Source organism: Euleptes europaea, chromosome 5 (assembly GCF_029931775.1).
Source record: "Euleptes europaea isolate rEulEur1 chromosome 5, rEulEur1.hap1, whole genome shotgun sequence".
Lineage (NCBI taxonomy): Eukaryota > Metazoa > Chordata > Lepidosauria > Squamata > Sphaerodactylidae > Euleptes > Euleptes europaea.
Window position 1 is genome coordinate 41,732,797 of NC_079316.1, and position 72,089 is coordinate 41,804,885.

At 42.9% G+C, this 72,089-nt stretch overlaps 1 protein-coding gene across 1 annotated transcript; it reads left to right on the forward strand.

Moving 5' to 3' along the window:
• Window positions 1-417: 417 nt before the first annotated feature.
• On the forward strand, window positions 418-45,628 carry RBP1 (retinol binding protein 1). Its single transcript, XM_056850006.1, has 4 exons — window positions 418-594; window positions 1,385-1,563; window positions 39,432-39,533; window positions 45,484-45,628. Exons 1-4 carry the CDS (start codon window positions 522-524, stop codon window positions 45,535-45,537), a joined length of 408 nt encoding a protein of 135 aa, XP_056705984.1. The 5' UTR covers window positions 418-521; the 3' UTR covers window positions 45,538-45,628.
• Window positions 45,629-72,089: the final 26,461 nt, after the last annotated feature.

Here is a 72,089-nt window from a genome sequence, read left to right on the forward strand (position 1 = left end):
CAGAAGAGAACGTTCAATGACTTTTCAGTGATAGAAATTGCAACATTCTCAAAAGTATGGGATGCAGTTGGACGACTAAAGACTCTTGGATGCCCCAGAAGACCCGTGTTTGCCACAATCACCATCCCACATCACATAGTATGTCTACTGACAACAGTGTTTGGAATCTATCCACGTATCTGAAGACACCATTTTATTTCTAAGTAATAAGGAATGGGAGAAATAATATAATTAAAATAGATATGCAGCTAATCACATGGCCTTCTAGTGGTTGAACGGAAAGTGAAAGACCTATTCCATTTAAATCAAGCCATCCTGCTGTCATTAGCAAACTAAAAGGTTCACCTTTGTGGGAGGATTTAAAGGTAACACTTCAACAGTAATCGGCTTAGAGGGACTTGCATAACTGCATGGTTGGAAGAACAGATAAAAGAAACCAGAGTTCAAACTTTTCCTAAGCAAAAGGCACTGAGATTTATGGTGCAAAATTAACACGTTAGACTTGGAGACAAACACCAGCAATGCCTGCAGATTTCAATGGTTACTGGAAAATGCTCAGCAATGACAATTTTGAGGAATACTTGAAAGCACTGGGTAAGTTTTCCTTATTTGTTTGCATTTATTAGGTGTTTTAGCTTTATGAATGAATCTGATCATTCTGTATCATCAAACAAACTGCAGTTTATGTGTCTGTATCTGAAAAAGAATCTTTTAGCAACAAATTATTAACAATGCCATGTGTATGTTCTAGCTTTTTAAAAGAAAATTACTGATCCATCAGAAGTGAGTGCATATTAGGAAATTATACCATCCAGCTGGTCATAATTACTTCAGTGTGCTTACTATTTATTAATTATCAGGCACATAGAATTATTGCTACAGCAGCATTAATCTATATGGTAATTTACAGAGTTAGATAAATCCTCAAAGCCTGCAATCTAAATTTCATAGGAGGAAGGGCCAGAATAAAGGAAATAAGGGATGATTTATTAATTTGATTGAAAAACCTAAGTCATATACAGCTACAGTATCCAATGTGAACCAGAGTGGTGTAGTGGATAGAGTGTTGGACTATGATCTGAGAGAGCCAGGTTTGAATCCTCACTCTATCATGGCCAGTCACATACTCTCACCCTAGTCTACCTCACAGGGTAGTTTTAGGGATAAAATGGAGAAGAGGAAAACAACGTAAGCTGTTTTGGGTCCCTGTTGGAAAGAAAAGTGGGTGCATAAATGAAGTACATAAATAAACTTTGCTTTTCATATATTGGTAAGGGTGATTTCACCTTGGTCACTGGGTGTTTTTCTCCAGCTTTCAAAGCTACTGCAGATCTTGTACGTGTAGCTTTACAAAATCCTTTTTTCTTGTTTATTTCTTTTCAAGATGTAAATGTTGCTGTGAGGAAAATAGCTTGCCTGCTCAAACCTGACAAAGAGATCATTCAGGATGGAGATCACATGATCATCAAAACACTAAGCACTTTTAAAAACTACATCATGGATTTTGATATAGGCAAAGAATTTGAAGAGGATTTAACTGGGGTGGATGATCGCAAATGCATGGTAAGAATTAGTACAGCTACTGTTCTAGGACAAAAAAAGATTAGCATGGAAATCTTATGTTGAAGAGGTCACAGCTGTTTTGAAATGGCTTTTCTCGGAATCCGACTTTTTCATTTCACTGCTTTATCTGGCAAGGGTAACAAATTCATTACAAATTTTACTTGCAATGAAACTGTTGCTGTGTATTCACTTGCTTTCTTTAGGAAGCTTGGTTTATATCCTCATAATATTTTTTTCTTTTTTACTGAAAATGGCTTCTCACCTTTTTTATCCACATGAATCATTGTTACATAAAGCAGTTATTCATTCCTCAAGTAGACATTCATTTCAGTGGGGCAGCTAGCAGAGAGTTTGGTACCACTCAATACAACATCAAGTAGTGGAAGTAGGCCTGTCTTGAGTAGGATTTTCTGCTTCTGTTTTCCACCTTTTCTAACTGATTTTGAATAGGTCAGTAGAGACTGCACACACATGAAACAGCTATTTATAACAAGGATGCACAAGCCTTATCCTTAAAGGAAACTGACGGAGCCAAGAATTCTCCCTTGTGAGCTTTTAGCTTTCGACAACGAAACAATATGATATGGCTCATAAGGAATAATACCAATTAGCAGCACAGCCTTGCTAATAGCAAGCTGCTTAGCTGAGTCACAGTCTGAATTTTGTCTTTTCCAAGTCTAAGGGCAAGACACAAAAGATTCCCCAAGCAAAGGGCTTGCTGAAGATTATTTTGGTAAGGGAGAAAAGATCAAGCAGAAATTAAACTACAGCTTCTCACATTCTTAGGAACGTTTGGCCACTGAGAAGTCATCAGTGCCCTCCTGTAGGATCAGGCAATAAAAATTACTTTTGATCCTATGACAACGTGAAAATGGAGACATTTTGAAATACAAACAAATGGAGCATCTGGTAACAATCAGTAAATTAGTTAAACTACAAGCAGGGGGTCCTCAAGGACTTGCAGGTGGGATTTTCCTCCCCCATTGTTTCCTCTTTCCCTTCCCTGAAGGCTCCCCATAGTATCTCTCCTTTTTCTGCTTCCTTCTCTCCCCGGCTGCCACCTTACCTTTATCTGCCCCTGTCTTCAGCTTTCACTTCTTCCTTCCCCTGGCAGACTCTACCTGGGGAAACTATGGCCACATTGTGTAGTGCTGGTTGCCAGACCGGGTGCAGTTGCCCTGTGAGGAACACATAAGGACTTGTGGGTGCACCTCTCTTTCCCCTGTATCCTCTTCCCCACACTCTTTCCTCTTTGCCTCCTCCTGGCACCCCCAATATCTTTACCTTTTCCTGCATCTTTCTTTCCTTCCCATCCATCAGCCACCCCCTACCTTTGTCTGCCCTTCATTTCCAGATGTATTATTTATTTATTTACTTCATTTATGCCCTTCCTTTCTCTGCAATGGATATCCAAAACTGCTTTCATCATTCTCCTCCCTTTTATCTTCACAACAACTCTATTAGGTAGGTTAGGCTAGGAATGTGTAACTGGCCCAAGGTGAGCTTCCACAGCAGAGTGGTGTCCTGAGTATCCCAGATCCTAGTCTGAAACTCTCCCAACTATGCCCACAGCTTCTGTAGGGTGGCTGCTGTTGAACAGTAGCAAGTAACCAGGCCTAGGTGAGTCAACTGGTATCAATTGTCCCCTCCAGTAGTTGATGCCAGGTCTGGCCCAGGTGTCCTCTCGCAAAGGCCAAAACAGCCGTGTTCTGCTGTGATCCTCCAGTTGGCACTGGTCCTGTTGAACTTGCACTGCCACAGTGGCGCTTGGTTCTGCTGGGCATTGTGTGCATTGCCATTTGTTCTGTTGGGCTTGCAACATCTCCCATCCCTTGCTTGGATTTGTTCTGCTGTGATCTGCCTGTTTGACATTAGTCCTGTCGAGCTTGCACTGCCATAGTGGCACTGGGTTCTGCTGGGCATTTTTTACATTCATTCTGCTGGGCTTGCAAAAGTGCACCCCCATCTTCAGTTTCCACTCCAGAGATTCTCTGGTTTGACATTAGTCCTGTTGAGCTTGCACTACTGGAGTGGAACTGGGTTCTGCGGGGCTTGTGAACATTGCAATTGGTTCTGTTGGGCTTGCGAAAATGCCCCCCTCACCTAGAGTTTCCACTGCAAAGATTATCTGGTATGATTTTAATTCTGTTTGGTTAGCATGTTGGCGTGGGAGTCTACTGGGATTACTGGGTTCTGCAATGGTTCTGTTGGGCTTTTTGTGTTGCTTCTTCCATGGGAGGCATAACTTGGCCAGTGATTGCTGCTTGCAGGCATGGCTTTTGCCTAGAAGCAGCTTGGAGTTGGGTCACAGCTGACATGGAGGATGGCTGGGGCACCCTGTTCAGGGGTCCATAGAATTGATCCCCTTGGTCCAATCTACTTGAAATGTGGGTGTTATTTCAAGGACAGCCACCATCAACTCTGCTGCAATTTTGGTGTCTGTACCTTCAAAAATAACCTCCCCAGCCACCCAGAAAGTTTCCCCATAGGGAATAATGGACCTGAAAAATTCAGGTTCGGGGTGGGGGGCAGAATACCACATTGGTATTGGAATTTAGGAATATTGAGAATGCCAATATTTTCTGGGTGCAATATATCAAAATTTTAAAAAAATACCAGGTTTGTTGTTGTTGCACACCCCTAGCTATATCTCTCGATTCCATCAGAAGCCCTATATCAGTGCTTGGGTGCAACGAGGAACAGGCAAACAAACTAAAACTTAATCCAGGCAAGAGGGAGGTAATGTTGGCTGGGAATCCGTATGATCTTAGGGCAAGCTGGATGGGATTGTATTCTCCCTTTCAGATCAACAAAAATGCTGTTGACAGCTTGAAAATCTTACCAGAACAACTCCACCTTGCAACTCTTTCTAAATGCCAAGGTAGTCAGGGCAAATGAAACTGCTTTAGACCACTGAGAATGCCTGAGATCAGGCAGTGACAATCTACAGGAGGGAATGATCAGAAAGAAAGCTAAACTGAGTCAAACACTGGGGGGGGGATGATATAGGTTCATATTGTAAAAAACGGTTTTTCAAATATGTGGGCCCTGGGCTTCAAAGAGTTTTTCAGTTTGCAAACAGCACATGTTTGCCAGCTTCACTTGAAAGGCCATCTGAACACTTTCTAGGCAATTAGATGCCTTGTTAAGGTTAAGGTTGGGTTGGGTGCTTTGTTTAGGGCTGCCATCTAAAGCTGCCATATTTGAACTGATCTAGAAGCCAATCCAAACTTCTGAATGGAAACATGTAGAGGCACCTATCCTTAAGGACCTGGATTGGTTGCCCATAGCTTTCCAGGCATTATTTATTATGCTGTAGAGTCCACCTTCCAAAACAACCATTTTCATCTGGGGAACTGATCTCTATAGTCAGAATCCTGGAAGATCTCCAGGCACCACCTGGAGGTTGGCAACCATGATCATGCATAAATTGGCTTATTTGTACATTCTGTATAAACCAGTTGACCATGAGGGCGTTTGTGGGCAGGAACTAATTGGAGTCCTAGTTCTGCTCAGAAATAAGTGGGTCTGAGATGGATATTAAGAGTCATAGAAACCAGACCAAGGAGCCAGACAGCAATCACTTCCCGTCTTATGATTCAGCCCTTCTTGACATTTTATAAGCAAGGTGAGTAAGAGATCCAGCATTCATGCAGCTTTCATCTCTCAGCCGTTCACAAAGAAATGATTAGCCACTGCTTATTATGCCTGAGCGTCATTTATTTGGCCTGTTAGTTTATGTTCACAGTGCATTTGTCACATGGAAGGTTGTACTGAACGTGCTGTAAAAGCATCAGGTTCTGTAATGTACTGTAAAACTGTCATGTGAGGAATGGTCTCACAAGCCCCAATCTCTGGGGTCATGGAACCCCTTTCTCTTATTCTTTGTTCTGTTGCTACTTCTAAAATAGGTTACCACTTAATTTTCTTTCTCTCTGAACATTTGAAAACAAGCTGAACGCCTTTCCATCCCAGGCTTTTGATTAACAGATAATCTAGGCTCACAAAATAACAGCCAAATAGGCAATCACAAGGGTGGTTGCCATGGAATTACTTCGAGAAATGGACTGAGTCACATATAAAATGAAGAGGTCTGCTCAAAAGTAGGCCTGTCTCTTATTTGTATGTGCATCTGGTGCATAATCCATCTTTCAGATAAGTCCACTTGAATAGCATTGATTCGTTCTGTTCTTGGGCTGGCCTTTTCTGTTGGGAAAACGTTAATGTGACTCCTCTGTTTGCTCAAGCAACTGGTTCATACATATGTCCTGATATTGTAAAAGAGTTGCTTTCTCTACCAAGTAATTGCCTTGAGTTATTTAGAAGAGTAAAGTTTTTTTAAATATATATATATATTTTTAAAAAATTATATATATATAATTTTTTTAAAAATTAAAAGATTTGAGAAAGATAAGTTAGAAGAGGACAGAGGACTACACTGAAGTAACATTGAACAAATATGATGACCCCTTAAAAAGCAGGGATTAGGCTAATAACTAGCCTAGCATTTTCTGTGGTAATCTGATTCCTAGGGGCTGCCAACTACTTACACGTTTTAAAAATAAAAAGCCAATTTACTGTCTATCAACTAATCAGTAGATCAGCCTCTTAAAATAAGTATCACCAATATATATGTGATACTTTAAATATACTTAGTGAAGGTAACACAGGATTGGATTGGCACTTTGACAATGGTAAGTACTTCCTTTTGCACCAGGAGTATACTGTGATTTCTACAGATTCCCCCCCCCTTTGAGCTGCAGCCTGCATGATGTGTAGGGTTGCCAACCTCTAGGTGGTTGCCGGAGATCTCCTGCTATTACAATTGATCTCCAGGAGATCGAGATCAGTTCCCCTAGAGAAAATGGCTGCTATGGCAATTGGACTCTATGGCATTGAAGTCCCTCCCCTCTCCAAACCCTGCCCTCCTCAAATTACACCCCCAAAATCTCCAGGTATTTCCCAAGCCAGAGCTGGCAACCCTAATGATGTACCCCTTTTTGTTTCAGAGGGTCCCTCAATCCATGTGAGCAGCAGAAAGAAGGGAATGGGGGGGGGGAGATCGTTTCAAAACACAGTACAGCTCATGATTTATAAAATCTGATTCATTGTTTGCTGATGGCATTCCACAGACCAACTATTTAATACTTAGAAAAATGCCTCAAATATGAACCAAGGAAGGGATGGAGATGGCTTATTTACTAGGTACTACTTTGGATTATTATTTTTTTAATTTTAATTCGGGGATGAATGAATTTTACTGGATCAAAGATTTTACATTGCAATAAAAATATGCTTTATAACTATAGTGGTAACAGCTAGAGTGAGAAATCCGTTATCTGCTTTGCCTGATATTTTCAGTCTATTAAGGGACGTGAGTGCTCACTGATGGATGTAGCACATTAGCACTATGGTATGGTGGAGCCACCTAAAGCCTTGGCTCACAATCTTGGCATTTGATCAGCAGTCCTGTTACACAAACTGTACTGCCATTCAAAAGACATACTGTTTTCTAAACAAAGCTGGCTAAGCTGCTTACAGAAAGTGAGAGATTGGAGTTGATCATAATACATGACTAGCAAAATCACCCTAAACAGCTTCCAACTGAATAATTTTTTTTCATCTTGCGTGACTCCACGTGTTTGTGATTTCCATGGATCTGAGATCTTTATGATCTTGCATAAAACGCCACTCTGAGCTCCGTGGAGGTCAGGGCAGGATAAAAAATCAAACAAATAGACTATGCAAAAGAGGCTTCTTTTAAAAACAAACATAGCCATAGTCTTGTATGTTGTGTTAACTATATTCAATGAGATGAATTAAGAATTGATAATCTGGTCTCTATCAAAAAGTGTAACGGGAAGACCTCCTGTCTCAGAGGAAGGTATTGAACAGCCCATGGCTGGAAGCCTGAGGACCACAGTTGGTGCACGGGGACATATGGGAGGGGATAGTTCTCAGATATGCGGATTTTACATCATAAATGGCTTTATAGGTCATAACCAGCACTTTGAAATGGACTCAGAAACAAACTAGAGGCTAATGTAGATATGTTGAGATTAATAAGATATATTCCTATTGTCTAGCCCCTGACAATAGTTGGGTTGTGCAACTGGGAGTCTCCATACTGCTTATCAGTTACAGGGTCACATCCCGGACCCTATTATCCTTCTTTAGCAGAAAAGAGTTCTGGGACCTCAGCGCATCCATAGTCTGGAGAAACTGGACAAGATTTCAGCCTCCAACCATGACATTCTTAGTTAAAGCAACTGGTCTCCTAATACAGCCCTGATTTTACAAACAGCTATTCCCTAGAACTAGCAAGCTTTTTTGTGATTAATGCCTCCTGTAGTTGGTGAACTTAAAAAAATATTTTAAGTTTAACTCAGGGTTTATACAAACTGAGAACACAATTGATTATTCAAAAAATTGGTAACCAAAGCTATTACTTCCTGTCCTATTGTGAATGAATTTTAAATATGTATGCATAATATAATACTATTTGTATCCAGACACTAATGCTTAAACAGGGTAAATCACTATTACAAATAAAATAACTAACAGTGCACTGAACATTGATCCCTGCCTTGTTCACACCAACTAAGCACTGTATTCAGTCACTTTATTCTTCTCCAGGCTGCACAATAAGCATTTCACATTTTAAAAGTCCCTCCATGTTTTTATAAAGGAAAAGATAGTCCCCTGTGCAAGCACCGGGTCATTACTGACCTGTGGGGTGATGTCGCATCATGATGTTTACTAGGCAGACTATGTTTATGGGGTGGTTTTTCAGTCGTCTACACTTTACCCCCAGCAAGCTGGGTAATCATTTTACTGACCTCAGAAGGATGGAAGGCTAAGTCAACTTTGAGCCGGCTACCTGAAACCGACTTCCATCAGGATCGAACTCAGGTTGTGAGCAGAGCTTTGACTGCAATACTGCAGTTTACTACTCTGCCCCATGGGATTCCTATGGTTTTATAAGGCAAAGCAATTTAAGCAAAAAAGATAAAAGCTGAAGGAAAATGATGCTCAATAGAATGGTTAATTTGAAACTGTTGCATAAACTGTCCAGCCTTGTATATAGTTTTATATTATGCATTTGTCTTGTAACTAATTCTTTGATTCACCATTCAATGAGCTTTCTACCTTTCCATAAACATGGTCATTGATCCCTTATCAATGAATGCAGCCTTGTTTTTCTATTTCTTTTCTTATTAGTTTCAAAAACAAGTAATCTTCAAAATTAAGTCTGACCCTATCTAGCAACAATGTGCCCTCATATCCCAAGCCTGGGAAATTCAATAAGCAGATACGTTATTAGCTGACAGTACCACTGTGCACAGTATTTTATACCTTCCATACCTTAACCCTTCTTTGTTGGCATTGTATGGTTAGCTGGTGAAAATTTACTGGAACTGCATGGAGACCACAACAGGTGAATAGTTTGTCATGTGGAACAGTTTCCATGCTTTTTTCAGTTGGTGGGCTTAATTGTGCCTTAGAGTTACACCCAAAAAAGGTTTTGGTAGTGAGAACACAGAGGTTGCTAGATGTCAAAGCGTACCTTGTCACATCTATTATAATTGATACAAGCACAGTTAAGATCTGCCAGTCTTTCACTTTCGTTATACTCAAAGGTTTCTAGAGCTGTGTAACTGGGGCGGATTGTATAACAATAGAAGGCAGATCCTTGGTGATGGCACAGTACAACAAGAGGTGGGGTATTTCCTTTTCCTGCTGCAAAAACTGTATGGTTAAGGTAAGGATGTGCCCAATAGAAATGCCACCACTGAGAATTAGGGCTGTTGGGAAAAAAATTCGGTATAGTTCGGATTCGGCCGAATTTGGCCCGTCTGGATTCGGGATATGCCGAAGTCCGAACGCCCCCGCTTCAGGTTCGGGGAAAAAATTTGGCTGAATAAAGCCATTAAAAACACAACCGTGCCTTTCTGCGGCTCCGGGGGGGCATTTTTGGGGGTAGAGGTCCCAAACTTTCAGCGGAGCTTCAAAGGACCCTTCTTGCAAGACCCCCCAAGTTTTGTAAAGATTGGGTCGGGGGGGCTGAGATATGGGCCCCGAAAGGGGTCCCCCACCCTTAATGTGCATCTCTGAGCAGAGCTTGCCGCCCACGCACAAAGCTCCCAGCCCCGATAAACAGCTGAGCTGCGAGGAGCAAGGGCGGGGCAGGTGCGAAGAAGTTTGCAAAGCAATACAACCATGCAAAGCAACACAACCATGCAAAGCAACACATTTGCAACCATGCAAAGCAACACCTGACACCTGGGAGTTTGCGAACCATGGAAAGGGACAGAGGTAGCGAGCTATGCATAATGAGCATGAGGGGGTGGAATTTCCCCTTTTGCATTGGACTCGGGACCAGGCAAATGCATTCTTTAAGTAACCATTTGAAAACCAGTTTTGAGCAAGCATCAAAATAGACCTAACCAATCTTATGAATGAGGGAAAACCTGAGGACACACAACTGAAGCCCCCCCTTAAACCAGGGAGAGAGAGACTCGAGGGGGCACACACACCCCAGGCAGAAGGGGCGAAAGCCCCCTTTGTTTTCCCCCACCACCCACAGAAACTGGTCCCTCCCCACACACACACAGACTCTGCTCCCCCCCCCACACACACACACAGGAGAAAAATTATAGATTAAAGCCCCCAAAGGGGTCTTACTGTGGCTGTCTTCTGTTCCATCAGTAGGGGCTGGGAGGACTGGGTAATCCATATGATTCTATTTAAGCACGGGAGGTTTTGCCTTGGATTTGCCGCTCTGGAGATGCATACAGGATCGGGTGATCCATTCATCCCAATAGGGAAAAGGGGAAAGCCCATATCTCGGGACCCCCTGACCCAATGTTTACAAAACGTGGGGGGTTTCTTAAGAAGGCTCATCTGAAGCTATGCTGAGTGTTTGGGGGCTGCACCCCCAAAAATGCACCCCCTGCAGCCACGGAAAGAGAAAAGGGGGAGCCCATATTTCTGCCCCCACTGAACCCATCTTTACAAAACTTGGGGGGTCTCTTAAGAAGGCTTATCTGAAGCTATGCTGAAAGTTTGGGGGCTGCACCCCAAAAAAAGCACCCCCTGCAGCCACAGAAATGGAAAAGGGGGAGGGAAAAGGGTGGAGACCATATCTCGGGACCCCCTGACCCAATGTTTACAAAACTTGGGGGGTCTCTTAAGAAGCCTCGTCTGAAGCTCCGCTTAAAGTTTGGGGTCTCTACCCCCCAAAATGTGCCCCCTGCAGCCACGGAAAGGAGCAAATGTGCACACGCACCCCCCCCACGAGGATATCTCTCTCTTTCTCTCCCCGGCTGGGCCATGCAGCAGCTGATTCCTCCAGTACTCAATCCTGACTGATTGGCCAGAAGAAGACCCAGCTTGGCCACCGATTGGCCGGGGGAGAATGCTGCTTACTGACGGTTATGCTGCTGCGCCCCGAATTTGCTGAATTTATTAGTGAACTCCCAAACTCACTGAATTCGGCTCCCACGTTTTCCCGCCATTTTAGAGTTCGGTTCATCCCGAACTAAAAACTGCCGAATCAGGGGAAATTCGGCTGTTTTTCGGTTTGGGCTGAACCGAATCGACAGCCCTACTGAGAATAGTTTATCCACAAGGTACAGGAAAACAGGACAATGGTTGCAATTTTCCTACTGCCCCTGTTCTGTTCTTCCATCATTGGATTACTTTGCCCATAATTCCTCTGGGATAGATGTTTGCTTTCACATCCAACATCCAGCTCTTTCCCAACCTGACCTTTACTGCATTACTCCATTACTGCATACCATTCTTTATTAGAATGAAAAGGAAGGTTCCTCTCTGTTGTCATGAATTCTGTTCCAAACTGAAAGGACAAAGTAGTCATTAAAATGCTCTTTAATATCTTAAGGATGTATTTTGGATACGACAGACTTCCCCCAGTGTTTCATCCTTATGTTTATATTTTGTATGGAAAATATGGAACTATAAAAATTTTAATTATCCGTTTATCAACTGAGAACATCCTGTTGACTATACCATCTGGGTATCAGGAGGACATAATCAGAATGTAAAGAAGTGTTCTTAGTGGCTGCCCCACAGCTATGGAATTCATTTTCATCTGGAGAGTCATCAAAGTAAGTGTTTGGATGCTTTTGAGAAATCTTAAAACACAGTTGTATTTGTACTGTCTGTTAGGGACTATGAGGTCATTTTGATTCTGACATTGGGTTGTGAATGAAGTTCATGGCAGCAGAGCCTTCTTCCAACAGACTGCTATGCCCATGATTCCAAGCCACAGTGGAGGGGTTCTCCAGAACAGCACACCATGCATTCATTAGCATGATGGGGAGCCATTTTGGCTGTTTCCCACTTCTTCCTGCATCCCCTTGCTCACCTGGAATAGCCTTTTCCCAAAATGTGTTTTAGTTGTAGAAGCTTGGCTAAAACCCATTGCACTTTAATATTTTGTTTTATTGTTGTTACCCACCCTGCCCTTTTGTGATGGAGCAGACTGTACATCCAACTAATTAAAAGAAACAAACATGTTGAAAAATGTATTCTCTGCCATCAGGCTGTGCTGTCAAATGGATTTTTGCCATAGGCATCAATGAAGAAGGGACCCGGAGAACTGTCTTTTTGGGTACATATTGCCGGCATTACTGTGAAGTTGTTGGAAACTTTCTTTGTGTGTTTACCTTAAGCACTATGCTGTCAGTTTTCAGAACCTTTGAATTTGCCTGAGGCACATGCTAAGGTTCAAGGGAGTAAAAAAGAAATGAGCCATACTGTTAGGAAATAGAAAACATGAAGGAACTGATTTTCCTACCAATTCGTTCAGCCATAGTGCAGTTCAGGTCATCATCCAATTCTTTTGCTGTGTTGAGGCATACACACCAGGGCAGTCACACTTGAGCAATATTGGATGTAATCTTTCAGTTACAGGATACTGAATTAAATTGCAGTTCCCGTGTATTATTGAAAGCAAGCCCAAGTACTAGTGAAGAATAACATGCATTCGTATATGCCATGCATGGGTTCCATCAAGACAACATTTAGCAGTTTTCCACATGGCGTTATTGCTTCGGTTCTGGCCTCTTGCTGCTTCAGTTTGTCCTCTGTCTTCTGCATGTTCACTGGAGCCATTGGTTTTTGCTTTGCATTTTTCCTGATTCTTTTGGGACGACTTTTACCCTGATCTTTTTCTAGGAATTGGACTTGAGTTGTGTTTTTTTGCACATATGCCACTTTTGTCGGTTCCTCCTACTTCCTGCCCACTTTCTGATGACTGGACCATGACTGTGGGACAACCCCATCCTGTGCTGTCTTTCCCCTGCCTCAGTATTAAGGAATTTTTATACTTTGTGTCAGGAAATTCCCCAGCTTTATTTTTTAAACACTCACCTGATAGCAATTTATCTCTATATCCCATAAGGCAGCGCAGGGGCAATAATGGCTGTTTCCATCCACTCAGTGTTCATTCTTTGAATTTGTGCTTGGCTCTCTTGACCTGCCCCACAGAATGAAGTATTTTTTCCCCTTTGCATAGGCAAGTCTGTAGGTAAGTCTTTGTTTTGTTTATTAATTAAACACCTTGCTATCCAGTGCCCTACCCCCTGTACTATGCTTATTTGTTGTGGTAATTTGATTTTTTTTTTATGAGTTTGGGAGGTATTTGTTGTCACTTTAGAGTCTAGTGGGGATTGTTTCAGAGCAGCCCTTCATTGTTCTGGCCTGCTAGAGGCATTTATATGATGAAACATTAAACACTGGCCGCTTCAAAGCAATTAATTAGATGGGGGAGCAATTGACTCCCCTCCATATGCCTGCTGTTGGTCAACAGGAAAACATTTAAACACCAGGTTGCAGCTCCAAACATCCAAATATTGGGGTGAAACACGGAATGGAGCACATTTTTCCATGGAGACTATATGGCGATTCTTATGCACGTGCATGTAAAGCCCCAGCACATCTGGGGGTGGGGGGAAAGCAGGGGTTGGCCATATGATTCCACCAGTAACAACAGCAACCTCGCTCAAAAATCCAGATTTTTGTAAGGCCCATCTGTATAAAAGGAAACCAGCACAGCAACTGAAAAACGCAGAGAGAGGAAAGATTTGCAGAACCCCCATGGCTCAATGTGATTCCAGTGCTAGTGGACTGGCTGTTAAGAAAAGCAGGAATAAGTCTTGTGTGCAGAAGTCCACCTTTTAATTACCAGAAGAGAAAGTTGACTTTGTAGGTTAAGGGACAATGGGCGAAAATCCACGGTCGCTTCAGGCTCCTTTATTCCCTGTTTCAGCCAGGATTCAGCCAGGATTGAACACACGTTCGATCCTGGCTGAATCCTGGCTGAAACAGGGAATAAAGGAGGCTAAAGCGATCATGCATTTTTGCCCAAAAAGAACTATGATGCTTTAAAGGCTGGCTCTCTACACCCCTCTGTGACATCTAGAGTGGCATGCCATGTGGCTTGCATGGGGAGAGTTACTTTCCAGTAAAAGAGATGCCTCCAAGACCATCCAGTGCTGGAAAAGACTCTGTGTGAGTTAGGGATTCCATGTGATCCCCACTATATAGGTGATCCTCATATCTGAAGAACTGAAATTTTAAAAATCAGTAGAAAGAGCCAGTTGTGTTGGTAAATTCCAAGTATACTGCTTCCCATTGCCTGAAATGAAACTAGGTTTTGTGCCATGACCTGAAAAATTATTTTTCTTACATAGTAGGTTAAATGCTCTCTATATATGTAACATATCTAGTTTTTGAGTGGTCTTGATACACTATAGCTATTTATGCTTTGTAATTAGCAGTGCGTTCCAGGCTGAAGTGCCCTGCATATTTTTTTTAAATTTCTTCATGCTGAACCATCATTCCAGACATCACTGCAAAGCCAGCACATACCTACTTCACATTTCTTAAGAGCCCCTTTAACGTGACCTTTTTGTATTTGCTCCGCCCCCGCATCGAAGCATTCACTGAAGGAAGCATGCAGAATCACAGACATGGCTTAGCTATGCAAATGGCTATTGCTAATGGCTATGCAAATGAAGTAGCAGACGAGTGGGGTGGAATTTGTTTGACTTTCTCCTTTTGCATCGGGACCGTGAATAGTCATTTTAAAGGTCGGATTTAAAAAATCAACATTGAGCGAGGAGCAGAATCGACCCTGCATAAATGGCCTGTCTTACACTCATTCCAAGTTCTGTGGTCAATCAAAAGCGATACCAGTTGTCGTGGCCTGCCAACACCTCCTCAGATGAGGAAGAGACAGAGGAAGCCAGTCCCAGCCCTTGAATGTCACGAGAACTTCCACTGGACAAGGAGGGGGAGTCTCAAGCCCCAGTCAGCATTCCACACCCTCAGACTCACAGCGTGGGGTCCAAAACTGAAGTAGAAGCTCTGCAGCCGCCAATCTCACCCCTGGGGTCACGAGAACCCTTGGAAAGCCAAAGAGGGCAGACCTGGAGGAGCCAGTTTAAAAATAAATGCCTCCTACTAATTAGTCTTCTGGATGGGGAACTGCTAGCATTTTGTTACAATGCAGCAATTGATCCTGAGAGCTGAAATGTTCAAGAAAGTTCTTGTAGGATTACATTGTTGGTCACTTACCGTATATACTCGTGTATAAGCCGAGTTTTTCAGCCCAAAAAAAGGGCTGAAAAAACTAAACTCGGCTTATACGCGGGTCAATACGGTAGGAGGGGGGAGGGGGGAGGGAGGGAAGGAGGGAAGGAGGGAAGAAGAACTTACCGCCGCCACCGCCGCCGCTGGCCCGCGCGCTCTCAGGGCGGCCTGGAAGTGGCCGGCGGGGCCTGCCTGCTCGCAGGCAAGGCCCCGCCGCCGCCGCCGCCGCCGGCCCGCACGCGCTCTGGGCGGCCTGGAAGCGGCCGGCAGGGCCTGCCTGCTCGCAGGCAAGGCCCCGCCGCCGCCCCCGCTGCCGGCCCGCGCGCCCTCAGGGCGGCCTGGAAGCGGCCGGCGGGGCCTGCCTGCTCGCAGGCAAGGCCCCGCCGCCGCCCCCGCTGCCGGCCCGCGCGCCCTCAGGGCAGCCTGGAAGCGGCCGGCGGGGCCTGCCTGCTCGCAGGCAAGGCCCCGCCGCCGCCCCCGCTGCCGGCCCGCGCGCACTCTGGGCGGCCTGGAAGCGGCCGGCTCCAGCGCTGGAAGGGCTCTGCTGCCGCCTCCAGCTGATCAGCGGGCCTCCTCCTCCCACCTCTCCCGGTAACTTGGGGGTCAGTGGCTCTTCCCCTTCCCCCCCCAGGGTGGCGCTGGGGTCGGGGTAGGTCTGGAGGGCCCGGGAGGGGGTGGCACTGGGGTCGGTCTGGAGGGCCCGGGAGGCCGGGCGGGAGGGTGACCCGTTGTATAAGCCGACTCTTGGCTTATACGCGGGTGCCTAATTTTTCCCCATTTTTGGGGTGAAATTAGGCACCTCGTCTTATATGCGGGTCGGCTTATACACGAGTATATACGGTACAATTTACTGAGTGTTTGAGATCAAGGCCTTTTAACGTCTGTCCCTGCTGGTAAGACTTGTTTCTCTACTATTTCACCAGGATAAACTACTGTTATGTTAATAAAAATGACAGGAACAACAGATGTCCAGAGACCAGCTCTTTTCTGGAACAGGAAAAATCCTGTGAACAGGTGGCATGGCAATTGACATTTGGACACAGCTACATGGATAGTGCATGCCTAAGCCAGGAAGTTGCAGAGCTGACTATTGGGGAAAGAGTAAATTAACCTAGTCAGTCCAGCAAATAAATCAGATGCCACCCTTCTAATTGGCAGTTGTGTGTTATTAACATGAGAAGCTGATACAGGAGTGAATGTCCACTCTGGTTATGGTGAACCTCACACCTGGAAATGGGATAAGCATGGTGGTGGTTCTTACATCCAGAAAGATCCTATTGCCCCAGTACCCCAAATAAAGACTAGAAACAACATCATTGGTTTAACTAGTTTACTTAAATCAGCTGATTTACATCATCAATTAAATTATGCTAACACTTTAATTGAGTGCAGGCTGCGCTGGGCAGCCTATCCAATGGCTACCTTTTTCTGGTAAATCCACTCTGGCTCCAAACCTGACCGGTGTTTACCACCAGTTTCATTGACGCTAGCCGGCATTTAAAGTGCTGAGAGATGCCCAGCCCCGGCCCCCTACTTTGATGTGCCAGACAGCTGCTACCAGGCTCAAAGAGATGTTGCTCAGAGTCAGTACCAACAACGCTCCATCGCAAGCCCTATCCTGCCAGAAAGCCAGACTGATCAGGATACGCCAGATCAGGACATGGTGTGATCAGGACATACCCTCCATGAAGCCCAATGTCTCAGGATGCTCACCGCTTATCCCTGCCTAACCTAAGCAACTCACCTTATCCCTGCTAAACTAGCTATGGCCTAAACAGTCAGAAACCAGGCCTTATTATTATTATTATTATTATTACTCATATATTATCATTACCACCCACCTAAACATCATAAAGCAGGTGAAAAAGAGCTCTGCTCCCTTTGCCAATCAGGGAAAAGCCCCCCAAAATCCTGCTTGACTCCAAATGTCGACAGGCTAATTGAATAATATTCTAGAATGGGTGGGTGGGCAAAGCTGACATGTGAGGGCGATGCAGCAAATAAATAACTTCTGCCTGCTGCTCCCCCATTGGTTGGTTGTTTCACACACAGACCCCAGGCAATCTGGACTTGAGCTTCATTTGAAGCTGGACTGGGGCAAATCAATCCACTGCACAATGACCGTGAATGCCTCTTGTGGCAAGTAGTTCTAATGAAGCACTGCTTTAGTCACAGAGGTAGTCTGAAGGAGAACCTACTAAACTATTCCACTAGTAGAGAGCAAATGCTGAACAGTTCCAGGATAAGAACTTGGATTTTGGACATGAATATTTGCAGGAAATTGTATAAGAAACTGCAGGCTGGATACATGCTAAATTAAGTGGCATTCTGAGTTCAATCCCAACCGAATTTGGTTTCAGGTAGCCGGCTCAAGGTTGACTCAGCCTTTCATACTTCCGAGGTCGGTCAAATGAGTACCCAGCTTGCTGGGGGTAAAGGGAAAATGACTGGGGAAGGCACTGGCAAACCACCCCGTAAATAAAGTCTGCCTAGGAAACGTCAGGATGTGACGTCACCCCATGGGTCAGGAATGACCCGGTGCTTGCACCGGGGACCTTTACCTTTTTAATGTAGAACTAGATTAGCATGCTTATTGGCAGCATTGTGAAATCAAGATGCTTCGGGGAAATGTTTGTAAGATGAAAAAATAAGGGGGCAGATGGAAGTTTTCTAGATGGAGGAAAACCAATAACAGGTTTCTGATAGAAGACAGCTGAAGTCTGGACAGAGCAAGGTAAAATCTGCCAAAGAGGCTGGCTCTGTTTTCCATTGAGAAGAAATATTCATTTGTTCAACATTATTGTCTTTCATTCAGAAGTAAAATATTGAAACAGTTGCATGGATCAGACTTGAGAGGAGGCGAGTAGATAAGATATCAATAAAATGTGGAATGCTCTGTAAATAAGTATTTCAAAAGCTGTTGAATGTGGGTCATAAACATTTTCTGGTAAAGCAATTCTTTTGATGAATGTTTCAATAAGTTGCAGGCATCAATATTCCTGACCTTATGTCAGTATGGCTTTACCACTCTGGCCTAGCTAAACTGCACTGAGGGGAATACAAATGGTTTAGACAACAGATTGGTTTTGTTTTTACTAATTGCTACCATTTAATAAATCTACTTTGAAGAGGATGTCATACCCACTGTGATTTGTACTTACTTTGCACTCTCATTTTCTTGGAGCTGATGCTTTCACACATATATTAAGTGGTGGCAATTTATGCTTATATTTACTATTTGGTTTAATAGTATAATAATGACCCTCCACTTTCTAAAGATGGAAGATTTTAACATATAAATTTAATTACATTACTGGTCTTGTTAAAGGAGTGGCAAAAGAGGAAAGAGGTCACTACTAAGGCTGTTGAAAAAAAATGTGTAAAATTCGGATTCGGCAAAATTCGGCCTGTTTTTATTTGGGAAATGCCGAAGTCCGAACTCTCCCACTACGGGTCCGTGCAATTCGGCACGAGGTCCGGAGTTCGGGGAAAAATTCGGCCGAATAAAGCCATTAAAATCACAACTGCACCTTTCTGCGGCTCCGGGGAGGGCATTCTTTGGGGTAGAGGTCCCAAACTTTCAGCGTAGCTTCAAAGGACCCATCTTGCAATAACCCCCAAGTTTTGTAAAGATTGGGTCAGCAGGGGCTGAGATATGGGCCCCGAAAGGGGTCCCCCTCCTTAATATGCATTTGTAATTAGCAGAGTTTGCCACCCACTCAAAGCTCCCAGCCCCGACAAACAACTGAGCTGCGGGGAGCAAGGGCGGGGCAGGTGCGAAGAAATTTGCAAACCATGCAAAGCAACACAACCATGCAAACCATCACGTTTGCAACCATGCAAAGCAACACCTGATGCCTGGGAGTTTGCAAACCATGGAAAGGGACAGAGGCATGCTAGCTAAGCATCAGGAGCAGGAGGGGGTGGAATTTCCCCTTTTGCATCGGACTCGGGACCAGGAAAATGCATTCTTTAAGTCACAATTTGAAAACAATTTTTGAGCAAGCATCAAAATAGACCTAACTGATCTTATGAATGAGGGAAAACCTGAGGACACACAACTGAAGCCCCCCCTCAAACCAGGGAGAGACTCGAGGGGGCACACACCCCACACAGAACAGGCGAAAGCCCCCTTTGGCTTCCCCCCCCACAGAAACTGCTCCCTCCCCACACACAGAGAGACTCTGCTTCCTCCCCCCCACACACACACAGGATAAAAATTATAGATTAAAGCCCCAAAAGGGGTCTTACTGTGGCTGTCTTCTGTTCCATCAGGAGGGACTGGGAGGACTGGATAATCCAATACGATTCCATTTAAGCACAGGAGGTTTTGCCTTGGATTTGCCGCTCTCGAGATGCACACAGGATTGGCTGATCCTATTCATCCCAATAGGGAAAGGGGGGACCCCATATCTTGGGACCCCCTGACCCAATGTTTACAAAACTTGGGAGGTCTCGCAAGAAGGGTCCTTTGAAGCTCTGCTGAAAGTTTGGGGTCTCTACCCCCAAAAATGCACCCCCTGCAGCCACAGAAAGGAGCGAATGTGCACAAGCACCCCCCCACGGGGATTTCTCTCTCACACACAAACAGATACTCTCTCTTTCTTTTCCTGGGCTGTGCAGCAGCTGGGCTCATGCACTCAATCACTCAAACTGATTGGCCAGAAGAAGACCCAGCTTGGCCACCGATTGGCTGCAGGAGAATGCAGCTTACTAACTGACGGTTATGCTGCTGCGCCGAACCCTGAATTTGCCAGATTTATTTGCCGAACCCCACGAATTCACTGAATTCAGCTCCCCGTTATCCCGCCTTTTTTGAGTTCGGTTCCATCCGAACTAAAAACCGCCAAATAGGGAAATTCGGCTGTTTTCCGGTTTGGGCGAACCGAATCGACAGCCCTAGTCACTACATTTCAGAATAAAAAAAATAGGGAAGAATTTGTTTTCCTCTGTATTGAATGGAATGTTAATTGTTACTGTTGTGCCGTAATTCTCAGTGGTATCACATAGTCCCAGTGCCTACATTATAAACACATTGCATTTCATTTACATGGTAAACACTGGTTCTCCATTATAGGAAACTGGTAACTTAGGAAACTGGGGGGCAGGCGGCACAGCTCACTGGTAGAGCATGGACAACTGCCAATCAAAGCACACTAGACTGGGTTAGAGGAACAAATAGTCTAATTCAGTATTTTCCACATGTTTGTATGTGCATTTGCCTCAGATTTAATTGGCTAAAGACTATGGGTGATTCTTTATGTTGATTCATAATAGCAGAGTCACCTGAAAGGGACCTTCAAAGTCATCTAGCCCCTTGCTCAGTGTAGAAACTTGCAACTATAGCATCCCAGACAGCTGGGTATCCATCCTCTGCTTAAAGCCCTACCATGAAAACATGGCGACCAACTGCTAAGGCAGTGTGTTCCGCTATTGATCCGCTACTACTGTTAGAAAGTTTCTCATAATGTTAAGCTGAAATCTGCTTCTTTCCACCTGTTAGTTCTAGTCCTGCTCACTGGAACAAGAGAGAATGTCTGTTCCATCTTTTGTATGACAGTCCTTCAGATATCTAAAGATAGAACACATGTCTCACTTTAGTTTGTCAGTCTTCTCTTCTCCAGGCTAAACAGGGCTTGTCCTTTCAATACCATATTTCTGTTAAAGGAAGATGACCCTAAATGTAAGACCCCCCCCCCAATAAAAAAAACTTATAGCCAAAAAAAATTTTTTTTAATTGGACACAACTGTAACTTATATGAAAATTAAAGGTGACCCCCCTTTTTATGGCATATTTTTTTGGGGGGGAACCTAATCTTGCATTTGGATAAATACAGTATTTTGTTACAAGGTTTGGTTTTCAGACCCTTTACTATCCTGGACACCCTCCTTTGGATGCTTTCTGAATTTTAGAAATGTGGTACCCAGAGCTTGACATGGTATTCCAGTTGAGGCCTGACCAGTGGAGAGTAGTATAGAACTATTATTTCACATGTTTCTCATAACACTGAACAAGATTTCATTGGTTTTGAAGCATCTGCATTGCACTGCCGGCCTATGTTTAGCTTGCAATCAACTAGCAGAGCAATCCTAAGCAGAATTTCGTTCTTCTAAGTACATTGAAGTCAATTAACTATGGAAGCTGTAACAGTTTAGTATTGCACTGCTAGATTATTATACATGGACGGCTTCCATGGCAGCCTATATTTATGCAAGAGGTGTTTTGGCAAATCACTGCTCTGCTCTCCCAGTGAATAGAGGTAGTAAAGATGAAGGTCTCATCAAATATCTTTTTTGTAATAAATGCATGGTTAATAATCAACAGTGCACTTTTAAATAAGATCCAAGCCTTATTTAATAAATTTCTATGGGAAAATGTAAAAACCTAGGATTTGGAGTTGTGTGCTACATCGGACATGGGAGAACAGAGTAGGTGTCTCTATAGGGTTGCCAACCTCCAGGTGGAGGCTGGAGATCTCCTGCTATCACAATTGATCTCCAGCCAATAGAGAGCAGTTCACCTGGAGAAAATGGCCGCTTTGGCCATTGGACTCCTTGGCACTGAAGTCCCTCCCCTCCCCTCCCCTAATCCTGCCTTCCTCAGGTTCCACCCCAAAAACCTCCCACTGGTGGCAAAGATGGCCCTGGCAACCCTATATCCCTAACATTATAAGATATTATGATACATCAAGGTAGACAGCACTTATGTATTGGTTCAGGAGATTTCAAATAAAAATGGTTTTGGAAACAGAATATCTTGGACTAAAATGATCCTTAAATGACTGGATTTATTTTTATTTTTACTGTCAAGTCACATCTGACTTATGGCGACCCCTGGTGGGGGTTTCAAGGCAAGAGATGTTTAAAGGTGGTTTTGCCGTTGCCTGCCTCTGCCTCATAACCATGGTATTCCTTGGAGGTCTCCCAGCCAAATACTTGCCAGGGTTCACCCGGCTTAGCTTCTGAGATCTGATGAGATCAGGCTAGCCTGGGCTATCCAGGTCAGGCAGGATAAAAGACATTGTCCTGATCCTGGTGCCAATGTTATTTTAACAGCTCTGGCTCTAATGATCAATATATGGGGAAATGGAATACTGTCCTCTCCATGTATGCTGGTCATAAGACATGAAGAGTTTGCAGAAGTCCTCAGAACAAGTACATTTGAGATTTGGATTAACCTGGGCTTTACTTGAATGCTTGATTTTATTAAAGGCCATGTGATTAAGACACTTTCTGATTTACAATAAGGAAGTGGGGAAAATAGACTCCTCTTATTTCAATATTTACAGACCAGCAATTTCCTGCAAATTAAACAGACTCGGATGAATATTTTTCACCCATTAAGCAATTCTGAGTGGTTGTTAGACCAACCAGATAAGCAGAAAAGGTTGGTAACTACATTATATGCAATATTACCAAACTTGGAAGACAAAATCACAGTTTATATAGGCAGATGGGAGAGATCTCTCTCTCACTGAATATCTCAGAAAATCTGTGGATCAATTTACATAAGGGGGTCTCAAAGATGTCAGCTAATGTTGGCTTTAGAGAGAATGTACAGATGGTATTTTACTCCAGGTAAGATAGCAAAAATGTTACCTACAACCTCCAGCATGTGCTGAAATTGTAATTATACAGGCCACTTTCTACACATCTGAAGGCAGTGCCCTGTTGTGAGAAAATATTGGTCTGAAATATTTAGAGTATTGAATGGAATTTCCAAACCACAATGGCTTGTAAGCTTTCAATAGTTTTGTTGAATAGATTTTCTGAGGAAATGGAGGACAGGATAGTGTATATAGCTAAGAATATAGTTGAGCACAGCAACAGTGTATATATCATGGCTGACCTCCCTGTTCTCCCCCCCCCCGCCCTCCTGTTTGCTATTTTTCCCCATTTTGTTCCATCTTATGGACTGTGGTGGTGCCGTGGTTGCTGTCCCCTGATCCATAGCAGCCTAGTGTCTCATTATTGAATCTCCAATTGGCCATGGAATCTCATTGAGTGAACCTTGGGTTAGTCACTCTCTCTCAGACTAACCTACCTTACAAGATTGTTGTAGGATAAAATAGAGAGGAGAATTATGTTGTAAGCCATGTTGGGTCCCTACTGGGGAGAAAAGTGGGGGTATAAATATATGAATAAATCAATCATTTATTCACAGAGCTAATATGGGGAATCTAGATTATGTACTGGTGAACCATTTATTTATTTACTTACTTGCTTCATTTATACTCTACCTTTCTAAAGTGGTTTACATCATTCTCATCTCCCTTTTATTTTTCAGATAAAGTTTGTGACTTTTTGAAAGGTTTCAATAGATTTGAAGTGCCAGCCTGTCCAGTGTGGAAAGGCAAAATGACATTGATATGCGTTGCAGAAATAGAAGTCAGGTTGGTGATGTTGGTAGACTACTGCCATTTCTTGGTTTTGCAGTCAATTTAAAACACTGTGCAACAGGGCCCCTTCCCCATCATTTCTAGACAGCTGAGAGTGCAAAGGAAAAGTGGGAACAAGGTCAGGATCACTTGAGATTAATTAGTAATCCACAATAAGGACTGAAGATCCACTAACCAGGTGTTCATGTTTTTGCTTTTTTATTGTTAAGTTTTGCTATGATACTGTAATTGCACCTGCAGAAAAGAAAACCACAAAGGAAAGTAATGATCCTTTACCCCCAGATTTGAAAAAAATGTTTAACTTAGTTTTATGTATGAAGTGTTTTTTAGACGAAGGTTAGAAGAAATATATGATGTTACTCTCCTGAACCTGCTAAATTCAATGGTGGAAAAATTAATATTTTGACATTTGCCCTTGCTTCCATTTGTAAGGAACCAGGCAGCATGAGTGTATAATTCCAAGCCTGTCAGATTCAAATGCAGTCTCTGTAGTGCCTGAAATTCACATTGAGAATACATATGTTTGTAATTGGATCTCCTGCCTCTTTAAATAAACACTGGCCTGTATACAAACCAGGCAGGCAAGAAAACTTAAAGTGTCTTTAAATTTTCTTTAAAGAGGTGCTGATATCTTTGCATTTTCCCCTGTGTATCTGAGTTCGATCCCGAAGGAAGTCAGTTTCAGGTAGCCGACTCAAGGTTGACTCAGCCTTCCATCCTTTTGAGGTTGGTAAAATGAGTACCCAGCTTGCTGGGGGTAAAGGGAAGATGACTGGGGAAGGCACTGGCAAACCACCCTGTAAACAAAGTCTGCCTAGGAAATGTTGGGATGTGACGTCACCCCATGGGTCAGGAATGACCCGGTGCTTGCACAGGGGACCTTTACCTTTACCACAACACACTGAGCCTCCCAAAGTTGGACCTGGGTGTCAGCAGACCCTTTAAACTAACATGATGGGAGTGTGGGATCAGCAGAAATCACTGAAATTTTAAGACATTTTAAGTGTCCTGAAATTTTCAGAATATGGTTGAATGCAGGCTAGTAACTGCGGGAGAAAGAAGTTTGGTTTGGGACTATGGTGCTATTAGTTCCATTGGGAAAAGGGAAAGGGGGAAATATTCAACCATCCATTTCAGTGCTGCAGTCCTGGTCCACCCCCTCCTACTCCCACACATAGCTGCAATTAACAGGGAGGAAAACAAAGCATCATTTGATTCCTATGTTCTTTCCAAGTTCACAGATGTGCTGCAGTGTAATAATAGCAACACTGACGAACCAATTTTAAACACATGAAGATCAAATGGTGGGACTGCATTTCCTAATAAGATTGAGTCTTGATTAATCAAGAGATTGATTGCAGTACTGCCAGCAACTAGGAGGAAACAAGTTCATTCCCATTGCTCTTCATCTTAAGTAAACAGGATCTAGCTAATTTGCGTGGGTGGAACACCATGGGATTGCAATGGAGACAAACACCTATATGGTACATTGTGAAACTGTGGAACACAGTTCTCATCCTATTGTTATGGAAGAACAATCCTGCAGTTTCCAAAAGCAATTGTTGTATGGATAGCCCTAATGCAACATCACGCATGATGTTCTGTGTGCATGTTTGTGTGTATGCCATCAAGTTCCAACAGACGCATGGAGACTCCATGAAGACCTCATGGAGTTTTCAAGGCAAGAGATGAGCGGAGGTGGTTTGCAATTTTCTTCCTCTGCATAGCAGCCCCAGTCTTCCTTGGTGGTCTCCCATCCAAGTACTGGCCATTGGTGACCCTGCTTAGCTTTCATGCTCTGACAAGATCAGGCTGGTTTGTTGTATTAGATCTGCATGATCTGTATATCTCATAGCCAAGTCTGGCTGATCTGTGGATATCTGAATCCATGGATTGGGCCCACAATGACAGAAAGGAGATTTTCCTTTCTAGGGACCACCCCAGATTTGCAGAAAAATCTAAAAACAATTACAAATACACTGGAGGGATTAATTCACCCCCCAAAAATCAAAAGAGTTGTCTGCACATGTGAAGACAAGGCACTTACCTCCTCCAGGCAAGGTGATGCTCACAAATGCTATCAGTGCTGTCTCATGCACATATATATTTTGGTTCTTCAGTTTGGCTTCAGATATGTTACATGTCAGATTTACAGAAGATAGTTCGCAAGGTTAGAAGAGACCACAAGGGCCATCCAGTCCAACCCCCTGCCATGCAGGATTGCACAATCAAAGCACTCCTGACAGATGGCCATCCAGCCTCTGCTTAAAGACCTCCAAAACGGGGACTCCACCACCCTCTGAGGCAGCGCATACCACCGTTGAACAGCCCTCACAGTCAAAAAGTTCTTCCTAATGTTTCGGTGGAATCACTTTTCTCTTAGTTTAAATCCATTACTCTGTGTCCTAGTCTCTGGAGCAACAGAGAACATGCTAGTTCCCTCATCAACATGACATCCCTTCAGATATTTAAACGTGGGTATCATTTCACCCCTTAACCTTCTCTTCTCCAGACTAAACAAACTCTCTCTTCATAGGGCATGGATTCCAGACCTTTGACCATTCTGGTTGCCCTCCTCTGGACACGCTCCAACTTGTCAACATCCTTCTTAAATTGTGGAGCCCAAAACTGGACACAGTATTCGAAGTGAGGTCTAACCAATGCAGAATACAGTGGTAGTATTACTTCCCTTGATGCAGCCCAGAATTGCATTGGCCTTCTTAGCTGCCATATCACACTGTTGATTCATGTTCAGTTTGTGGTCCACTAAGACTCCCAGTTCTCTTTCACGTGTACTGTTGTCAAGCCAACTATCTCCCATCTTGTACCTGTGCCTTATGTTGTTTCTGCCTAGGACGGTGAAGTACCTTACACCTCCCTATTGAAATCAATTTTATTGCTTATGGCCCAGCTCTCCAGTCTATCAAGGTCATTCTGAACTCTGACCCTATCCTCTGGGGTATTAACTACCCCTCCCAACTTGATGTCATCTGCAAATTTGATTAGCATATCCTCTATTCCATCATCCAAGTCATTTATAAAATGTACCGGTCCCAGGACAGACCCCTGTGGCACCCCACTGGTCACTCCTCTCCAGGATGAAGTTGTGCCATTAATGAGCACCCTTTGGGTTTGGTTGGTCAACCAATTACCAATCCACCTAACAGTAGCAGTGTCCAGCCCACATTTTACTAGCTTTGTTTCAAGAAGATCATGGGGGACTTTATCAAAGGCTTTACTGAAATCAAGGTACACTACATATACAGCATTCCCTTCATCTACCATACTTGTCACTCTATCAAAAAAAGTTATGAGATTAGTTTGGCATGACCTGTTTTTGAGAGACCCATGTTGACTGTCAGTGATCACGGCATTTCTTTCTAAGTGCTTACAGACTGTTTAATTATCTGCTCTAGTATCTTTCCTGGTATTGTCCTCATCCAGAGTCAGTGTTGGGACCATGCAGTGGCATAAGCATGTCATGGAAGGCACATTAGCCAAAAGTGTTCTGAGAATCTCCAGAGACCATCCCATAATCCAGCATCTCGACAGCAACAGCAAGTGCTGATGTATATTCCATATCCATGTTGTAGTTCAATCACAAGTCATTCTGTTTTCTAAATGGCATCATCTAAGATAGGCTTAAAGTCTTGAAATCAGGAGACTTGTACAGTTTTCAAGACAGGTGTTATCTCCAGGGTGAACACATGTTGCCTTCTAGGGAATTCTTTGAGCCTGCTGTGGATACAGCTATTCCTGCCAGTTCTCTTGGGCAATTTTTAGTCCCTTCTGTTGTTGGCGCTTGAATGCTTAGGAAATTTAAAGATGCATATTTGTTTTTTAAGAGAAAGGAGAACAGTAGGGAAGATTTAGTATGTTTCATGCCCAATTGGAAATGGAACGAGTAGTATTAGTACTAGAAGCTATGAAGCTAAATTACATTTTAAAGAAACTGCATCTCCCAGCTAGGAGTCACTAAGCAAAAACATTCTAGTTATGCAAAGAATAATGAAGTTTCTTAGAAGTGGGGTGGCTGAAGTGTTTATTCTCCCAGCGTAAATCCCAGCAGGATTCTTTCTGATCATAGTTCTTAATATGTGGTTGCTGAACAAGGAAAGACTGTCAAACATAACCAGTGTAAGACTCCAAACTATCTGAATTAGTATAATGCACTTGAGTAATATGGCAAATTTGCATTGCATCCAGAACATTTTTGCACATCACAGGAAAAGGTATATGAAAAAGCACACACACAAAAACCTTCTTCCATGGTAATATAGGAAAAAAGACATTGTGCATGTGTTGCATTCTGAAAAGAGGGAAGTGCAGACTGAGCAGAGGAGGTGGATTAGTTTCCCCATTGCTGACTATGGTGTAAAAAGCTTAAACATGAGTCACTCACATTTTCTCTTTCTGTATTAGGTGAAAGGGCTTTCATTGTGAACGTGACCTAGGACAGAACTACAGGTTAGCAGCCACAGCCACCAGGTAACACAAACAGTGAAGAAGTTGTACGGGGAGAATCAATGGATAGGAGAGCCAGTGTGGTGTGGTGGTTAAGAGCGGTGGTTTGGAGCGGTGGACTCTAATCTGGAGAACCAGGTTTGATTCCCCACTCCTCCACATAAGCGGCGGACGCTAATCTGGTGACCTGGGTTGGTTTCTCCACTCCTCCACATGAAGCCAGCTGGGTGACTTTTGGCCAGTCACAGCTCTCTTAGAGCACTCTCAGCTCCACCTACCTCACAGAGTGTCTGTTGTGGGGAGGGGAAGGAAAGGTGATTGTACGCCAGTTCGATTCTTCCTTAAGTGGTAGAGAAAGTCAGCACATTAAAAACAATTCCTCCTCCTTTTTATTGAAGGAAGAGTGCCTAACTCCTCTTGCAAACACAATAAACAATGTGTTTATTCTGTGGTGGTTCTTCCACTGTGGAAAACCTTCCTGGACATTTGCCTGGCACTTACCTTATTGTGATTGTGCTGCTGTCTGTTCAGTACTTTGTTTTGTTTCAAAGTGTAGCCTTCTCTTTTATTGGTTTTTGTAATGATTTTATTACTATTGATATTATAGATAATGTTATGTTATGATTGTGCTTTTGTTAGCTTAGAAGGATTTTCAATTGACAGGTGAGATATACATATTTAAAATCAATTTAAAAAATCTCATAGGGATCTTGCCCTATGCAAAAAGGAACATCAGAATTAGGGTGCTTTATTATAAAAGTCAGCCATGAGCGCAGGGTTGCCATTTTTGATTCTGTGGTACTTTTAAAAATAAATCCACATGAGAAGGATTTGAGTTGGCTGGCAGGGCTGGAGGCTAAAATCTTCATTTGCTGTGCAAGCAAATGTTATCTCAGAGTCTTGGAAATCCTTTATGACGGCATGCAGAATAAAGTGGGTAATCCTAGAGGGAAATAATGAATGAATCTGGAAACCCTGGTCAGCTCCATACCTTTTAACCATCTGAACTGCCTGAACTACAGCTCTAAGGCTTGCCTTATAGAATGGTTGTAAGATAATGTGGTTTAAGTTCTCTGAATGCTGAGGGAAATCATTACATAACGCTGCACATTTATTACTATTACTATTAATATTATTACGTTTAGAACTGCTTCTGTGCAACCTTCTACAGACAGCTTTTTTTGTGTATATTAAGGACCTAGGTGTGCTGTTATAAATTGTACTTAGTCTATATAATAAGGGAAGAGACAAAGCTAGGGTTGTAGTTCAAATTCAGATACCCACAGCCATGAAGGTAGGTTTCCATTGCAGTTCCAAATATGGAGAGGCTCACAGAAGGGGATAATTCTACCACATGTGTGTTCTTCTATCACCAAAATGTGGTGAGCTGGTAGGCCTAAAAGACAGTGAGATGTTAAGCTTCACAGAGTGATTAGAACTAACCAACCAAATCCTCAATTTCAAGTTTCTGGTTTGACTTACTTACTTACTTACTTACTATGTCTACAGTTTATCTTTCTTACTGCAGATTACACAATGTAAACTGATGCATAGTTGGATGAAATATCTAATAAGTGATATAAGACTATGATTACAAAAATATGAAAAAAGCACAGAGTATTAGACATATGTTAAACAAGGCAGAAAAGGGTATTGCACAAGTAGAAAGCAATACACTGAGAGCGACATCATACATTCAGCAAACAGTTGAATACTATATTAATAATTAAGTACCATCAAGTTACAATCAATTTATGGTCACCCCTCAAAGGGTTTTGCCATTGCCTTCTTCTGCATAGGAGCCCAACCCTTCATTGGTTGTCTCTCATCCAATTATCAACCAGGGCTGACTTTGCTTAGTAGCCAAGCTCTGATGAGCTCAGGCTAGTCTGGACTATATACACAGTGGTGCAGTCACCACCAGCGTGGTGTATGGTTAAGAGCAGTGGACTCTAATCTGGTGAACTGAGTTTGTTTCCCTACTCCACATGAGTGGCGGACTCTAATCTCGTGAACTGGGTTTGTTTCCTCACTCCTACACATGAAGCCTGCTGGGCGACCTTGGGCTAGTCACAGTTCTCTCAGAACTCTCTAAACCCCACCTACCTCACAAGGTGCTTGTTGTGGGGAGGGGAAGGGAAGGAGACTATAAGTCGCGTTGAGACTTCTTAAAAGGTAGAGAAAATGGGGTATAAAAACCACAGTACTATTCACTGAACCATTCCATTATAGAAACCATCAGGCCAGGCCATTACAGAACTCATCTGTATTCTTGTACACTGATGTTACCTAAGGAATCCTGAGTTTGGTAATATGTTAGTCATGAGGCTGGATCTCTACCATATAAAACAGCAGTAGTTCTAACTGATCATATCTAGAAAAATAGCATCACCCTGTGCTTTGGAAGAAGGTATGCTTGGGAGTACCTTGTCAAACCCTGCTGTTTTCCTTCATTTCCATGGCATTTTTGCAGGAATCCTGTGCAAACACTATTGAAATGAGAGCAACTGCCCAGCCGTAGGACTTGGTGTCCTTGCGCCCGTTGCATCCAGTATGCTTTGTCCTGTTCAAACTGTCTAGAAAAGTGAGCCCGGTAATATATATATACATATTGGCTAACTCCGCTCAAACGAGCGTTCATGCTTCTAAAAGATGACAAAATGGATTACTGGAAATCGTAGATTATGAGAATGCTAGGTTAACAAGTCCCTTGCCTCCTGTCTTTCTAAAGCCATGCTAAATCACTTAAAGATTGGTGAGAAAAAAAGAGCCATAAAAACCATTGCGTTTTCCCAAGGTCATCCTTCTCCGCCAGACAAAGGCTAGAAATGCTGAACAGGGGCTCCCCCTTCTGGTGAAAAGGTGTCTCATGCCGTCTCAGCTAACTCCATGTTAGCCAGAAGGGACTGAAGTTCTTGCTCATTTGGATGTAAAGCAGGCACAAGTTATGGGTTGGCCTCATACTGGTTTAACAACTTAATGTCTCTGATTTCAGTGAAATTAGTTCCGATTAACACCGGCTGGATGGACTATACATAGTCCATAATTTGTGCTCAAAGCTAGCCTTTTCTCTGCATGGCAACAAATACCAGTAATCCATTCACACAGAAGCCAAACTGTACTCACAGCATAGGTCATTGTTCAGTTGCTTTTGATGCAGTTTTTCTCCCCTCTGGCTACAAGTTGTTTACGAGCCTCTTATTTTAACTCAGACTGCATTTACTGGGAGAAAAACTGATAAACGTAGGGAAAGTAAACAAGGAGGTTTTATCAGTTGTTCCTTAAATCGTTTTTCTCATCTCTTGATATAAAATCCCACTAAAGTGGACTGCAACATAATAAAATCTCCATTATGAAATTCAATTTTAATTTTTTAAAAATGCATCAAAACAGTCAAGCAAACCAGTCAGTAACCAGAAGACAAAATAACAGTAGAAGGCAACATAAAATACCCAATAGAAAATTTCCTCTTTGCTACAGGTAGGTTTGCCAGCTGGGAAATTCCTGGAGATTTGGGGAGAGAGCAGGGTTTGGAGAAGGGGAGGGACCTTAGTGGGACATACAATTCACCCTCCAAAGCAGCTATTTTCTCCAGGGGAACTGTTGTCTGGAAGTCAGTTGAAATTCCAGGAGATCCCCAGGCCCCACCTGGATGTTGGCAACCCTAGCTACAGGCCTACTTTTAACATCTCCTCTGAACTGGAATGGCATCATAGCTCATTAACATTTATTTTTGCATGCAGAATATCCATATTCAGTATCTCGCTTTTCTAGTTAAAAAGAACTTGGGTGACAGGGTTGGAAAAGGCATCTGCTGCCACGTAGGGTAGACTGTACTGTACAGCTTGGATCAGTATACGGTTGCCAGGTCCCTCTTCACCAGAGGTGGGAGGTTTTTGGGGCAGAGCCTGAGGAGGGCAGGGTTTGGGGAGGGGAGGGACTTCAATGCCATAGAGTCCAATTGCCAAAGCAACCATTTTCTCCAGGTGAACTGATCTCTATTGGCTGGAGATCAGTTGTAATAGCAGGAGATCTCCAGCTACTACCGGGAGGTTGGCAACCCTATTCTGGTGGTATGATACAGGATAAAGCAAGTTATTCATCACCTTACCAATGCAATCCTAAACAGAGTTACATAGCATTGATGTCAACCACTAGAGTATCTGCCTAAATAAAAATAAATAAATCCAGCCCACAACAATTTCTGTTGTTTGGATAAGAGCAGTTTGCTGTTGCTGTGGTGCTCTCAGGCATATCTGTAAGTAATCATGAATTCTTAATGCAAAAGTCCCAGGGAAAAATAATAATCCAGAAGTAAAGATGACGCATTCGGCTTCCATGTAAATAGGGTTTAAAATAGACACCGAGGTAGTACACAAGTTACAGAGTGCCTGCCATGAGTCAGAGCTTTCAAAATAAACATCTTAACACTTCATAACTCCGTCCTTTCCTGCAAGATAAATGTGCTGGAATCTGAATGCTGTCATAATTTATTAAGATATAATAAAATGTAGAGCATCTTTATGAATGTGGCATCCTGCTCTTGGGTGTGTATTCATTTATTTCACAAATACCCAGTGCTTCTTCCAAAGAGCTCTGAATAACATTGATGTCTACATTAAACAGCATTAGGGTTGCCAGCTCCGGGTTGAAAAATACCTGGAGATTTCGGAGGTGTAGCTTGAGAAGAGCAGGGTTTGGAGAGTGGAGGGACTTCAACGCCATAGAGTACATTTGCAAAAGCGGCCATTTTCTCCAGGGGAACTGATCTCTGTCACCTGGAGATCAGTTTTAATAGCAGGAGATTGCCAGCCACCAACAACAACCCTAAACAGTATCCATAAGTGGCATTTTGGAAGGCTGTGGGGGAGAGGGGAGTTTAACTCTCTCTCTGTGGCGCCGCTTCCATGAAAGGACTTCCTCTGCTCTGCTGCTAGTTCATCTGTAAGGAAAAAAGACAGGTTCCTGAATTGTGCCTGTATTTTTCCCCTACTGTGCCTAAAAGCAATGGATATTGTGTGTCAGTGAGACAGAGAGTGAGAAAAGAAAGAGAAAAAGAGAAAGAGAGATTTCAATAAGGGGGAAAAAAAACAAATGAGAAAGGGATTAATGTTCTCTTCCAAGCACCAACGCGTAATCCAAATTGCTCTCCTCCACGGCAGCTGTTTTTAAACCTTAAAGGAAATTTCAAGAGATCTTATCTTGGATTCCACACATAATATGTAGTTTGACTCTGAGTTTCTCATTTCTGGAGAGAGCTAAGTCGGGAAGATTGCAAAGAGTACTTTCCTTATTACCCGCTACCCTGACACTCTTCTAGTGATTCATTTTCTATGCTTGTTTCTTCTAAATTCTCCCCTGGGCCCAGGTTGCCTGCTTTACCTGATGAATGGTGGTTTTTGTTGAAACATACACATAATTATTTGAAACATACACATAATCAGAAGAGAACTGTCATGAGAAATGCTTAAAACTAGCTTAGTATTCTGCATTCTGTGCATGATTAAAGGGCCAAATATATTTTCGAGTGGGATATAAATGATTTCCCATTTCATGCCAAAGGCTTACATCTTGTATCTTCACATCTGACTGTTTAATGAAGTATTCAGTTGAAATTTTGACCAGCACGGTTGACCTGTACGGCTTTTGACTTGTCAAGAAGAATGTATCACACACCACACATCTTCTGGCCTGCCAGCTGCTTGAAAAACATCACTGTTGTTGTCTTAGGCTAGCATCAAAATGTGGAGGTTTATTGAGTCACATGAAGCTACCTTACACAGACCATTGGTCTATCTAGGTCAGTTATGTCTACTCAAACTGGCAATGGCTCTCTAGCATTTCAGGCGGATGTTTGTCACATCACCTACTACTTCATTCATACTGTTCACTGGAAATTCTGGCAATTGAACTGGGGAACTTCTGCATGGAAAGCAGATGCTCTACCTCACGGCCCCTTTAATAGTCTCCCATGCACTATGTTTGGCATCACTAGGTTGGGTGGGACACAGGTTGCACAGAGTGTAGGATGAGTAGAAGTAACGATAGGCATGAATAGGTCTGTGAAAGGGAGCATTCAAATAAATGCAGATTTTTGCATGTTTTATGTTTGTGGCCTGATTTAAACATGACACTGGTGAGGCACAGAGTTGATCTGTATGACTTTGCCATCAGCTCAGCATCTCATTTAATCCACACAACCTACCTATGCAACCCACACAAAACAGTGATGAGAGCTCAGTTAGTATGCAAGAATGAAATCTGAACTGGCTGCAGATCTCTGGTATGGAAAGTAAGTATACCCAGCCACTTTGCATGGGATTGCACCACAGTGTAACAAGATGTGGAGCCCATGCAAAGTTGCTTGGGGAAGCTGTTTACTTTCCCAGTATTCACATTTGAATTGGTCCAAATATGCCCCTAATGTATGTTTTTATATTTTACCCCAATTGATGGTTATTGACGGGGAAATTTTACTTGCTAATAATTCAGAATCAGTAACCAGGATAATTTAAATAATTTATACTATGAATTCTAATTAACTACAGAAACAGTAACATCTATAATTAATCTTAACAAGCCTACAGATATTTAGGTCCAATTATCTGCTATTCTATACTTAACAGTCAGTTGCCCAAACTATGTTTCACTATTGCTCAATTCAGTCTGAAACAGAGAATAGGATTCTGGGTGGTTCTCTCACGTAACCTGAAACCTTCTGTCACACATTACACTATTAAGTTTGCAGAAATGGTTACTCTGTTCAAGTTCGCTTCCTTGACACTTGTTTGAATTCAGAACAAGTTAATTAATTAATTAATTTGCAGAATTTATATCCCACCTTTCTGCCCTTATAAGGGCCACGAAGGTAACTAACTATTTATTTATTTATTTTAGTTATTGATATGGTTTATATCCCGCCCCTCGAGGTGGCTCACAACATATTCTGACAATTAAAACATAACCATTTACAATTAAAATGCTCAGCCTCTATTAAAATTCTAATTATAATGGCATCCTTAATCAAAAATAACAAGGGTTGACCAAAGGGGGAGGAATAAATGAAGGAGAACAATCTCAATTAAAAGGGATAAACATTAAAATAGGGGCATCTAAACAAAATGAACTAAAGAGGTAGGGTGGCAAAAGGAAAAGGGGGAGAGGCCAGCCAAGATGGAAATTTCCACTGTCCTCTATGATCACATAGAAAACATAAACTATTGGTTAGGAAGGAGGGATCATTGAGGAAATGCCAAACAAAAAAGTGTTCACCCACTGGTGGAAGATGGCAACAGAAGGGGACCAAGCAAATCTCCCTGGGGAGGGAGTTCCAGAGCTTTGGTGCCATGATCAAGAAGGCCCTCTCCCAGGTTGCCACCTGCCTAATCTCAGAAGGCAGGGCAACTGAAGCAGGGCCACCAAAGATGACCTTCATGGTCAAGCAGGTTAATATGGGATTAGGCAGTTTTTCAAGTATGTTGGTCTCTAACCATATAGACCATACAGGGCTTTGAAGGTCAAGACCAGCACCTTGAATTGTGGAAGCAAATTGGAAACCAGTGTAGGTGGGCCATGACTGGAATGATATGGTCCCTATGATCCACTCCAGTCAACATCCTGGCTGAAGCATTCTGTACCAGCTGAAGTTTTTGAACACTTGTCAAGGACAGCCCCACATAGACCACATTGCAGTAATCTATCTGGATTAACCAGGGCATACATCACAGTGGCCAGATTTTTTCTGTCCAGGAAAGGCTGCAGCTGGCTAACTAGTCAAAGCTGGTAAAAGGTATGCTTTGCCACAGCAGCCATTTGCTGATTCAGTAGTAGGCCTGGCTCCAAGAGCACACCCAAACTACAGACCTGCTCCTTCAAGGAGAGTACAGTCCCATCCAGAATGAGTCTCACCTTAAATCCTAAATCCGACCATCTGCCAATCAGCAGCACTTCTGTTTTGTCTGGATTAAGCTTCAGTTTATTAGCCTGGATCTCTCCAAAACTGTCTCTAGTCACTGGCTCAGGGTTTAAACAGCCTCCCTGGGATCAGCTGGAAGCATGAGATAGAGCTGAGTATCATCCACATATTGGTGACAACCCGGCCCAAATCTCTGGATGACCTCACCCAGAGGACTCATGTAGATGACAAAGAGCATAGGGGATAAAATGGAACCTTGTGGGACCCCAAAAGTCCAAGGGGCTGAACAGCAGTCCCCCACCACCACCTTATGAAACTTACCGTCCAGGTGGGACATGAACCACTGTAGAATGGTGCCTCCTAATCCCAGTCCAGATAGGGAGTCCAGAAGGGTACCATGATTTATGGTATTGAAAGCCACTGAGAGGCCCAGGAGAATCAACAGAGTTGCACTCCCCCTGTCCATCTCCTAGCACAAGTCATCCACCAGGGTGATCAAGGCTGTTTCAGTCCCATTACCAAGCCTGAAACCAGACATCCAAACAATTTGCCTCATCCAGGAAGGCTTAGCATTGTCCAGCGACCATCCATTCAATCACTTTGCTCAAGAATGGAACATCTGAGACTGGTCAGTAATTATTGAGATCTCCTGGGTCAAGAGTAGGCTTCTTTACAGCGCATTCCTGAGAATTGGCGTAGGGGAACAGTGAAGAGAAGGCATAGTCGAGCCGCCTCCTAAAACCGTTCCGCCTACACCAATAAACAAAAAAAGGCCTTTTCACGCCTTTTTTTGGTTAAATGGGGCCTTTTGCCCCATAGAGAACAGCGAGGCTATGCCTGCTAAAAAGCAGATGCAGCAACGCTGTTCTCGGCGCCAGCGTAATGGGGCGAAAGGTGAAAGGCCCGCTCCGGGAATGCCCTAGGAACGCCCCCACACACCGGCACCACAAGTCTCCGCCATGGTCTGCGCCACGGGGAGACTGCACCAGCAGAGGAGCAGCTCGCAGCTCCGCGGCACTCAGGCACTGACGGAACTGCCCTCGCCACCAGCATAAGGGTGTCTTGTGCCGTGATTAGACGCACTTATGCTGGCGGCGAGTCACGCCGCCTCCTAAATGGAATCGGCCAAATTCTCAGGAATGCACTGTTAGACTTGGACGCACCACAAACTCTTTCAAGGCTGGGGCTACCACCCTCATAAGAACATAAGAACATAAGAAAGGCCCTGCTGGATCAGACCAAGGCCCATCAAGTCCATCAGTCTGCAGACTGTGTGAAAATGGCCACTTTGGCAATTGGACTCTATGGCATTGAAGTCCCTCCCCAAACCCCGGCCCTCCTCAGGCTCCGCCCCAAAAACCTCCCACTGGTGGCGAAGAGGTCTCTCTTAAGGAAGCATTAACTACTCCCCAAACCCACTCAGCCACTCCCCCAAAAGATATACCGTATTTTTCGCTCCATAACACGCATTTTTTTCCTCCTCAAAAGTGAGGGGAAATGTCTGTGCGTGTTATGGAGCAAATGTGCGCACAAAGCCGGCTGGGCGCGCTGGAACGATGCGAGCCGGCTCTGTGCGCCCCGTTCCAGCGCGCCCAGCCGGCTCTGTGCGCCCCGGGACGCCCAGAGCTGGCTGGGCACGCTGGAACGACGCGAGCCGGCTTTCCCCGCCCGCCTCCCAGTTGGGAGGCGGGTGGGACGCACAGAGCCAGCTGGACGCACTGGAACAGCGAGCCGGCTTTCCCCGCCTGCCTCCCAGCTGGGAGGCGGGCGGGGCGCTCAGAGCCAGCTCGCGTCGTTCCAGTGCGAGCCGGCTTTCCCCGCCCCCACGGCCAGCTGGGGGGGAGTGTTATGTTCAGGTGCATGCTATGGAGCAAAAAATACAGTAAATAACCAGGAAGGGCAAAGGTCATACATGCAGGTGGTAGGTAATTTTTGGTAGCGTGTTATCTTTCAAAATGTATTGGTTTATTGAGTGTCAGTGCCAACTGCCTTGCACCCCATTTGAAGGTGGACAGGGAGCTTCCAATAAACAAATATAACCATAGCTAAGCACCCTGCATTCATAGTTGGTGGGACAAGTGGGGCTGGGGCTGATAATGTAATGTTGACGTACAGTTTGATAAACAAGTCACTGAAGTCTTTGTGCTTGGATCTTAATCAAGTTAATCCCAAAGAAGACATGGAAACATGATCAGTTCAGAAATCCTCAACAAGTACTCAGTTTTTAAAAGTTTGAGAATCATATTGTGCATGTGTAAATTGTGTAAGAGAGCCTTTCATTATTGATTAATTTTTATGGTGAAATTATTTTTACACTGATTTATTATACTTTACAACTTTATACGCTGGTTTTTAGAAAACTGATATAACCTGCCATGGGTCTAGGGTTACCAGGTCCCTCTTCGCCACCAGTGGGAGGTTTTTGGGGCGGAGCCTGAGGAGGGCCGGGGTTTGGGGAGGGACTTCAATGCCATAGAGTCCAATTGCCAAAGCGGTGTGAGGGTCTGTCAGCTTTTGCCTTGTGTGCTCCCCCCCCCCCGGGCTCATAAAAGCAGTCCAGGCCTTTTGCCTTTCCTTGGTTCAGGCGCTGCGTCCAGCAGGCCTTGGAATGTCTCTTCCCGCCATCCTCCTCCCTTGCTCTCTCCGACTCCCTCCCACCAGCTATGGCCTTGGTGTGTAGATAGCAATAACGAGCTTCCTGAGACCTTTGATGTTCCTGTACCATGCACAATTATCTCGTAGGTTCCCATAACATGTATTTGACATCTGCTTCCCTGTAGGGGTTATAATTCTGTCTTTGTGAAATTGCTAGCACTTGCAACTTTATCCTTGTAGGGCCTATACTAATCTGAAGCTTCCAATAAAGTTCCTTGTTTCTGCAAGACCGTCTGAGCAAGTGATTTTATGGAGTTTGCACAGGGAGGTTGGGAACCCTCACAAGCGGCCATTTTCTCCAGGTGAACTGATCTCTATCGGCTGGAGATCAGTTGTAATAGCAGGAGATCTCCAGCTAGTACCTGGAAGTTGGCAACCCTACCCTACTTGGGTCCCTTCACTGGGGTAAAAGGAGTACAAGCATTTTAATAAATAAATACAATTATTTAAAAAACAGTGTCTACTAACTTACCGACTTTTTGATATCTTAAAATGCTTAGAACACAAGGGGGAGGAGGGGCCCATTTTTCTTGCTCCTGGGGATCTCATGGGACCTGTGTGGACAAAACTTCTTGAGACAGAGTCTGCAATGAGGAGAAGAATCAGGTGACAGCAAGTAGAAAAGCTGGCAAGATCCGAACCATTGTTTCTTTAAAGAGATGGCAGCTCATGTGACCTGCCACCTTTTTTCTGACAGCAGGGATGCCTCTGTCCCTTCGCTAAACACTGAGCTCTATTTCCTAAAGGAAATTGAATTGATGTGGGCCTAGCAGATGAAATCATCGCACCCTCATTAATTTTATGTCTGTTCCTAGACCTGTGTGACGTGGGATGGAGATAAACTCCTTTGTGTACAGAAAGGAGAAAAAGAAGGCCGTGGATGGACCCAGTGGATTGAAGGAGACGAAATGCACTTGGTAAGGACATGCAACATTCTCCATATAGCCCTCTTCGGTTTCCCTCCTCCTTGTATTTGTTCATGCAGCTAAATGCAATAATCCACAGCTTGCTCGCATATTACATCGGCTAACTCTGGAGTAATTAAGTTCTGGTGTTGTGTTTGATTTACATTTATTTATTTAAAGTAAGCGTACACCCGCCTTTCTCCAAATAATTGGGACCCAAGGCAATCACTTCATGCCGCATGATTAGTTTTGCATGCCCCTTTCATAAATAATGGCAGTCTAAATTCAGTAGATATTTATATTAATTGTCCATTTCCCTGCATATTGATTTGATCTGCTTACACAAAAGAAAGAGTGTAATAGAAGTGTCCTTGATGCATGCTGTAATGTCAACAGTGTGTGAACAGAGGGGATTTTTGTGTTCCAAACTATAGGCCAAAAGTGGGAAGAATTGCTATTTTTCTATTCTTTTAGGACCAGAGTTATTTATAGCTTAGGAAATGAAAGTGAACAATTCAGTTTGAAAGTGTCATTTTCCTTCTAACCATTATTTCTGACTTTCCTAGATACTAGCACCTAATAAAGTTTATGACTGCTTCTTCTCCAAGTAGTTTATAGCACTGATGAAAACCCTTTCCCCACAGGAGGCTGCAAAACCATCTCTGAGAACATACTGCAGCTAAGTGCATGTAACCAGTTGTTTAGTATGCTAACTTTGTAAACATCCAAAGGAGTGGCTAGAGGCACTGGGGTTGAAGAGACAAATGTATCTATTAATGCAGATATCTCCTTATTAATGGTGGCAGTAATGGGAAGGGAACCAGTGTAATATGGTGGATTGAACATGGATTTGAATCATGCTGCAGCCATTAAAGGGTAACACGCAACTCTTTTTTAACCATTTGTACTATTTGCACACCAATCCTAAGCACATTCAACAAGAAATTAAGTCCCACTGGCCTTTTATGCAGGGATATTTCCCCGCGGTCACCCCCGCTGACTGCTTCAGAGCTTCCTTTTGATTATGCATGCCTTTTCTGTCCATCAGAGATCACCTTGCTCTCCCCGCCCATTTTGCCCATATTTTCCAGGTGCCAGAATCTGGAAAATGCAGGCAAAATGCACGAGGAGAGTGAAGGGACCTCTGATGGGCAGATAAGGCATGCATAATCAAAAGGAAGCCCCAAAGAAATTGGCGGGGGTGACTGCAGGGAAACATCTCTGCATAAAAGGCCACTGTTTTCAGTGGTAATTGTTTCCAAGAAACTAAACTTAAGATTGCCCTGACCTGGATGGCCCAGGCTAGCCTGATCTCGTCAGATCTCAGAAGCTAAGCAGAGTCAGCCCTGGTTAGTATTTGGATGGGAGACCACCAAGGAATTCCAGGGTTGCTGTGCAGAGGAAGGCACTGGCAAACCACCTCTGTTAGTCTCTTGCCATGAAAACCCCAAAAGGGGTTGCCATAAGTCAGCTGCGACTTAACGGCACTTCACACACACAAACTTAAGATCACAACCATACTCTGCTATATAAATTAATGATGGCACTATCGCAGCAATTTATCACTTTAAGAAAAAATGTGATGATGGGGGGTAGTTAATACAAATGAATTCTTACAGTAGCCATTTGGCAAGGAGTCTGTTTATTTGAAAGCTTACTTGAAAACTCACTTGAAATCCTTCCATAGAGTTTCTGAACAATTCTGGCAACTCCAGGAACTTTTTCTGTTGAGGTTTGTGGCATGACTTGTTTGCTCAAGTCAATTACTGTGTGTCGGTGGTCTTGAGTGTCCATAATGATCTATGGCTGATGGAAAATGCATAGATATATATCCAGGCAGGGGACTGAGTAAATAAGTTATAGTACCTTCCAGTTCTAAAATTATAAGATTCTGGCCTTCCAGCTTGATTGACTGATTGATCTACAAAATTTATGAGTTGCTTCTCAAGGACTTCAAAGTAATATACAGCATAACAAAATATCCAACATGTCCACCCTGGTCTAACAAAAGAGAGAAACAATCAGACCGGGGTCTTTACCATCAAATATATTTTCAGTTCTTAAAACCAAGCACCACCAAGAACTAAAAAAATGGATATAAGCATGAAAACGTTTTAAAAGCTTACATAAAAGCCTGAGGCCATTTCCACACCATCAACTTAACACAAATTATCATCATGGTCAATCTGCATGGTTTGGCTGCACAGTGAAAATTTCTGTCCGCATTTTGGCTTCTTCATCACTGTATTTACTCCTTTGCCTGTTTGCACATTCCCCTGGGGAACGTCGCGTAATTTGTGACGTTAGGGAAGTGTGATACCCTCCCCTCCTTTTTTATTTGCTTTAACTTCATGTCGGCAGCTTCTCTTCTGGCGACTGCTCCTCTGCTCAGACCCCCGCAGTCCCTAAAAGATGTTCATTAGCACAGACACATTGGATTGAGTGGAGTGAGAAGCCAGGTAGATCTTGGATTGAGAGAGCAAGCAGAGCAAGACCAAGCGAGGAACTCTCCCCTGCCACCCCCTCATTTGAAATCTGCTGAGTTCAAAAACATCACAGAATTGCACAAAGGAAAGGGCGTTAGTGTAATGATCCAGCATTCCTTTGTTCCTTGGGGTGGGGGGAGAATAAAAAATAAGTGGAAAATGTTAGTGAGAGGAGAGGGAGAAGAGGGGGGAATTGGGAAGGCAGTGGGTGTGTTTTACCGATGTGAGCAGAGAAATGAATACATGTTAAAAATGTCTGCACCCTGAGAGAATTCATCCTAGAAGCAGTTAGAAGGGAGACATCACCGTAAAAGTGTTTGCTGATAAGATGACGATACAACATTTGCAAAATAGCTTCAACCCCAAAGAGGGAAAATGGTGCAGACAAGAATAAATATAACGTTTCATTTAACGTTATAAAAAGTTGGTGCAGAAACAGCCATAGAAAACAAAAAAAAGGTGGTTCATTATTCAGCGGAACAAGTACAAGGCCGTGGAGCCTCTTGAGGGAAGGCATTCTAGACTTCTGGGGCTGCTGCAGAGAAGGCTATGGTGGGTGTGGAGGCCAATCTGGCAAGATGGCCCCTTAATAAGGGCCTCACTTGCTAATCTCATTTCATTGGGAGATGGGTGCTATATAGAAAAAATTGGTCTCTGAAAAAGAGCAGGACCAGACCTTTACAGACATTGTAGGACAAGGTGAGAACCCAAAACTTGCCCTGGAAACAAACGTAAAGCCAGTATAGTTGCTTTGCAGGGCAATCCTATGCAGTGTACTCCTGTAGGCGCTGCATAGGTGCCACTTTATTCCATGATAAGGTGGCTCCTACGCTGATGCAGGGTCACTCCAGCTCCTAAAGAGTTTCAGCCTTAGACTCAAAGAGAAGTCTCAATTGCATAAGTAGAAATATCAAATTAAGCTTGCATGGTTTACCCAAGAATCACATCATTATTCCTCCTGCAGTAATTAATAAACATATCTAAGGAATTCATTTGCCCTGTATTGGCAAAAAAAAAAAACCTGTTGTATAGTGGTCCCCTAAACCAAAAAGGAAAAACAAATAGCTTAAATTTCCCCAGTTATAACAAGGTGCTATTTTTGCTTCTGGAGGCCCACTTTGTGTTGGCTACAGTAGACAATTTCTTGGTATCAGGCCTGAAGTCTCAATATGAGAGCATATATTAGGAACTAGAAGCCATTGCACATACAATTCACAACTGGTCACCCAAAGGCTACCACCAAAGTTCCAACATACAGTCAAACGAAGTACTTGGTAGCAGGCCGCTTGGAAAAGTAAGGGCTAGATCCTTAGACTGTCAGGAATTCGTTAAGAATTATCCCTTCACCTTTAAGAAAATGAGTTGTTGACCAAAGGCCCATGAAACTGACATGTCCTTCAAGTGGTCATGAATATCAGATCATTTCTAAGTTTATTTTACATGTTAGCCTTCCCTTCTTTGCATTTCATTTATGCTTACTGTAAGGCCTACATAATCTACAGTACTCTTATCTGCTTCAGAAATCTTCATTGCTTTCTCTTTAAAAAAACACCTTACCAGTTTTATCTTATTAATATTTAAAAATATATAGGATCTTTATATTCTGGTATGTTTCTGAGAGTCTTTTGATGTGCAGGGAAACTAGTTACCATAAAATTATTTTATGGTGCTTCAATAATTATTTTATTATCCTATTGAACAATACAATATTCCAAATGTTAATTAATTAGTCCTTTTACAACATCTATGAGGTGATCTACCATAAGCTTTAGAGGCTTATTCGCAATTATTTCCAGGCAGCTCATTTTCTAAGTCAGCATTTTCTAGTAAATTAACACATGTCTTTTATTTTGTGAACTCCCTGGTCTTATGTGACCCCCACTGTAGATCTATTATCTCCACTATTGTCATATCTGATCATTCTTCAGCCTATTCTGAATTGTAGTGCCTTTTTCTCTTCAATAGATAGCTTTTTGTATGTTTTTTTCCCATTCTTAGATCTCACATCTCTTCTGCTCATACTCCTTAATCAGATCTATTGACATGAAAAGGAGTCCTAGTATTTCTCCATTTGTTGAATGATTTCCATTCAATCTTTTTTTTTTATCATTTATCATTTTTTATCTGACCTGTTTTTTTCACACTGGTACCGTTTAAATCTAAAGAGGTCTTTTTCCCCTGTTCCAGTTCCATTCAAATCACTTACCTTCTTCAGGTCACTCACCCCAGGAATCTAGTTCTTCACATAGATTAATCTTTCTATGAAGCAATATCAAAAGCTCTCCTTTGGACCGAACAAATTATGTTCATAGCATCCAGGTCATTTATTTCTTTAAAAATATTGTTAACTTTGTCCAAAAGCTTCTCCTTTAGAAATGCAAGTTTGATCTTTTATTTTAAATCAAACATCTCAAGTCCGTGAAGGACTGTAGAATTTTTAAAAGTGTTCAAAATAAGGTTTGTATGTGTTTAATTTAAAGAGTTTTGGAATGTAATTGCCAGGTATAAAGCTTTTTAGCAGAATAAATTGTATCTAGAGTATTAGGAGTAAAATCTGATTCTAGCTCCAAAGGTACCACTTTGTATTGGGGTAGGATTCCAGTATGTATTCCAGTTCATGCATAAAAGAGCACTATTTAATTATAAACTCCAGTGTGGGAATGTGCATGCTTGAAACAGTGCTGAATGCACTGTACTGTACTATTTAAATAAGTAAAATAGGTTTGAACAGTTCATGAGTAGCCAAACTGATTAACAAAAAAAGGACCAAACAGAGTGTGAACCAAATGGCTGGTCTCTGGGCAGCCCTAAAATCTACTCTATCCTTTGTTAATAGACTATAGTGTATCATGACACTTGAATGCAGCCTATTTATGGCCCTACAGAAGGTCTGGATCCAACTTTTGCATATTTTAAAATGACACATGACAAATTTGACACATCACAAATTTGATACAACATAGCTTGCATCTTTCAAATTGCAAATGGAAGACACTCTCAGTCTTTCCTTCCACTCCCTTCCTCGAGCAGCCCCCTGTGACCCCTGAAAATGTGATGCTGGGATTCAAGGTAAATCTTGTGGAGAAAAATGCAATGAGGCATGGAAGCTGCAGTAGGACGGGGAAATTGGGTAAAATCACCCCCAGCTCCCTTTTCCACTAGCAGAGTGAGCTTTCCATTCAGACAACAAGGAGGAGGGTGAAAGATCCACAACTCTCATAAGTCCATGGGATCCATATATGGATTCTGTTAAAATTAAAATACCCTAAAAAGGGGCATTCAATCCACTATCTTTATTGATTTATTTGTATGCTCTGAAAAAGAACAATCTGTTGCTTTCAGAAGTGGTAAGGACATGCTCTCATTATAGCCATTTCATCATTTAACTCTGCATTTGATTTTGTAGTAGACACCAAGACTTCTGCATGTATAATATGTGAAAATGTAGTATTCATGCACTGAATTTTCTTTTCCAGGAAATAAGAGCTTGTGGTGTCAAGTGTAAGCAAGTCTTTAAGAAGGTACAGTGAGGAGCCTCTCCTGTCTGCTCCTGCCACTGAGATAAAGAGGACTGGATTAGGATGGATAGATTTGCTGCCAAACCTACAATAGCTGTTAGTGCCCAAATATCCTCTCTTCCATTAACACCTAGAAAAGATGTCAGGGGCAGCATCTACCCATGTGCAGTTGGAGTTGTATAGTGCCTTTTGTTGCAAAAAAAGGAATCAAAATGAACATAATTGTTTATAGAAACTCAGAATAAAGTTGATGAAACCTGAACTGAGTGTAGATGTGGTTTTTGACTATATAAGCATAATTGACTTTTTTTTTAAAAGCTTGACATGAGGTGTGATACATGGTTTGAAATCTAAATGTAAGCATCTAACACAGTTATACTGTTACAAGCAAAAGAGAAAAACCTCTGTTCAATCACCCTTCACTCATGTTCTAAAGGAACTACAGGTTTAGATTTTAACACCAAGCATAGGTGAATGTGCCCTGACCTGGATAGCTCAGGCTAGCCTGATCTCATCAGATTTCAGAAGCTAAGCAGGGTCAGTCCTTGGATGAGAGACCACCAAGGAATACCAAGATTGCTATGCAGAGGAAGGCAATGTCAAACCACCTCTGTTAGTCTCTTGCCTTGAAAACCCTACTGGGTTGCCATAAATTGGCAGCGACATGACAACACTTTTCACACACATAGGCATTTGTGTGTGTGTGTGTGTGTGTGCGTGATGCACTCATAACTTTAAGGAATTTCTAAACAAACTGATGCAGCTCCTGTGCAATTGGAATAGAACACCAAGATCTGAAATACTGACGCAGAAATAGTTTTATTGAACAGGATATAAATTACCCTCATGTAGTCTGAATAATATTATCAAGCACATAAATAATACTGAATACTAGAACGCCCATAGTAAATGCAAATATTCCAAATGCCCACAATATTTGTGCAATGTGTATACTCAAGAGAAATGCTTGGGCACTATAGAGAAAAAAAACACAGTGAAGCATAAAATTATATTACCTATCCTGGTATAATTCTGCATGAGGAAGCCATCTGTCATGTGGAGCCAGTAGTCCAAGAAGACCTTAAACTTGGACAAACCGGGAGTAGGTCTGTGCATATCGGTAAACCCAAACCGAAAATAATTCAAAATACTGTTAAGCCAAAGAAGAATATTTGCCCTTATTGAGCCAAGAAAAGAACTCATGCACATTAAGAACAAATATGTATTGGGTTTTTTCGTTACTTTCACCTCTTTAATATTACCTGTTTGTTGACTTTTACCGATGCTGCCATTTCAACTGAGAAGTGAAACATACAGGATAGTTCAGCTGTGTTTGTGTGTGTGTAAAAAAATTAAAATTAATATGATGGCATTTGCGTTTGTGGGACTGAAAGCCTTGCTATACCATGCAGATCAGGCTCATGCAAAACCTTTTATGATCAGGCAGACAGAGTTTATACACAGGGGCGGGGTAATACTCAGTGATAAATGTTTCCTTCATGTGGCTCATCATTGTGGTGTCTCTGTACAAAGTGAAATACACTACTTGTTCAATGTCTAGGACAGGGGTCTCAAAACTGTGGCTCTAGAGCCGCATGCGGCTCTTTGGCCCATTGAGTGCGGCTCTCCGAACTTAGTTCAGAACCCCTGCTCTTGCGCCCACTCGCGCCGGCAGCCGGGCTGCGGAGCCGGCAAGCCTGAGAGAGAGCGAGAGCGGGTGCGCTGTCTCCCCCCCCCCTGCCGTGGAGAATGGCCGGGTCCCCCTTTCCCTTGCCCTCAATGGTTGGGAGGCTAAAGCCTCCCCTCTAGCCGCGCAATTGCTGGGTGGGCGGCTCGGCGGTTCCTGCCCCCCCCCCACCTATCAGCTGTTGGGCAGGGCGGGCTTCCTTTGGTAGACCTGGCCTCCGGCTGAATCCCATTGGGAGGCCATGTCTACTCACTGGCTTTCTTGGCAGTAGACCTGGACTCTGAGGAGGGGGGAAAAGTCCCCCTTCAGAGGCCAGGTCTACCAATTGGCTTCTATGGGCCTCCGGAGACAAGGTCTACTGTCAAGAAAGCCAATGGGTAGACCTGGCCTCCCAATGGGACTCAGCCGGAGGCCGGGTCCACCAATAGGCTTTTATGGCGGTAGATCACGCCTCCAGACGAGGACTCCGGATGGGGAGGGGGAAATGGCAGGGACTTACAATTTAATTTTTATCAATAAATAAGATCACTATTAAGTATGATGCCCTGACCTGGATGGCCCAGGCTAGCCTGATCTCGTCAGATCTCAGAAGCTAAGCAGGGTCAGCCCTGGTTAGTATTTGGATGGGAGACCACCAAGGAATACCAGGGTTGCTGTGCAGAGGAAGGCACTGGCAAACCTCCTCTGTTAGTCTGTTGCCATGAAAACCCCAAAAAGGGGTCGCCATAAGTCAGCTACGACTTGACGGCATTTTACACACACACACACACACACACACACATTAAGTATGATATCAAGTTTTATTCAGTGTACCTATAGTTTAATTAAGACTTAAAACTTTAATTAAAGTTTATTAAGTTAATAAACAGTGTACCTACCTATATGGTTTAAGTAATTTGGCTCTCAAAAGAAATCTCAATCGTTGTACTGTTGATATTTGGCTCTTTTGACTAATGAGTTTGCCGACCCCTGGTCTAGGAGATGTATATTAACTAGCCTGATGAGAAACAGCTTCATTTTCAGCAGCATCAAGTCTCCTGTGTGGCTCTGGCAAGAGAATCATCAACAAGTCATAATATTGTTTGGGTTCATCCTGAACAGTCTACTGGCCCGATATGTAAAGCTTGGCTGATTTAGAGTGACTATGTGGTGCTACCTAATTCCATGACAGAGTATTGGTCCATCTAGCTCAATGCTGTCTACTCTCCATGATCTTAGAACTAAACAGGTCTTTTCCAGTATCTGGTGTCTGGGACCATTTTAACTGGAGTTGCTCGAGACTGAACCTGGGACCTTCTGACTACAAGGCATATGTGCTCCCACTAACTCAAAGACGTAAAATACAATAGGTTTCAGGTATGTCTAATAAAAATATAGATGAGGGAATGCAAGCAGAAGTAGCTTTTCGTTCTCCTGCATGACAAATTGCTGCCACCTCAATTCCCTTTGCTATACACCTATTAAAGGTGCATTATTGTCCTTCTTTCCATCTAGTCATTGTCACCTGCTTGGCGGTCTTAAGATGTTTTAAATTTGTTCAGTAGAAATATAAGCACCACAGAAGATTAAACCCAACAATTTAACTAATGGCCTACTTGGGGGGTTGGGGAGGGGGGAATTTCACATTTTTTGCTTCTAATTCCCTCTTAGGCCTCACTCACAAATGCTTCTGTGGAAGCATATAAGTAGTTCAATTAGCAACTAGCCAAGTAAATCCAATTGTGGGAGTCTTATTATTACTGTAATCAGACACACAGATTCTCCCCTTGGGGACATCTGACACAAGAGTAAGATTAGCTTTGTAGTTAATAATAGTAAATGACTTATCTAAAACATAAGTACTGAATCAGGGGTGAAGAAAAGGAGATTTAAGAGAGGGTTGCTGGTTTTATGAATTTAGGTGTTTAGTATATCATTTTCTAAGCCATTTTATGTGTGGTTATTTTTGTAAATACTTATTAAAAATAACTTCAAGAAAATGTCAGAATTTTTTAAAAGCATGAAATCCGCTGTATTAAAAACCAAAAACCTCTCAGAAGCAGGTCTGTCCTCCCAAGGTCCTACACAAGCAGCAGTATGAGGTGATGGCATCCTGAGGTGATAGCACAGACAATACACTTCAGACTACAAGGAGATGACACCAATTTTGAATATCCCTCCACATAAAAGCCTCTGTTTGAGGGGGAAACAAAAGAAGCAAACAAGTAGCCTATCCGGGGGTGGGGGAAGTTTCATACCCAATCCTAGTCTTATAGTTTATTTTTTATTTATTAAAACAATTCTATCTTACCTTCCCTATCACACACTAAGGGCCTGAAAGCTGCTCACAGTCCCATAAATTGTAAAACAATAAAATCATATCATATTATCAAAGAAATAAAACACCATCTAAATACAAAATACAATCTAAGCAAAAATGCTGACAGTTAAAAATACTAGCTGCTGTCTCAGCTGCAATCATAAAAAAGGCTCTCCTTTTTTAAAGGTTGGCGAAAAAAGATACCCTCTTCATCGTCTCCTAAAAATTATTCCAAAGAGTTGAGGCCAAAACTGGAAAAGCCTGCAATAGGGTTGAAATGGAAATAACCAGGGGTGAAAGTAGAGTCACTTTCTTACTGGTACTCCTACCAGTCCCTGACCTGAGTGGCCCAGGCTATCCTGCCTGATCTCAGTAGATCTCAGAAGCTAAGCAGGATCAGTGCTGGCTAGTACTTGGATGAGAATACCAGGGTCATTATGCAGAGGAAGGCAACAGCAAACCACCTCTGTTAGTCTCCTGCCTTGAAAACCCTACTGGGTTGCCATAAATCAGCTGCGACTTGATGGCATTTTACACACACACACACACACACTCATCTCCACCCTCCAGGGTGTGTCCTCCTGCAGGTCTCAGTCTTTGGCCTCAGATGCGTTACCGCCGCACCATTGGGTGCCAAGGAGTTGAAGAGCTGCTGTTGCTTCACTGAGCCCTTCCTTCCTTCCTTGTTCTGTTCTAGCCTCTCAGAGAGGAGCCCAGACCTTGTTGCCATGATAAGCTTCATTGAGTTGGGCAAGGAGGGATGAGGGAAAGAGGAAAGGATGGACAGTGCTTGAGCTGCTTGTTTTCTCCTTAAATCCAACACTTGGTGCAGCAGCAAAGGTAACAAAACCACTTCCCATAGCAACTTGCTTTTTTTTTAAGCTTTTCATAATTTGGTAGGGCAGGTTAAGTAATTCTGCTTCTCTGATACAAGAGTTAAATACTGCAAGAGTTAAATACTGCTATCCTCTTTTTTAAGCACTGATGGTTGCCTTTGCCTCCTCGGCAACTATCCACAATTAACACAAGGGCTTCTAGCAAGCTGCACATGCCCCTACTTCCTTTGGCCCCTCCCAAGATTGCTGGCTCTTGCAAGAGTCCAGAGAAGCCACCTTGTAGGCTCCTGCCTTTGGCTGCTGTAGCAGAGCTACAACACCCAGCCAGGGGACAGGTGAGGCACTTGCATCAGGTGAGCAGTAGCTGCTGGGGACAGGCAAGGCACAAGCTTCATCCATTCTCCAGCTGGCTGCCTCACACCATTTCAAAGGTGAGGGTCACAGGGATTTTCTCAGTTGTGGCAACAGGCTATTATCACAAACAGGAGGTGTCATTGCAATTACTCACCTTTGAAATGCCACTCTGCATCAGGTGAATGGTGATAGCTGTGAGGGTAGTAGGCAAGCCACGATGTCCATGCTGTTGGTTGACATGGGTAGAGAGATTGTTGAGAGGCACCTGGCTGCACGAGGTGTGTACAAATCCCCTGGGCCAGGCGGTATGCTCCCAGGAGTGCTCAAAGAACTTTCTATAGAATTTGCAGAGCTGTTGTCCATCATCTTCAAGACCTCTTGGAGGATCGGAGATGTGCCACAAGACTAGAAGAGCATGAATGTTATCCCAGTCTTCAAAAAAGGGAGGAGGAATGACCCAGGAAACTACAGGCAGGTCAGTCTGACCTCTGTCCCAGAGAAGATATTGGAGCAGATGTTAAAGGGGTCAGTCTGTGAGCATCTGAAGGACAACTAGGTGATCTGAGGAAGCCAGCATGGATTTGCTCCTTACAGGTCCTGCTGGACAAACTTTGTGTCCTTCTTTGATTGAGTGACAAGCTTACTGGATCATGGGAACGCCATTAACGTTGTTTACCTTGATTTCAGTAGAGCTTTTGATAGGGTCCCACATGATGTTCTGATAGGTAAGCTGGAGCACTGCAGTGCAGACTAGACTCTAGGATAGTTAGGTGGATAGGAACTGGTTGGAGAACAGCACCCAAAGAGTAGCTGACAATGACATTTCATCTGATTTGAGGGAGGTATCTAGTGAGGTGCCACAGGGCTCGGTTCTGGCCTGGGACTTTTCAGATTTTTTAATAAATGATCTCAATGAGGGGGTGGAGGGGCTACTCATTAAATTTGCAGATGACACCAAATTGGGAGAAGTAGTGATCACCCAGATAATGATAAAATTCAACAAGATCTGGATACACTCGGAAAGTGGGCAGACGTGAATAAGATGCAATTCAACAAGGACAAGTGCAGAGTTCTACATCTGGGTAACAAAAATGAGATGCATGCATACTGGATGGGGGATACACTTCTGGGGAATACTGTGTGTGAACAAGATCTAGCGGTACGAGTGGACTGTATGGTGACTATGAGTAGTCAATGTGATACAGTGGCAAAAAAGCTAATGTGGTCTTGGGGTATATCAACAGGGGCATAACATCCAAATCGCAAGATGTCATACTCTCATTGTACACTTCATTAGTCAGGCCGTGCCTGGAGTACCGTGTGTAGTTCTGGAGGCCTCACTTTTAAAAGGATGGGGACAGAATGGAGCAGGTGCAGAAGAGAGCGACGAGGATGATCAGAGGCCTGGAGACCAAGCCCTATGAGGAAAAGCTGAGGGACTTGGGAATATTTAGTCTGGAAAAGAGGAGGTTGAGGGAGGACATGATTGCTCTTAGAGGAAGGCAGAGAGCTGTTCCTGTTGGCAGCAGAGAATAGAACTTGCAATATTGGGTATAAATTATGTGTGGAAAGGTACTGGCTGGACATTAGGAAGAATTTTTTTACAGTAAGAGTAGTTCAGTAGTGTAATTGTCTGCCTAGGGAGGTGGTGAGCTCCTCCTCTCTGGCAGTCTTTAAGTAGCGGCTGGACGAACGCTTTTCACAGATGCTCTAGGCTGATCCTACATTGAGCAGGGAGTTGGACTAGATGGCCTGTATGGCCCCTCCCAACTCTATGATTCTATTATCGCACCAGCCTGTACTAACTCACTTTTGCCTTCAGGTATAATTATCCTAATAGATGGTATCGGGAGCAAAGCTTGTTGGGCTGAAGGTTTAAGTGCTTCTTTTCTATTTTAAAGGAGAAAAAGGCAGCGTGATGCAGTGGTTAAGAGTGGTGGTTTGGAGTGGTGGACTCTGATCTGGAGAACCGGGTTTGATTCCCCACTCCTCCACATGAGCGACGGACACTAATCTGGTGAACCAGGTTGGTTTCCCTACTCCTACACATGAAGCCTGCTGGGTAACCTTGGGTTAGTTATAGTCTCTCGGTCCCACCCACCTCACAGGGTGTCTGTTTTGGGGAGGGGAAGGGGATTGTAAGCCAGTTTGATACTTCCTTGAGTGGCAGAGAAAGTCAGCATATAAAAACCAACTCTTCTTCTTCTCCTTCTTCTTAGAATAGCATTCATAAATGTGACCCACCACTTGCAATTTGATATGGTACAATCCACTTTGCCACCTCTGAATACTACCACCTGTAAGACCCCTGGCCTCCCCTCCTGATGAGACCCCTTGATCTGATCCACAATCCTCTCTTAGTTGTTTTGTAGGACACCCCCTTAAAAAACTAAGTGAGGAGGAGGAGGAGGTAGAAGTGGTTTTTATATGCCAACTTTCTCTACCTTTTAAGGAGAATCAAACTGGTTTACAATCTCCTTCTCTTCCTCTCCCCACAACAGACACCTTCCGAGGTAGGTGAGGCTGAGAGAGCTCTAAGAGAACTGTGACTAGCCCAAGTAATCCAGCAGGCTTCATGTGTAGAGTGAGGAAACCAACCCGGTTCACCAGATTAGAGTCTGCTACTCATGTGGAGGAGTGGGGATCCTCAAACCTAATTTTCCAGATTAGAGTCCTCCGCTCTTAACCACTATACTACTCTGTCAAACACAAACATTTCCCTTGATTCAAAGGGATGCACCATCTAAACAACAGGACTCATTTTTGTTTAATGGTCATTCACCTCCAATCCAACCACTGATCAAAGCGGACCAATATCTGATATGCTTGGGATCGTATTAAGGGGGCAGTTTTACCATCATTTCATACTCAGTTCTCTGTTATTGCCCCACCCTGAAATGCCAGATGTCCCCTCCTAATCTGCCTGCCAGATCTAGGCAGTAGTTATCTTTGAACTACCCAGTCATATTCAATGTATTCCTTGGACCAATTCTGATCCTGAGAAAGTGAGGTCCCAGGTCCAGCTATGTCTATATAAGGACCAGCCTGGTCTGGTAAAGTGTATGTCAGGTGTCACCACCTGGATACCCCTGTAACTGTCTTGCAGGATCCCTCTCCTCTTCTCATTAATACTCTGCCTCTCAGACTTCTGCTGCATGAACGACTCTCCCTTCACAACCTTCCTCGCACAGTGCAGACCAGGTAGTCTCACTCACCTGACCTTCCTTCCTTCCTCTTGATCTATTCCTCAGTTCTTATCCCATCTATAGTTTGTTTGTATCCGGGAGGGAGAGGGTGATTTTATTATGGTTCTAAGTAGTCTAATATGGTTTATTTGCACCTCAGTCGTGGTTATTAGCAAATAAATGATTATTTCATTTGGAATATTTGGTATGTGTTGTGTCTCTGTATTATTTTTTTTACTTTATTTATATCCCACCTTTCTCTCCAATGGGGACCCAAAGCAGCTTACATCATTCTCCTCTCCTCCATTTCATGCTCACAACAACCTTGTGAGATAGGTTAGGCTGGTAAACAATGGATAAAAGATCGTTTATCCATCTGGGAACTCAGTAACCAGCTAATTCCCTCCTCTCTCTGGGTCCAGTTTGGATAACACACCTTACTCTGCTATATGTGTACCCAGGGTTTCAGTCTCTGGAGAAAGACAGCTCTATGCAAAAGCTACAAAGAATATTTACTACAGGGCCCTAGTCTTTCATTATCATTGCTTCTTATCTTTTAGGATACTGTTCCTGTCCACACACACACGTTTTGTACTTGAAATCTACCTTATTCATTGTCATCTTTATAACAGTCCAGAAGTTTAGGCCTCTGATATCCAAAGTAGAGTTACACCCTTCTATGTATATTGAAGTCAATGGGACTCGAAGGGTTTAAGTCTGCTTAGGATGACACTGTCAGACTTATTAGCTCTACTTCTAAGAAGCTTTTCAAAGACAACATTGGGCAACTTTCAAGACAGCCTAAATACAGAAATTGATTAAATGATCTTATCAAAGCATGAGGCAATTTAAAACTAAAAAAAGCACACAGAATAACACAGAATAAATAAAACAGAATAATGAAACACCCACGACGTCTTGCTTACCCTAGAAAAGAGAAAGAGAGAGAACAAAGACACGGCACTCTTTGAACTCACCTTTGTACAGCTGACTAAATAATAAAAAGGATATGACACAAGGATGTAGCCATAAAATAATGATGATAGAGAAAAAGCCCTTTTGTGAAAGACCAGTTAATAATTTCTTATAACCTTATCAGATCCAATTCAATGTCAAGTTAGACCCAAGAAACTTTCATTTTCACTGACACCAGAAACCCTTCTCTTTATGATCAGGAATCAAATAACCTAAATCATACCTTCTTGGTAGTCTGATGAAGATTTCTACAGAATAAAGTCAAAGCAAACAAAAAACAAAGTCATGAACACAGTTGTGTCCTCTTACTAATTAACCAGCTGTCTCTCTTTCTTTGCTCTATGCACAATGCACAAGATATCATTCATCTACTAAAGCCTTCATAGGCCAAGGACAGCAGAAAATGAATGGGACATTCGATAAACAAAACAGGAGAAAGTAGCTGTTAAAATGGGAAGCGAAGGCTGAAAAAAGAAAAGGGAGGCTTATAATGTCAATGAAATGATGCTGGCTGCCCATGTTCCAGTGATTAGTCTAACTGAAGTTCTGCAAATCAAGACACAGAGTTTAAACTTTCAGCAGCTCAGAGGATAGAGCTCTTGCTATGCTCTTAGAAGATTATAAAATCAATCGGCATGTAACAGAGAATGGGCCCTTTAATCTTCCTCAACGTTGCTGTAGGCTATTTCCTGGGATTTGGCCAAATCTGGCCCATTGAATTTCAAAAAGAAAATGCTTTAATTGCAGTACAGCACTTATACTGAGCTTCTGGGAATCAACTCATACTTAAATAGAAGAGCTCTTTTGATTGACATGTAGGCCACTTATTAAAAAGGGGGGAAAGACAGCTAATGCATGAATTCTATTCATATACAGCATTAATTTACCCGATTACATTTCCCCCTGTATACAGGGTTGCCAGGTCCCCCCTTACCTTCGGAGGGAGGTTTCCAAGAAGACCTCTCTCACACACGCGCACCGACGCACACTTCCAAAGTGCACGTTGGCGCGTGCATGCACAATTGCCCGCTGGCCCTTAGCTGGTCGGCGGGCAGAGGGGCACAATACCGGGGGTTTGCCCGCCGCCAGCGGGCACCTGGCAACCCTACCTGTATACTATATTATTTATACCATCTGATGTTTTCAGACCAACTCAATATGTGTTTAGCCAACATCATTTGGGGAGTCAGACACTGTTTCCATCCCCCCCCCCCCCCGCATTTTTACCTTTCCCCGTTTGAATTAGAACAGTAAATTGCATCATCTAAGAATTTTGACTGCAGGATAGTCTAAAGATCTTTATCAGTAATTTGATTTGAACAGTTGGATCCACATTGACTACAATGAAGATTATCTCTGTTTAGGGAAAACATTGCACATGAGGACCCTGGATTCATGGGATCTTTTCATGATCATATTGGATGTTCTTGAGTAAATCACTATTTCTTAGTCACACAGCACTTTCCTGAACAGACTTGAAGTAAATGGGCTTAGAATAGTGTGACTCTATTTAGATTGGCACTGCAGATTTCCCGTCTGTGAAATGGAAATGAATGGCTTCATTTTATAGAATGAGCTAGTGATAGTTAAGCTACTTGAGCGTTAGATATAGTGCAGAAATGGTTTATAACATTTCCATATTGGGGTTTTTTACCTCCCCTCCTACCAATCTTTCTGTTCCATTCATTTGCGAGTTGCATTAGCTGAAATTTGGTGCACTCTGCTTATAGGCATAGTCCTTCTTCTGTGGCATTTCCATGAAGTGAATTAACCATCTCCACAGAATGAGAATCTGCTATATGGATGAACTACTTCATCATTCTCCGTTTGAATGCAAATCAGGATCCGTCCCTGTGCTTTTGTTTCATTATTAATGACAGTGTACATTAGCACTCAGCTTAGTGATCCAGGAATTTAGAATCCCAGATTGCTGCCTACTTTGCCCATCAATTGCTGCATTTCTGGTGTGAAATCTAAGGCACTGTGGCATCACTTATGCAAAGCATGGTTACCAACAAGCTCAGTTCATTTGAAAAGAAAGAGTCGGGTTTTACTCTACAACTGTTCCCATCTACAATAATCCAATTTCTCCTGATTGCACTAGTAAAAAGTTGTTCTGTAGCAGTTAGTCAGGTTAAGCAAGCATCAAATGCAGTTTAAGCGGGCCCTAATGATCAGGCTAATGTGAACAACAGATGATTTTCCAAAACAAATCAATTTCTTCAAAGCTTGTGCTATCCCTTACGCAGGGCAGAAAATCAATTCGTCTGGCCATGTTATTTTCCCCTTCAGCTTTGCCTTCCCCTTTGTCAGGCTTCACTCTTCAATCTCCTACTAATACTTCCTGACATAATTTATTCTTTCCATAAAACTCTTGTGCCTCGTTTATAGATCCCTCTGGGACAATATCTAACACATCTTGATAAGTTTCCCCTTCCATTTTCACATGCTCCTGAATGGCCTAGGGCTTTTACTATACAATTGACCTAGAAAACACCTAGAGAAGTTGGGCTTCCTGAAAGTCCTTCTGGACTATGTCATAATTTGCTGGAATAAAACAAAATCCAGTGGCACCTTCAAGTCTAACAACATTTATTTCAGCATGAGCTTTCATGAGTTGATGCTCACTTCTTCGGATATTGCCAAACCATTGGTGATTGACCATGTGATAATGGTCAGGGAAGGCAGAAACATTTGTGCCTCAGGCCAAATCATTGGTGTTGTTGAAGGGGATACAGGTGCATATGGTGGGTGGGGACAGGAAATGGCTGAGGCCAGTTAAGGTATGTATATCACTGTGTATTTGTATGTGTGTTTAAACATGCCATATATCATATAATACATCAGTCTATATTATAAGTTAAAGGATTAAAAATGCCAAAAATGTAACCCAGAAGACATATTTGTGACAGTGCTGCAGACAGGGGAAGTAATTTTTGTGACCTTCACTTCCTGGATCATCACACCTACCTGTACAGCACCCCCAAAAAACTCCACTGATTTAGAGTTTTGACTTTGAACATCTATCTGTATTTATTAATTCCACCCTCCTTCAAGAAGCTGAAGGAAGTTTACATGATCTTCTCCATCTCCATTTTATTATCACAACAACACTGTGAAGTAGTTGAGGCTGAGAAAGAGTGGTCATGAGCCATATGGAGGTTCCAGGTAGCTGCACTGTCCAAATAAAATGCCAAAGCCAAAAGCCATTAAGACCAACTACTCAGCCTGATGAAGCATTCTGAAGAACTCAGAAGCTTGCACAGTGTTTTGTTGGTCTGGATGTGTAATGGGAGGAAGGGGGAGATCTGGCTCAGGTGATGGAAGCAACAGGCTGTACAACAGGGGTGTCAAACAGAAGGCCCACAAGCCATATCCGGCCCCTTGAGAGCTCTTATCTGGCTCACAAGCCAGCCGAAGTAGCCACCACCACCACTCTTGATCCGGGCTGGTGAGGCACGGCCCAGCCCAATCAAGTGGTATTTATGTCATATCCAGCCCTCGTAACAATTGAGTTTGCCACCCCTGCTGTACAACAACACACAAAAAAAATTATGTGGCCCATTTAGTAAGTGGCTTGGGTCCCACTGTGCTAGAGAAATGTTATTCTTCTTTATGCATGCAGATGATCTGGATTCACAATCATTAGCGAAGCCAATTTTGCCTGGTATTCAAAAAAAGATAATGACACCTGAAATACCAGGGAATATAAGTCATAGGCCAGAATAATTACTTTTGACATTAAAGGAGACAAAGCTGAGAAATCACTGAATGGCCAAATCACAGTAATAGGACGAATTATTGAAACCTCTGTGGGGAATGAGTGTTAACTAGACAAGAGACCGTCTAATGAAAGATCAATGTTTTGAAGCATTGATCTGTACCTGTCTCTAAGAGGAAGAGAAGGATTTCTTCCCCATGTTCCTGGGGCTCAAGACAAAGGAAGAAACATTTCCTAGGGGAAGAGTCCAATCCATTTAAGCTGTCAGCCCAGATAGACAGATTGCATCTTGAAGAGATACAGTGCATCTCTTAGAAGGATAATTTTCAGGTTTTTAAATTATTAACAATAATTCTTTTTTCCTTCTACCCTAAAGCTGTCATCCAAAACTAGCATTCCAGCCACTCCACAGAGGATCCTGAGTTATATGTTTTAACTTCTGTAAATGTTCACATTTTGTTTTCTTTTGAAGCCAGCTTGATATGAAAGCAACTTGTTTAGTCTGTAAAATCAAAGGAGACTGATGTGGCTTTTTTCCTGAGAGCATTTGACTGATTGGCTTGAAGAGCGTATTAACCCTGTCTGTGACTGAAACAAAATATGAGTCACTGTGAATGAAAGCCCGCGTTATTCCAGGGGCTAGATCCTTAAATCACACGGGGGTGGGGGGAGAGACCCAAAAACCTGTAGCCTTCTGAAGTGAGAAGTATTTTCTGTTCCCCTGCAAGAAGCTAAAGCTCTAAACCTAAATTTCATCGATGACCACAGATGATTCAGCCCCCACAGTAAAGAAATTGGTCATCGCTGCTTTAAGTTACTTCTTTAAACCCCTTACTGTGTTCACAGTCATTAGTAATTAAAGCAAGCTTTTTCACCAGAAATTTTCTGGTTCAAAAAATAAACTCCCATTCTTTAAATGAAAAACATGTCACAAATAAAACAGACACTTTGTTTGCAGAAGGTGTGGCAAAAGAGTGTTAAACAGGTAGAGATGGAGGAATGTTTGCTTGAGAATTAATAAACTGATAGATATTCACTGCACCCAACTGTTGAACGGGGAAAGTAACCTATAACTATATATCATTGCTGATATTATTTGTGACAACTATCTATAAACTCAGATAACGTGGTCAGTCCACAGCATTTAAATACATCAGTGGTCTCAGTATACTACATGGAAGACTGCATACAGAATTAGGGCTGCCACCTTCAATCTGATAGGGCTTGTTTCCTCTAGCAGCCACGTTGCATACAAACATTCAAAAGATGCAGCAATTTTTAACTTGGAGAGGGGGTACCAATCACCTGCTGATTGTTTGCTTGTCATACAAAATGTTAAAGGCACAGGAAACCTCTGCCAGAAAAATATGTGTGCAGTGCGTACAGTATGAACCCCTCCCCCCCCCAGCAACATATGGATACAGAACAGAACTGGATACCTTGCCTATTGCCATTAATTTCCAGAAAACCTAAAATCATCATGAAAAAAATGGCATCTAGAAGTGCATTCATCTACTAGCTCTATGAAGAACCACATTCTATTTTTATGTCTTTCCCCATGTCAACATTTTAAATGGAACTCCAAAGACACAGAGAAAAGCAAATATATTCTGCAGCATGTCAAGCCACTCAAAATAGTACAGGGAGTCATTTCCAAGAGCACTATTTAGTACCTACCCTTTTTAGAGCAATTCAGCCTGATGGCATTCAGTCACTCTGGCTAGAAAGTGTTTCTCCAAGTTACTTGTCCAAAACTTCGCTACATTTATGTTTTGCTGGGTGCCATCTGACAATACTGAACCCTACACAAGATAGAAAATGAGAAAGAACAAGAATGTCCCTGCCCATCTGGCATTCTGACCACCTCCAATGGCACCGGTTCTCCACACATCTAAAAGGAGCCTGATCCAACATGTTTAAGGTGAGACCGTAAGGTTGGTAAAATATGGGAAGCAACTGTGTAATCCAAACTACATGTTTAGCATTTGGGCCCATGTGGAAATTAAGCCACTATATGGATCAGAAATGGGCCTACCACAGAGACAGACTAATTTTTAGCATTTATTTCCTAATCTTTTCTCATCAGGTTCAATGATATTCTAAGTGATACTTGCTCAAAACCAAATAGGAGTGCCAACCTCCCAATGGGGCCTGAAGATCTCCTGGAATTAGAACTAATCTCCAGATTACCTAGGCTTGCCAATTGCCTGGTGGGAGTAGGCAAAAGCCTGCCAATCCACCGGGCTGCCCGCCACCCCTGAGCTGGTCAGCGGGCAAAAAGGACTAGCCAGTGGAGGAGGAGCGCAATACGTGTGCGACTCATGCAACGTGCCAACATCACCTCCAGGTTTACCCGGAAGTGACACGGACTCTCTAGCAATCTCTGCCGAAATTCTATGGAAACAATAGAGTTTTGGCAGACATTGCTAGAGTGTCCATGTTGGTGAGTCACGCCTCTGCAAAGCTCCTGGTGGTAGAGCAGAGGGACCTGGCAACCCTAAGACTACAGAAATCAGTTTCCCTGGAGAAAACGGTTGCTTGAGAGAATGGAATCTATAGTATTATATGCTGCTGGGTCCCTCCCCTCCTCAAACCACTTTGGCCCCAGTCTCCCCCCGCCAAATCTTCAGGAATATCCCAACACAACGTTTGCAACCCAAGAACCAAACATCACAAGGAAACTTTATGAAAGAGACAGAGATGCAATGAACAATCCACAGTATGAAAAAACTGGAAGAAAAATGGATTTTTAACATTAATCTAAACACCTTTCTTTTCTGGAAAGAGAATATTTAGGTAATGTGAAGTGGAATGGGAAATCACTTTTGGTATTATCAACATTTCTAGTTGATCGTAGAGGATTTATATTTGCTTTCATGAAATATATTGGTTGGCTTAACAAATTTGAACTTCCCTATTTTGTTGTCCTTTTCTTTAAAAAAAATGTTTTCTATTTCAGTGCTTATTGTACCACTTCTTCTTAGTGATTGGATTTATTGATCATGTGCTTTGAGAAATAAAGCCTAAAATGTCACTATGTTGATAATCCCAAAGCTACCTTTAAAAGCAGGGGAAAATACCTTTTATTTCAAGGTGACAAAGAGCAGGGCTTCTTCCAGAGAATGATGTTTTCCTACATTTAATGTGTTACTTTGCCTTCTGTGGTTATTGTGTTGGCAGCACCAACACAAAGGCAGTGTAATGGGTTTAAGTGTATACAATGAGCACAGTCCCCACAGTCAAGTAACTAGCCTAGTCCTATATTTGCATTAACCATAGGTCAATGTAAAATCCTTAAAAGCAAAAAGCCAGTTCCCAAGCTGTATATGAGAAGAGGTCAGAGAAGGAGCACAAGAGATCGAGAACTCCTACGGTTTATTCCCAAAAGTATTAGGGATCCTGCTGTGGTGGAATAATCCAAGTGTAATCTGGGCGGAGAAAAAAATCTTGTCCTAGATCCTATTAAAGGCCAACCACATTACTGTTGCATAACCAACTTGGACCTTACTTCACTAGCTATGTGAAAAGGGAAATCTATCCTGGGAGCTTAGAATATGATGGCGGTTCCCTCATCAGCAGAACAATGACAATGTCAGACTTTCTTTTAAAAAATCATTACCCTAACATGAGGGAAAGATATCTATCCACCATGATGCTTTGTCATTAATGAGACTGACTGCATGAAAACCTCTGTGAGCTGGTACAGAAGGGCGCGAGGCACAGTATAGCGAAATGAAGAGCTTCAGATGGTTATTTATTTGTTTTCATAAGTCATAAGAACATAAGAAAGGTTATGCTGGATCAGACAAAGTTCCATCAATTCCAGCAGTCTGTTCACACAGTGGCCAACCAGGTGCCTCTAGGAATCTCACAAACAAGACAACTGCAGCATTATTCTATGTTCCAAAGCACCTAATATAACAGGCATTCTCTTCTGATCCTGGAGAGAATAGGTATGCACCATGACTAGTATCCATTTTTACTAGTAGCCATGAATACCCCTCTCCTCCATGAACATGTCCACTCCTCTCTTAAACCTTCCAAGTTGGCAGCCATCACCTCATCCTGGGGCAGGGAGTTCCACAATTTAACTATGTGTTGTGTGAAGAAATACTTTTCTGAAGATGTGAACTATGACTCATGATGAAAGCTCATACCCTGCCCAAAAAATTTTTTTAGTCTTTAAGGTGCTATTGGACTCTTGTTTTTTCCGACTGCTACGGACAGACTAACCGGCTACCCATCATGATTTGTTTGTTTTGATTTAAACCCCACCTTTTCCCAGTTAAGCATATGACTCCTGTATTTTTAAGATACAACTTGGAAACACAGTACGTGGAGGCCACAATAAATTATGGCATGGGATATAGCTTTCTTTATTTGGCACATTGTGTGCTAGTCCTGTCTATGAGAGCTGACACTTTGGTGAAGAGCTGCCACAGAAGACTGAAATAATAGCAGATCATCTGAGACTCAGGAAATGTCTAAACTGCCACGTAGTAACTTAACCTTTACCCATGAGGCATGGTGAAGGTGAGGTTGGGTTCAAAAGAAGATAGTGGTTTAATCCTACAAAGGAACAGAGCACTTTCCAATCTGATTGCAGACATAAAAGGGACCCAAGATCCTTTAAGAGCACTTATTTGCCGCCCTGTGAACATTTTGCACCTTGATACCATGAACACTGATTGCAGCTTTTATGATGATATTCAAGGTAAAGCCAGTAGCCACTTGCGTTGTAGCTTTGACCTTTGTTCCAATAAAGCAATTGCATGATGTTCTTTTCAACAGCATGTCCAAAAAACTAGCCATGTTTCTACAGCAGAAGCAGGAGAACAGCAACCCCCTCCAACATTTCACAGGTGAAACTAGATGCTGCTCGTAATAGCCCAATTTGCACAGGATCCTTGTGAGCCCCACCCTCCACTATTACACATTACTAAATGCTTTACTGCATCCATCAAATGTTGCATTATTTCTTTATTTTATTCCCCCCAGCCCTGTCAAGTCACATTTGACTTATGGCAAGTCCTGGTGGGGTTTTCAAGGCAAGAGATGTTCAGAGGTGGTTTTCCATTGCCTGCTTCTGCATGTCCCTGGTATTCCTTGGAGGTCTCCCAACCAAATACTTGCCAGGGTCAACCCTCCTTAGCTTCTGAGATCGGACAAGATCAGGCTAGCCTGGGTCATCCAGGTCACAAGTACCCTGAAATAGCCTGCCTGCACTTGTTAAAAAATCGAGTAGGAGTTCATTCTTTAAGTTATATATATATACACTAGAAAAAACACATAATTTCTTACACTGTATGATCAATATTGGACAGCCAAATGCTGCTGCTGGCTATGTACCAGAAGTGCCTCATGGGTGCGTGCAGAAGGCTCCCCATGCTGAGATTTAACTTTCAGAGTCCTTGTGTGTGTGTTAAGTGCCGTCAAGTCACTTCCGACTCATGGCGACCGTATGAATGAAGGTCCTCCAAGTCCTTAGAAGGACAGTAATCTAGCAGGATCAGGAAGCAGGAAATAGGGATTGTCCTTGGTAAATTGAGGCAATTATACTGTATGGAATCATGGAAGGAGAAAGGAGGAGTGTGTGTGGGGGGGGGGGAGAGAGAGAGACAGAGAGGCATTTCAAAGCTTGGTGATGGGGAGCTAAATTGTGGCATCCAGTTTGTGCTGAAAGCAGATCCTGGTTACAGATAACAGAGGACAGTAGCCAGGAATGCCAAGCAAATAAATAAGAATGATAAAGAATTCAAAAGAGGTGGCAGGCTTAAAGAAAAGATTCATAGGGAGGGCAAGACAAGCAAAAATAAAACCAATTAAAATCCAGGCAGGGAACAGATGATAGAGGGTTCCGTATGATGCAGGTCTCCTTATCTTGGCCAAAACTATTGCTCAGAAAATGGCTAGCAAGGAGTTTCTTGTTCCTTTTTGCAGGGGCTTCTTGGAGTCAACAAAATCAGCTCCAACTGTGCCTGATTCTAGGGGAAAGTCAGCCTTAGTGTGATTTGGCTGCTTGTGCCAACCATCACCTATAATAATCCTTTTCATTCATGTGTTAACATGAGCTATGAAATAGAAAAGTCCTTGTGGTGGATCTCTTCTTAGCTGATATAGGAAATTCAACACACTCTCTATGCTGTGACAGATTATCTCTCAGTTTAGCTCTACTGGATAATCCACACATTTTACCGATCAGAGTCAACATGCATTAATTCAGTATTTTAACATTATTGTCAGCCAATAGAAGCTGCAGCTGTTACTCATGATTGCTTCTCACTCACTTGTCCAGGTGAACAAACAGCAGCCACTAAGAGAGGCAACTGCCACTTATTAGTTTGGGAAACAAAGTCTCTGCTGAGCTGCTTCGGATGCCATAGGACATAGAGGTCACACCATCAAAATAATTTAAGCTAAGATTGCCAAGCTCCAGGTAGTGGCTGGAGATCTCCTGGATTACAACTGGTCTCCAGACGACAGAGATCAGTTTAACTAGAGAAAAATGGCTGCTTTGGAAGGTGGACTCTATGGCATTATACCCCATTGAAGTCCCTCCCCTTCACTAACCCTGCCTTCCTCAGGCTCCACCCCCAAAATCTCCAGGTGTTTCTCAACTTGGAGCTGGCAACCTTAATTTAAACTTCCAGGGAGATAGTGGTAAGGCACTAAGTTTATGAACTACTCACAGTAACACATAAGTAATTATTGGGTGGCATCTATAATATTTGAATAAAAGATATCTACAAATGCCCAAAGTATTATTATACTTTTACAATAATTTCCCAGTGAATTTTTTTAACTCCACTTTTCTGTTAAAAGTTCAGCAAAACCCTTTCACTAAAATGTTCCTAGAACAGATGAGAACAGGTAATAAATGGCATTATGGCCTTTCTATTGGTCAGGCATGAGAAAGCTTAACAACATATATCTCCTTCTAGTTAAATTATGCTTGTCATAGGAGTACCAGGAGGAGGAAAATGCCTCATATTGCCTTTTAGGGAATCTTTCCATTCAAAGCCATTCCTTAGTCCTGCAGTTCAATTTCTGAGTAATGTAACCTTTAGCTGATGAAGACAGAAACTGGCAGCAGCAATTAGGAAACTTTGCTACAGAATAAAGACAATTAGAATAATAGATTATAGATACAAAGTCGTCATTTATATAAAGAGCACAGGCAGTACTTCAAAGCATGATGTATTTATTTGGGCTTCTAAATGGTGGTACCAGATATTAATCTGTGGGCAGACTGATCAAGGAATTAGGTGCTGGACTAGGAACCCTGCAGTCTTTTAAAGTTGTACATCACTTTGGAAACTGATATTGAAATCCAGCAAAGGAATAAACAGAAATAAAAAATGAAAGTTTTACAATGAGCTCTTTTAGGGTTGCCAACCTCCAGGTACTAGCTGGAGATCTCCTGCTATTACAACAGATCTCCAGCCGATAGAGATCAGTTCACCTGGAGAAAATGGACGCTTTGGCAATTGGACTCTATAGCACTGAAGGCCCTCCCCTCTCCAAACCCTGCCCTCCCCAGGCTCCACCCCCAAAACCTCCTGCTGGTGGCATAGAGGGACCTGGCAACCCTAAGCTCTTTGATCATTTGACTCTACAATGTGTGGTTTCAAGGCAACTCATATGCCATTAATGCCGTCCCCCCCTTTTATATATATTTAGGAATCCAATGCTACAGTTCAGTAAAGTGATATTTGAAGGAGCCCTTGAAAGAAGCATGGTGTACCTTACCTCAGTTTATAAATAACCTTAGGAACCATCTGTCATTACTAAGGTTTCCATAACAGCAGTAAGGAGAACCAGGTCTCTAGGAATATGCACATGATCTGATCAGAGAGGAAACACTCTTGGGCCTTTTATGCAGGGTTGTTTCCCTGTGGTCATCCCCACCAACTGCTTCAGGGCTTCCTTTTGATTATGCATGCCTTTTCCACCCGTCAGAGGTTTCCTTGCTCTCCCCGTGTGTTTCGCCCACATTTTCCAGATTCTGGCTAAAAACAGCGTAGTCTGGGGGACAGTCCAAGGTCATTCACAGGGAAGTCCGAGGCATTAGTCAAAGCCTGCCCAAGAAGTCAGGATACCAGGAATCCAAAGGATAGCAGGGAAACAAGGCTGGTACACAAGGAGGTTGGTGACAAGTTGCTTGCACAACAGCCAAGCCTAACTGATGGCTTAAATCCCTTCCCCTGCTGCTGTAGCAGAGCCAGCTGATGCTGTTTAGGCTGAGTTCACAGGTGGTGCTTCAGCCCTGCTCTTCCTCATCACTGCTACTGAGGAGGTTCCTCTGTATAGCCTTCAGTCTAGCACTTTGCCGTCTCTGCTGCATTGCCAGACGAATCTGTTTTCTTCTCTGCACCAGTGGCCTTGGCGAGGCCTCTGGAGACACTGCATGTTGCAAGGTGTCAGGACCAACTGGAGTCCTTGAGCTGGCAGGCTGCAGGCATGGTGAGTCATCTCCTGACTTTGGCTGTTCCTCTATTCTGGCATGCTGTAGTCCCTGTAGTTGTTCCTGTGGGACTTCTGCCTGAGGATGTCCCTCTGTTCTGGCTTCTAATTCCCCTTCATCAGAGGAGGTCTCTGCGGGCTGACTCATGACACCAGCGCTGTGTAGTGATTAGAGTGTCACAGTAGGGACCAAGGTTCAAATTCCCACTCTGCCATGGAACCTGCTGGGTGATCTTAGATAGTCACATACTCTCAACGTAACCTACCTCACAGGGTGGTTCTGGGGATAAAATGGAGGAGAGGAGACCAATATAAGTTGCAGATTAAAATTGTGTAAGCCACTTTGGGTCCCCTTGAGGAAAAAGGTAGGACATAAAGGAACCAAACTAACAAACAAAAAGGAATTCAAGGCTGCTGCTAGGAGTGCCTGACAGAAAGGACATTCCTCATTCACATCAATAAACTAGAAATGGACTGGGCACAGAGACGAATGAAGCTGGCCAACTTGATCAAACTTCTAAACTTCAGCTAATGAAAAGCTGGAGTTTCATGGAAGCAATGCCCTGCTGCTCTCCAAGCTGAACAGCCGTGAGGACATGTGATACATCACTGGTTCCCAACCAGGGGTCCATGGACCCCCAGGGGTCCCCGGGAACTAAATTAAAGGTCCGCGAAACAAAGTTATAAACCCATAATAAATTAATATTTTCAATTAAAAAGTTCTCTATTATAAAAAAAATATTCAAATATTATTCTAAGTTTAATGTTTAACTAACAGTTATGGTTAAAGTTTATTTTCAAATTCTCTGAATTTTTATTTTGAACCTTGGGGTCCCTGCACCAAACAAAAAAGTCCTAGTGGTCCCTGGTCAAAAAAAGGTTGGGAACCACTGTGATACATGGATTCATCACAGGGTTTCTGCCAGGTCCATCCTCTTACCTCAACCAAACCTGACTGACAAATCTCACTTTCTCCTCCTCCCTGCCGGTTATCCCCAGAAACTGCATTCTAATGGCTTTCCCTTCCCTCAAATGACATACCATTTCATATGAGTTTTGTGCCCACTTCATCCCACAAGTAATACATGACAATTATGTTTGAAGTCAGTAAAAGAGGGATTAATGGCTATGGGGAAAAGATGGCAAGAAATTGACTGGAGACACAGAGCCATTGATCAGATGAGTTAGCAGCCTCTGGTGGCAGGAAGCCAGCCATTTTATTTGTAAAAGATTGATTTAAAAATGGATTTTTATAGTTTTTCTCTTAAAGGGAGCTCAAGCACTCAGGAAAATATGCCAGTCTGGCAGAACGTAAAGCTGAGGCCTGTCCAGGGAGCAGTCCCCATCTTTGTATACTTGGTTTTATCGGCTGCCAAGGCTAACTTTATATGTTCATTCCAATGATCTTTCCACAGGTAACCAGGTTCCTTGGAGCCAGTTTACACATTATTCCAGCAGGAAGGAACTACCAGGAAAGGTTCCCCATGGTGATGGACATCATTGGGTTGTCACACAGAAAAACACTTTGTTCCTTTGAATCACAGAATATCTCCACCCAGGTGCCACTACTTCTTAAAGTTAACTGATTGTTGTTATCATGGAGAGGCATTTGGGAAAAGGCATTTCTTGGTGTTGCTTCCTTTCTAATGAGGACATCACCATGAACAAACACTTTGCAGTTGCTTCTGCACAGCTTGGGTTAAACATACATTCAGCTCCAGCAAGAACTTCCTTCTGCTTCAATTTACAATCTCACATTTTGTTTACTTTTTTCCCTCCCAGTGAAAAGCTTCAGGTTATTAGTGGGATTTCTCCTTGCTTGTCCTATTCAAGATATATCCACCTTTGTTCTGTGTATGGTTGCCAGCCTCCAGGTGGTAGCTGGAGATCTCCTGGGATTACAGCTGATCTTCAGGAGACAGAGATCAGTTCACCTGGAGAAAATGGCCGCTTTGGCAATTGGACTCTATAGCACTGAAGGCCCTCCCCTCTCCAAACCCTGCCCTCCCCAGGCACTGGTTCCAGAGAAATCTTTTGGCCCTTGTATACATACAAACCAAAAGGCTTAATATGCCTCCAGGAAGAAGAAGGAAACAGATTCTTAATCAGATAACAGCTAGATTCCAGTCCAGTAGCTCCTGGGAGCCAAGCAGATTACCTGACAAAGGGAGCTTTGACTCTCAAAAGTGTATACCCCCCCCCCAAAAAAAATCTTGTTCTTCTCTAAAGTGCTACTGGACTTGAATCTGGCTGTTCCACTTCAGACCAACATGGCTACCCTCTGAAACTCAACCAGATAACTTTCTTGCCATAACCAAGAATACAGAGTAGCAAAAAAAGAGAAAGAGGATAGCTCTTAATCCAAGATTAAGTCTAAGCAGTAAAACATAGCATGGTGTGGTAGTTAAGGTGTTAGACTAGGATCTGGAAATCCCAGGTTCATAATCCCCACTCGCACCATACAATCTTGCTGGGTGACCTTGGGCCAGTCACACACTCTCAGCCCTGACCCTGGCTAGTGTTTTGATGGGAGACCTCCCAGGAATACCAGGGAGACATGGAAGCAATCCATGGCAAACTACATCCGAACCTCTCTTGCCTTGAAAACCCTATGGGGTTGCCATAAGTCTTGATGCAAAAAGAGAAGAAGTTAAACACAAGTGGCAGTTTTAAGCAACACAATTATCATAGTTTATTTATGGCAGTCAAAAGATCCAATAATAATTCAGTTGTAAATCCCTCATATTTAAATTATGAGAGAGAAGGTGTGCATATGCTCAAGGGATGAAGAAGGTCGAAGGAGAGGTGGGAAAGGAGGATTGAGAGGGTGGGAAGGGTCTCTAGCTGAGACAAGAGGCCCATCAGAAGGTCAAAACTAAGAAGCGGGTAAGGAAAGATGGAAGTAGAGGGGAGGTTCGAGGAAGGAAAGTAGAGTAAGAGAGATTAGGCCATCCTCTGCCTGTCCTGCAGAGGGGATGTCAGTGATGGAAGAAGGTCTAGAAATGAAGGCCAATTCAAAATGCAGAGCCAGAGAAGCAGCTTTTTATACCTTTTCCCCTGACTGTTTTCAGAGGATTGTGACTGTGGGGTTTCCTGGATGACTGATGTCATTGGTCCGAATCCCTTGTGAGTGGTTGGGATGACTAATGCATTCCATACTGCTTCCAACATATCATTTCAGTTATCGGTTCATTGACCCAGCAGACTCTTATGACTCCATTGACAGATGACCTGCAAAATAAAGTATTCCTAATATTGTGTTAACAGGACCTTCATTGACAAAGTTGCTTAAAATTGCACGGGGTCAGTGCAATTGCGGAGGCATGATTGCCCATCCTATTACTAAGCTTGGGCATCTCTCTTGACATGAACTGCTGCCAAATGCAGCCGACACCCTAGCTGTCTGTTAAAGTCAATACTCCGTTTTTGTTGTTGTTGACTCTCTGAGAATACATTTTATAGTCGGTGGAATACACTGTAATTGTACCATTCCTAATTATACCTGTGCCTGAGGAGGTACAAACGAGGCAGTGTTCGTTGTTGAATAAATACATGTGCAGGGAATTTCTGAAATTGAGCTCATGGGTGTGGGGGAGAACCTTCACCTGCAAGGAAACTCGCTACGAAACTAGCAATTAAGCAAAATTACATATTTTATACAAAAGAAGAAAATCCCTGTTTGAAAATATGGAATGTACTTGTGAGGGAAATAATCACAAAACCAGAGCAGAAAGGGGGCTCTAGGGGAATCTCTTAGTCCAAACCTTTTTACTAAAGCATAATGTGCCATCCCTAAAGCATCCTTGCCAGAAATTTTTGAACTTCATCCAGCCTATTCTTTAAAATCTCTGTGTTTTCACTGGCATCATCCCCTTTCCCAGCTGATCTAAACAGTCAGGATATTTTTTACTAAATAATATGAACGGCAATTCCTTGCCTGTTCATACAAGAGTAAATAGCTATGTACCTCATTAATCTTCTTTCCATTAAGTGTATTCATTTCCTCTACCCTTTTCTTACATTACTCTTGCTAAAAGTTCTGCATTTTATCTAGTATTTTAATGGTATTTTGATCAGTTCTCCATACGAAGCAAGCTCATGCTAAGCAGAAAGGCACCATAACCTCCCATATCTTGACAATGCCACATTTGACAATACAATCTCCAGTGGTCAGCTATGCTTGGTGGGTACAGGAGTGAGAACAAGTTTTTTTATTTAATTTGTTTGTACCCCGACTTCTTTCCCAGTGGGGACCCAAATGGACTTACATCATTCTCCTTCTGCTTCATTTTTTTATTAGTTCTTTTTATACAGGTTTTTGATGTATGATACTTATTGTTTTTATCCCGTACATTTCATATTTCCTTTTAACCCCTTCCACCCCCTCCCTTCCCCCCTCCTTCTCCTTCTCCCTTCCCCCCTCCTTCTCCTTGCCTAATTTAACGTATTTATTTCAGACGATACCACTAGGAATTCGTACAAATAAGTTCCTTCTGCTTCATTTTATCCTCACAGCAACCTAGGGTTGCCAACCTTCAGGTACTAGCTAGAGATCTCCTGCTATTACAACTGATCTCCAGCTAATAGAGATCAGTTCACCTGAAGAAAAGGTAGAGTTTGTAGCTGAGTTTTTGAGGCCACAACTGCATCAGTGTCCCCAGCAACCATGCCATAGTGTCCCATCCAGGTGGCCTACATGGCAGTGGAGTGGGGGGGGGGGGCTGCCAGGCATAGCATCGTGCAGGGGTAGGGTTTCCAGGTCCTTCTTCACCACCGGCAGGAGGTTTTGGGGGTGAAACCTGAGGAGGATGGAGTTTGGGGAGGGGAGGGACTTCAATGCTATAGACTTCAATTGCCAAAGCAGCCATTTTCTCCAGGTGAACTGATCTCTATCAGCTGAAGATCAGTCGTAAGCAAGTACCTGGAGGTTGGCAACCCTATGTAGGGGCCTGTAATACTACTGACAGGTGCCCCAGCGGCCTCTTGGTGCACACCTGTTCATCCACAACATCCCTCCAACAGCAAGCAGCCTCTCCAGGTGCCT

Coding starts and splice junctions, on each gene's coding strand:
- RBP1 (XM_056850006.1), top strand. CDS start 522: ATGCCTGCAGATTTCAATGGTTACTGGAAAATGCTCAGCAATGACAAT. Junction 595..1,384: donor GGAATACTTGAAAGCACTGG/GTAAGTTTTCCT, acceptor TTTCTTTTCAAG/ATGTAAATGTTGCTGTGAGG. Junction 39,534..45,483: donor AAGGAGACGAAATGCACTTG/GTAAGGACATGC, acceptor TTTCTTTTCCAG/GAAATAAGAGCTTGTGGTGT.